The 70,015-nt window shown below is 61.3% G+C and overlaps 1 protein-coding gene across 1 annotated transcript; it reads right to left on the bottom strand.

The window, feature by feature from the left end:
* Positions 1 to 44,022: 44,022 nt before the first annotated feature.
* Positions 44,023 to 65,639, bottom strand: LOC309600189 (dynactin subunit 2-like; the record flags this gene model as incomplete). Its single annotated transcript, XM_082332271.1, has 20 exons — positions 44,023 to 44,136; positions 51,354 to 51,491; positions 53,503 to 53,651; positions 53,755 to 53,819; positions 56,000 to 56,082; positions 56,184 to 56,275; positions 56,389 to 56,491; positions 56,610 to 56,681; positions 56,826 to 56,903; positions 57,028 to 57,066; positions 57,145 to 57,210; positions 57,292 to 57,439; positions 57,551 to 57,711; positions 57,792 to 57,890; positions 58,777 to 58,838; positions 58,957 to 59,053; positions 59,789 to 59,857; positions 61,532 to 61,569; positions 63,855 to 63,915; positions 65,226 to 65,639. The coding sequence occupies 20 exons, from the start codon at positions 65,637 to 65,639 to the stop codon at positions 44,023 to 44,025; spliced, it is 2,148 nt and encodes a 715-aa protein (XP_082188397.1).
* Positions 65,640 to 70,015: the final 4,376 nt, after the last annotated feature.

Raw genomic sequence — 70,015 nt, 5'->3', positions numbered from 1 at the left:
CGGTCAAGAGGCCGTGCCATGCCTGCTCTCAGGGGGCTTCCCCCCACAAAGATGCTGAGCCCCCATCCCTCCCGTCACCAGTACCTTCTTGACCTCAGCCTGCTCCTGAACAGCTTCTGCCAACTCTGACCACTGCTCCTTCTGCAAAGCAAGCGGGACACATTGCAGAGAGCCATGGGAAAGGACATGCCCAGTCAGTCCCCAGGGCCCCGGAGGCAGGCACCCGTGTGTCCTGGGGCTAGCACCATTGCCCAGCAGCTCTGGCCACCCCCTCAAGGGATTTATGGATGTGGGTCACAGACCATCATCAGCTCCCACACTGCTGTGCCTCCCTCTGCCTTGCCCTGGAAGAGGCCTGCCTGGGAGAGAAGAGGGAACAAACCTCTCCAGGAGGGGCAGGGGGTGGAGGCTGACCCCCATGACACCGGCCAGGGCCCAACACCGCACTACCCAGCACCCCACCTCCAGCCCATGCCTGGTCTCCTGTTTCGCATGGCGTCCCCTGGCACACAAGTGAGGGTCACTCATCCCTCCCCCTTCCCCAAAGCCACAGTGCTGTGCCTGCAGGCCCACAGCAGCCTCCCCTCCGCACCACAGCCACAGCCAAGAGCCTGGCGGATCTGCACAGGCCCAGTCCCTCCACCCTGGGCCTACACCCCAGGGCAAACGGTCCGTCAGTGTGTCTCCCTCCTCCCCCTGCCCAGCCCCTCCCACCCCACTAACACCTCTGCTTCACTCCTGCTCACCTGCAGGCGCTCCTGCGCGACAGCACGGGAGGAGGGGCAGCCACCAGGGCACCCTGGCCCCCCCCAGGAGCGCGCTCCCCTCCGCGCTATCCCCTCCCGCCGGCCCCTGCCCACTGCCTTTGCCCTCGCCCCCCCTCTCTTCCCCAGCCCCGCAGCCCCCGCCGCCGCAGGCCCAGGGACCCCCAGGCCCCACTCTGCACACGGCCCGCCTCCGCACGCTGCACCCGACCCTCCAGCAAGCACCGCCCACCCACAGGCAGCGCAGCCACCAATCAGCGAGCTCTGCCCTTCCGCTCGACCAATGAGCACACAGCTCCCGGGCCAAGGGGCAGGGCCGGCCTGCGAGCTCCCGTGCTACCGGACTGCTCGGCCGCCATGTCAGGGCTCCTCGGGGGCGGCCCCGCCCGGCCGGGAGTGCTCGCCGCCCCCACAATGGCGGCGCTCCCCGGGCCGGGCCCCTCCTGTCAGCGTGGGCGCGCACAGGCTCTGCTGCACTCCTTTCTGGCTTTGCCCGCTCCCACGAGAACCAACCTCTGCTACAGCACCACTATGGGGCCGGGAACCGGAAAAATCTCCAGTGGGAAGCAGAGCGGGAAAGAGCGAACCAGAGAGAGCACGGACGTGGGCAGACTCTTGAGGGAAGGGTTTCCTGTGCTGGGTGCCGCTGGCTGGGTTTCGTTTTCCCTGTGACTCGTCCCCGCTTCCCTTTCTGTGTCCTCCTTCTGTGTGACCGCTCCCTTTTGGGGAGGCAGCAACTCCCCCCCTCGGCCTCCCCCTTTTCTGGGGGAAATAGCTCCCCGCCATCGCCCCCACCCAGGCTGTGGCGGGGGGAATAACTCCCTCCCATCGCGCCCCCCCCAAGCACCCCCCAGCCACGTCTTGTTACCACAAACCGGTCCAAAAAACTCCCTAACACCAATTTGGCATTTAGAAAGTAGGCGTTCCTTATTGCAGCGCTGGATGCACGGGGGGTATCTCCCCCTAACGTGCATGCCGTCATACAAAACGGCAGCATATTTATCAGGTTACGTGATTAGTATAAACCCGCCTTAATTTACACTTATGGGTTACTCATTAACATTGCGTACACTATTGCTTTACTGCAGTTAAATTAGCCTCGCTTGCCATGTAAATTAGCACACGTGCTCCTTTCAGGTGGGGAGGGGGCAAATCTTTTTGGTCCCGAATTGAGTCGGTGGTCACGGTCTCCCCTTGCCGCATTTACCGTTCACCCAGTTTCTGCAGTTTTATCAAACTTCACGCTTCTCTGGCCACTGTCCAGTCTTTGGTGCCAAGATGTTCCCTTTTATCGCTCTGTTGTCTCTTCTTCAAGGCTAGAGCCGTTAGTTTTCCACAGCTCGTTACTTATACAAACACTCTCATCTCTTCTAGTTCCCTCCCAAATTCCTTTCCCAAGGCACAAGTGGTTAGTAGTCTTGCTAATTGGAAAATTACTGTTTCTGCTTAGCTTTAGAAACTATTTCCAACAGCACGTCGCTTTGCGTGGGACATTCTGCGTGTGCCTGCACCATGCGTGCGCTACGTGTGGGTGCACACAGTGTCTGTGAGCACTCTACATCTGTGTACGTGATACCTAGCTAGGGTATCAGCCTATGTCGACATGCAGCCAGGCACCAGAGGATGCAGAGGTGTTTGAGCCACAGGAATCTCAGACGGGCGATGAGGACTGGGGACCATGAAGCAAAGAGGTGGTATCGAAAAGCAGCCCTTTGGACACTGCGCAAGCTTGCGTGGCTGTCGCCTGCAGGAGGTGCTGAGAGTGTCAGTGGCTATTGAGGAGCGATTTCTCCCCAGAGGGTGAATTGTTCACCTGATGTAGGACCTTTGCTCACCACCGTCTTGAATTGAAGCTCAATAGCCCTGTGACTATAAACACAGAAGTGAAATTTCATGTGGAAAGGTCTAAGGAAGGGAAGTGGGGGCTCCTAGGTGCTGTGTGTGCTCAGTGCGCTCTGGGATGGGAAGGAGTTGTCTGCTGAGATGCGCCTATCTCTATCCCAACTAGCCATCCTGCTCCCTCTGTACTTGATGGAAAGAGGCAGGAGGAGTAAGGACAGTTCAGCCGAAGGCAGGTATCTAAAAGAGCTCCGATGCAACTCCTGAAACACTCCTGTTTCTCCCCTGCAGGGAGCCAGGTGACCCAATCCACTGTGGCTACCTGCATCGTAAAGTTAGGCAAGAGGAATGTCACTCTTTGTGACCAGCTGCCCTAACATACCATTTTCTGAGTCCGCCTGCAGAAAGGACTCCAAGTTTATCTTCCCTGAGCCGCCTTCTCTGACTTGCGAGATAATTCTCTTCATCTCCTCTTCCCACAGTTCACAGCCCGGAGCCCTTGCGGTTCTCTCCCACCCCTGATGGCTGCATAACGAGTTCAGGCAGCAAAGTCTGTTAGCACAGCAAGGGGTCCAAAAGCGATAGTGGTGTCGCGGAGGAGTGGAAGGCACCTCACTCCAAAGAGAGAAGCAGCGATAGGGTTTTGTGAGGTACAAGGTTCCGTAAGTTTGATGGCAAGGTTCACCGCCTTAATTAGGAGCAGGGAAGGGATCTGCCCGCCTTGGGTAAGGCAGGCTCTCTTAGCCTCAGGTGCACTTGACTCATCCGTGACACAGCCATGGAGGCTGAAGGTGTGAAGCATGATCTGCACGTGCTGCGGGAGAGGGGGGTGCGGGAGTCTGGGGGGAAGCAGTGCGGGAGGTGATCGAGGTCTGTGACCCACATCCAGAAATCCCTTGGGGAGCGGCCAGAGCTGCTGGGCAACAGTGCTGGCCCCAGGACACCCCGCTTTTTGGGGGGGATAATACCACACAACCCGTGGCCCTCCTGCATTTTTGGGTTTGGAAATAATTCCCCCCAAACATCATCCTCTTCTTTTTTCGAAAGGGAACTAAGCCCCATCCCATGGCTCTCCTCTGTTTTGGGGTGAGAAATAACTGGTGTTCATCATATTTTGCAGCCGGACATTTTATGCTCGGCTGCTCCCAGCTGAGCCGGGCCCTTGGCCATCGTGTGGCGTGGGGCTGTTGGGGTTACAGTCCACAGGAATCACAAAGACAGGAGCAAACTCCCACTCCAGGGGTGAATTTTTCTCAGCCCAGCAGCTCTGGCCACCCCCTCAGGGATTTATGGATGCGGGTCACAGACCTTCATCAGCTCCCGCATTGCTGTGCCTCACTAGTTCTGTGCCGAGCTTGGCCTGTGCCAGCTGGGTGCTGAGCACGAGGAAGGATATGGTGCGGGGCACCAGGGACCGCTGAGGAGAGAAGCTGCCCCTGCCCTGCTTTGCCAGGTGCCCGCGGGGCCCCTCTGCACGGCGCACACAGCACAGGTCGTTGGCGAGTGCTCTCCAGACTCCGCGGCTGTGGGGCCAACAGGGATGGGAGCATTTGGAGGAGAGGAGACCAGGGTCGTGCGGACAGTGGGGAGGGAGAAGGGCACAGGCTGGGGGGCTGTGGCATGGGGGGCGTGGGCCCGTAGGGGCCATGGGGCACAAGGGCAGGTGGGCAGCCGCGGGGTTGGGGGGGGCTGTGGGGAGGAAGGGAGGGGGCCTGGGGGGTCTAGGGGGCTGTGGGTGAAAACGTTTGCCGGCCACTGTGTAAATGTGTCCCCGGCTGCTGGAACCCAAGTAGTCTCAGACGCTTACAGTGGTTGGCCTGCACATGGCTAAATGGTTGCAGAAAGGTGGTGTAAAAAGCTAGCGTGGCCTGAGAAGAGGGTGGTTCCACCTGAGCGTGCAGCAGCATAAATACTTTGGGGACGGCGGGAGGGAGGGCAGGTGCGGCTGGCACACAAGGACCTGGCTTGTGGCAGGCAGGGTGGTGGCACCCAGTGCCTAGCAGACGAGGCTGGGTCTGGCCTCGAGGGGCTGCGGGGACCAGCACACGGGCCAAGACCCTCTCCCTGTGCCCCAGCAAACACGCCTGAGCCCATGGAGTTGGAGGTAGAAAAGGCTTTATTGGAGGGCGGGCTGTCAAAAGGGCAGCAGCCCCTCACTGCGCACGGGGAGGATCTTCCCCAGGCTGTATGCCAGGCTGGTGTAGGTGTCCCGAGGCAGCACACGCAACAGCAGGCGGTAGAAGAGCTCGCGGTCGTACCAGGAGGCGTAGAGCACCGCAGCAGCCAGAGTGAAGCCGACGGCCAGCTGCAGGCCGATGAAGAGCAGGCAGAGTGTCCTGTGGGGCAGAAGAGGGATGGGAGGCAGGGCAGGCTGGATGCGTCCCGAGCCCATCTTGCCTATGGGATGGAGGGGGCCATCCTGGGAGCCCCACGGGCTGCCTCCCCAGCCGTTTCTCATTGCTGCCTCGGGCAGGATGGGACATGAGACTCCACAAGCCCGGGAAAACACCCCGGCCCAGGGAAAACCGACGCTGAGCACTTCCCAGCTGCCAAGCCCACAGCCGGCCAGCAGCTCCCCAGCAGCCTGGACTTGTGAGCCCCGCCGGCGGGAGCAGGTGTCTGGCCCATGCCACCCGCTGCCCGGGAGCGGGCCCCAGGGGCCCCAGTGGGGACACTCACTCCAGCCAATAAATGAAGCCGCGTCTTCTCGCCAGCATCTCCCTCTCCTGCAGGTCAACACAGAGCAAGGACGCTTGTCAAGCACTGCCACACAGTCGGGACAGCTGGAGTTGCACGGTGCCCCCGGCCTCCGCCTTGCGCAGGAGTACAGCCCACGCGTGGCTGTGACCTCCGTGGACCCCCCCTCCCCAGGGAGACCCACGCTGGCCGGGGCAGGGGCTGGCACAGGCTCTCCCCCTTACCAGCTGTGCTTCCACCACCTCCGGCAGCGCCGTCCCCGGCGCCTCTGCCTCCTTCTTCCTCTGCAGCTGGCTGCAGGCAACAGGGCTTGGTTGGAGGCGTTAGGGACCTCCATGGCCACGCGGGCGGGCCCCTTCCACACACACAGCACCCCAGGCGGGGGTTGGGCTCCCCTGTCACACCGCGTGCTGCACATTCCCCCCACCCCATTGCCTAGCACCAGCACTGGCAGCCCCAGCGCTCCGGGTGCTGCAGAGACCCCCCCCGGACCCCCGCGTGGGGCGAGGGGCCCAACTCACCAGGCCTCTTCCTCCTCCAGCGCCTCTTCCAGTTTCTTTATTTCCTGACGCAGCACCTGGGAGAAGGAAGGCTGCGAGTCCCCTTCCCCCGCTGCCAGCCTCCTCCAACCCCCCCACCCCAGGGCCCGTGGGCACCCACCCGTTTTCCCCCAGCCCTTTCGGCACTACCTCATTCTCCTCCTGATCCTTCCGCAGCCAGGCCACCATCTGGGCACAGTGCTTTTGCCCCTGCAAAACAACGGGCGTTATCATGCGGGCGGCTGGGCTGGGACCTGGGCACCCTCACCCCTCTCCAGCCCCACGGCCGTGCCCACTCGCTACCCCACTGCCCCAGAGCACTGGGAGACTGGGCGACTGACAAGGCCGGGCAGAGGGAAGTGACGGACGCCCCCAGATCCTGGGGAAAACGTCCTCCCCAGTCCCGCTTCTGCCCGCGGACGCTGGGCAACCGGCGCCAGGTGACCCTCCTTGAGCAGGGGGGTTGGGCGAGCCAAGATGACCTCCAGAGGTCCCTTCAAACCTCTCAGCCCCAGCCGCTGCAGCTCTGGGACGTGGGCAGAGGAGAGGACACCAACCTTAATGTTGAACGCCTCTATGGCATCATGCAGATGCTGTTGGTTCTCCTCCTGCATGCGGAAAGGAGAGCAGGGGCTCAGGGTCTGCAGCCCCAGCCCCCACGGACCAGGAGCCACTCCACACCTACCATACGCTGCAGTAGCTCCATGCTCCTTGCCCTTTGTGCGGAGCTCTGCACAGAATCTCTGCCGGCTCCGCGATCAGTCCCTGGAGCCTCTGCTGCCTGCAGGCATGGGGAACCATCAGATTCCCTGTCACAGACATACCCCCCCTCGCACATGGCTCTGCCCCAGCTTCCTGCGTCCCAGCGCCCATCAGCCATCTGCACACCCAGCACCCTCGCCCTGTGCCCGGCTTGGCCTGCGCCAGCTGGGTGCTGAGCATGTGGCAGGAGGTGGTGGGGGGCACCAGGGACCGCTGGGGAGAGAGGGAGCTTCCCCATCCCTGCTGTGCCGGGCGCCCGCAGGGCCACTCCTGGTCGTGGGGCTGCCCTGTTCTAGGGCCGCTGCGACACCTCCGGGGTCGCCATCCTGCCCCGTGAGGTCGCAGCGCCCTTGCCCCCAGGACCCCCCTTCCTTTTGGTCCCCCACCAGCCCCAGCAGCACACGCGTCCTCCCCACACATTGCAGGGAACCATGGCGGGAAAGGGCATCCCCAGTCAGTCCCCAGGGCCCCGAAGGTCAGGCCAGGCCAGGGCAGCAGGCACCCGGGTGTCCTGGGGCTAGCACCATTGCCCAGCAGCTCTGGCCACCCCCTCGAGGGATTTATGGATGCAGGTCACAGACCTTCATCAGCTCCCCCACTGCTGTGCCTCCCTCTGCCTTGCCCTGGAAGAGGCCTGCCTGGGAGAGAAGAGGGAACAGGAATGTCTCCAGGAGGGTCACTCATCCCACGCCCTTCCCCAAAGCCATATTGCTGTGCCTGCAGACCCACAGCAGGCTCCCCTCTGCAGCACAGCCACAGCCAAGAGCCGGGGGGATCTGCACAGGCCCAGTCCCTCCGTCACGGACACCGTATCCTGGAGGAAATCTCCCCAGCCACACCACTGCCCGTGGCTGCTGGGGTGCATGGACCCACCACTGGCACCCTCTCCCTGACCCTTTCAGGACGGGCCTCCTTTTCCCCTGTACCTTCTGCGTCTCTTCCAGGCTCGCGGCTGCCTCCCTACTTGCCACCTGAACGTGCTCCTGTGGGAGAGGAGGGCAAGAAAAGCAGCCGTCAGGGCAGCGGGACACTGCCACGAGTGCATTCCCCTCGGCGTTATCCCCTCCCAGCTCCCCTTGGGCACTGCCGTTGCCCTCGCGTCCCCTCTCCTTCCCAGCCCTGCAGGCACCAGGGGCAGACAGAGGGACCCCCAGGCCCAACGCTGCACACGGCCCACATCTGGAGCAACTGGCTCTAAGTGACCCTGCTTGAGCAGGGGCATTGCACAAGACAAGACGATCTCCAGAGGTCCCGTCCAACCTCAAGCACTCTGTGATTCTGTGAACTCACCTTCGTCTGGGCCACCAGCCGCTCCAGCTGCTGGAGCTCCTGGCCATTGCTTTCCAAACACCGCGCCACTGCACGCTTCTGGGAAGAAGAGGAGCCGGACACAGGCCCTGAGCCCCTGCCACAGCCCCAGGGCCTGCAGCTGGGGGAGGTGGGCAGAGGAGGGCACGCTGACCTCCATGGGGAGCTGCTGCACGGTTTCCTGCAGCTCCTGCTGCTTCTTCCCCTGTGTGGGGAAAGGAGGGCTCAGGGGCTCAGGTCTCGCAGCCCCAGCCCCCGGGGACAAGGGGAGCGCTCCACACCTACCAGACGCCGCAGCACCTCCTTGTGCCTCTGTGACACAGCAGAACACTGCGTCAGGCGCTCCCGCAGCGTGCGGAGCTCTTGCTTCCCCACTTCTGCCTGCATGGCTGCACCTGCGCGTCGGGAGCCGGCAGGGCGTGAGGGGCACGGCCGCAGGCACTATCCGGCACGGACGCTGGCGGGGACGCTGCCCTACCCTGACACACAAGCGCACAGGGACACGCGGGTGGGCTCAGGGGAACGCACCCCCGCACGACTGTGCACAAGCACACAACCCCGCTCACCTGCAGCTGTGCCCAGCACCGCGGGTGCTGGCACAGGTACAGCCGTACGCCCGCGGGCACAGCTGCGCACCGCCTTGTGCTCCGCAAAGACAGGCGCACCCGCGCTCTCTCACGCAAAGGAAGGCCACGCACGTGCACGGTCAGGGCTGGCACGGGAGCCTCCCCCCAGCGTAGGGCACCGTCAGCCGTCTGCACTCACGCGCCTGCGCCCCCTCCCCCTCACCAGCGGTCCTGTGCGCTCACACGCACTAGTTCCGTGCCGAGCCTGGCCCGCGCCAGCTGGGTGCTGAGCACGAGGCAGGATACGGTGGGGGGCACCAGGGACCGCTGAGGAGAGGAGGAGCTGCCCCTGCCCTGCTTTGCCAGGTGCCCGCGGGGCCCCTCTGCACGGCGCACACAGCACAGGTTGTTGGCGAGTGCTCTCCAGACTCCTGCCCAGCACCACTGAGGTTCTCCTCCAGGTGCTGCCCTGCCTCTGGGAGCAGCCCCCTTTGTACCCACGGCGGTGACCGTGTCACAAGGCCAGAGCGACGTCACGGTTACACGGCCACCGCTGCCCACTGTGACGTGGCAATCACCTCCCTGGGGCTGGCGCCAAGCTGGCCGTGGGGCCCAGCCATGGCCAGGGGGAAACAGGGCAGCACTCTCACTCTTAGCGCATGGGCGGGAGCGACCTGGGGCACCGCGTGTCAGCATCTCTCCGCGGGGTATGCCTGTCCCACGGCTGTCCAGCTCCAGCAGCAGCTCCCCATCCCAAGTCCAAGCAGGAGCCAGGCTGCACGTGTGCTCCCAGCAGGCACATGCAGGCACTCACAGACACGCGCGTGCACCACGGCTGCGCACGTGTGCGCAGATGGCCACACCGCGTGGAGTCCAGCGCAGGGCTCAAGCATCCAGCCCCCGTTTGGATCCAGCATCCAGCCCCGGGGGGAGAACTACAGCCCCGGAAGGGGAAAAATAAAGCCTAGCCCCCTGCTCCAGCCTGGGCAGACACCGTGCTTGCAGGCTCCCAAGAGGAATGGTCTCTCTCTCTTGCTCAGAGCCGCAGCTGCTGGCCCGCGGGGGGACAGCAGGAGGGAAGGGGTGGGGGCACGCGGCAGGCAGGCAGGCAGGCAGTGACCCACGTGCTCCAGCGCTGGCCCTTCGAGCGGCTGCATGCAGCAGCGCCGCATTCAGGAGCTGGCAGGCCGGGTCGCTCCGGCCTCCATCCGACAAGGCCTTGCCCCTCGTCAGCGAAACCCGCGAGTGGCTGGAGAAGGTGGCAAGGAGCAGCCGGGGCTGTGCCGGCCGGTGGCTGTGGGGTCAGCAGGGACACGGGCCTTGGGGACAGAGCCACCGGCTACGAGACTGCTAGAATGGGTCCCATGGGATGGGGTGCAACGGGTGATGGGGACAGGGGCCCCTGCGGCTGTGGGGCCAACAGGGATGGGAGCATTTGGAGGAGAGGAGACCAGGGTCGTGCGGACAGTGGGGAGGGAGAAGGGCACAGGCTGGGGGGCTGTGGCATGGGGGGCGTGGGCCCGTAGGGGCCATGGGGCACAAGGGCAGGTGGGCAGCCGCGGGGTTGGGGGGGGCTGTGGGGAGGAAGGGAGGGGGCCTGGGGGGTCTAGGGGGCTGTGGGTGAAAACGTTTGCCGGCCACTGTGTAAATGTGTCCCCGGCTGCTGGAACCCAAGTAGTCTCAGACGCTTACAGTGGTTGGCCTGCACATGGCTAAATGGTTGCAGAAAGGTGGTGTAAAAAGCTAGCGTGGCCTGAGAAGAGGGTGGTTCCACCTGAGCGTGCAGCAGCATAAATACTTTGGGGACGGCGGGAGGGAGGGCAGGTGCGGCTGGCACACAAGGACCTGGCTTGTGGCAGGCAGGGTGGTGGCACCCAGTGCCTAGCAGACGAGGCTGGGTCTGGCCTCGAGGGGCTGCGGGGACCAGCACACGGGCCAAGACCCTCTCCCTGTGCCCCAGCAAACACGCCTGAGCCCATGGAGTTGGAGGTAGAAAAGGCTTTATTGGAGGGCGGGCTGTCAAAAGGGCAGCAGCCCCTCACTGCGCACGGGGAGGATCTTCCCCAGGCTGTATGCCAGGCTGGTGTAGGTGTCCCGAGGCAGCACACGCAACAGCAGGCGGTAGAAGAGCTCGCGGTCGTACCAGGAGGCGTAGAGCACCGCAGCAGCCAGAGTGAAGCCGACGGCCAGCTGCAGGCCGATGAAGAGCAGGCAGAGTGTCCTGTGGGGCAGAAGAGGGATGGGAGGCAGGGCAGGCTGGATGCGTCCCGAGCCCATCTTGCCTATGGGATGGAGGGGGCCATCCTGGGAGCCCCACGGGCTGCCTCCCCAGCCGTTTCTCATTGCTGCCTCGGGCAGGATGGGACATGAGACTCCACAAGCCCGGGAAAACACCCCGGCCCAGGGAAAACCGACGCTGAGCACTTCCCAGCTGCCAAGCCCACAGCCGGCCAGCAGCTCCCCAGCAGCCTGGACTTGTGAGCCCCGCCGGCGGGAGCAGGTGTCTGGCCCATGCCACCCGCTGCCCGGGAGCGGGCCCCAGGGGCCCCAGTGGGGACACTCACTGCAGCCAATAAATGAAGCCGCGTCTTCTCGCCAGCATCTCCCTCTCCTGCAGGTCAACACAGAGCAAGGACGCTTGTCAAGCACTGCCACACAGTCGGGACAGCTGGAGTTGCACGGTGCCCCCGGCCTCCGCCTTGCGCAGGAGTACAGCCCACGCGTGGCTGTGACCTCCGTGGACCCCCCCTCCCCAGGGAGACCCACGCTGGCCGGGGCAGGGGCTGGCACAGGCTCTCCCCCTTACCAGCTGTGCTTCCACCACCTCCGGCAGCGCCGTCCCCGGCGCCTCTGCCTCCTTCTTCCTCTGCAGCTGGCTGCAGGCAACAGGGCTTGGTTGGAGGCGTTAGGGACCTCCATGGCCACGCGGGCGGGCCCCTTCCACACACACAGCACCCCAGGCGGGGGTTGGGCTCCCCTGTCACACCGCGTGCTGCACATTCCCCCCACCCCATTGCCTAGCACCAGCACTGGCAGCCCCAGCGCTCCGGGTGCTGCAGAGACCCCCCCCGGACCCCCGCGTGGGGCGAGGGGCCCAACTCACCAGGCCTCTTCCTCCTCCAGCGCCTCTTCCAGTTTCTTTATTTCCTGACGCAGCACCTGGGAGAAGGAAGGCTGCGAGTCCCCTTCCCCCGCTGCCAGCCTCCTCCAACCCCCCCACCCCAGGGCCCGTGGGCACCCACCCGTTTTCCCCCAGCCCTTTCGGCACTACCTCATTCTCCTCCTGATCCTTCCGCAGCCAGGCCACCATCTGGGCACAGTGCTTTTGCCCCTGCAAAACAACGGGCGTTATCATGCGGGCGGCTGGGCTGGGACCTGGGCACCCTCACCCCTCTCCAGCCCCACGGCCGTGCCCACTCGCTACCCCACTGCCCCAGAGCACTGGGAGACTGGGCGACTGACAAGGCCGGGCAGAGGGAAGTGACGGACGCCCCCAGATCCTGGGGAAAACGTCCTCCCCAGTCCCGCTTCTGCCCGCGGACGCTGGGCAACCGGCGCCAGGTGACCCTCCTTGAGCAGGGGGGTTGGGCGAGCCAAGATGACCTCCAGAGGTCCCTTCAAACCTCTCAGCCCCAGCCGCTGCAGCTCTGGGACGTGGGCAGAGGAGAGGACACCAACCTTAATGTTGAACGCCTCTATGGCATCATGCAGGTGTTGTTGGTTCTCCTCCTGCATGCGGAAAGCAGAGCAGGGGCTCAGGGTCTGCAGCCCCAGCCCCCACGGACCAGGAGCCACTCCACACCTACCATACGCTGCAGTAGCTCCATGCTCCTTGCCCTTTGTGCGGAGCTCTGCACAGAATCTCTGCCGGCTCCGCGATCAGTCCCTGGAGCCTCTGCTGCCTGCAGGCATGGGGAACCATCAGATTCCCTGTCACAGACATACCCCCCCTCGCACATGGCTCTGCCCCAGCTTCCTGCGTCCCAGCGCCCATCAGCCATCTGCACACCCAGCACCCTCGCCCTGTGCCCGGCTTGGCCTGCGCCAGCTGGGTGCTGAGCACGTGGCAGGAGGTGGTGGGGGGCACCAGGGACCGCTGGGGAGAGAGGGAGCTTCCCCATCCCTGCTGTGCCGGGCGCCCGCAGGGCCACTCCTGGTCGTGGGGCTGCCCTGTTCTAGGGCCGCTGCGACACCTCCGGGGTCGCCATCCTGCCCCGTGAGGTCGCAGCGCCCTTGCCCCCAGGACCCCCCTTCCTTTTGGTCCCCCACCAGCCCCAGCAGCACACGCGTCCTCCCCACACATTGCAGGGAACCATGGCGGGAAAGGGCATCCCCAGTCAGTCCCCAGGGCCCCGGAGGTCAGGCCAGGCCAGGGCAGCAGGCACCCGGGTGTCCTGGGGCTAGCACCATTGCCCAGCAGCTCTGGCCACCCCCTCGAGGGATTTATGGATGCAGGTCACAGACCTTCATCAGCTCCCCCACTGCTGTGCCTCCCTCTGCCTTGCCCTGGAAGAGGCCTGCCTGGGAGAGAAGAGGGAACAGGAATGTCTCCAGGAGGGTCACTCATCCCACGCCCTTCCCCAAAGCCATATTGCTGTGCCTGCAGACCCACAGCAGGCTCCCCTCTGCAGCACAGCCACAGCCAAGAGCCGGGGGGATCTGCACAGGCCCAGTCCCTCCGTCACGGACACCGTATCCTGGAGGAAATCTCCCCAGCCACACCACTGCCCATGGCTGCTGGGGTGCATGGACCCACCACTGGCACACTCTCCCTGACCCTTTCAGGACGGGCCTCCTTTTCCCCTGTACCTTCTGCGTCTCTTCCAGGCTCGCGGCTGCCTCCCTACTTGCCACCTGAACGTGCTCCTGTGGGAGAGGAGGGCAAGAAAAGCAGCCGTCAGGGCAGCGGGACACTGCCACGAGTGCATTCCCCTCGGCGTTATCCCCTCCCAGCTCCCCTTGGGCACTGCCGTTGCCCTCGCGTCCCCTCTCCTTCCCAGCCCTGCAGGCACCAGGGGCAGACAGAGGGACCCCCAGGCCCAACGCTGCACACGGCCCACATCTGGAGCAACTGGCTCTAAGTGACCCTGCTTGAGCAGGGGCATTGCACAAGACAAGACGATCTCCAGAGGTCCCGTCCAACCTCAAGCACTCTGTGATTCTGTGAACTCACCTTCGTCTGGGCCACCAGCCGCTCCAGCTGCTGGAGCTCCTGGCCATTGCTTTCCAAACACCGCGCCACTGCACGCTTCTGGGAAGAAGAGGAGCCGGACACAGGCCCTGAGCCCCTGCCACAGCCCCAGGGCCTGCAGCTGGGGGAGGTGGGCAGAGGAGGGCACGCTGACCTCCATGGGGAGCTGCTGCACGGTTTCCTGCAGCTCCTGCTGCTTCTTCCCCTGTGTGGGGAAAGGAGGGCTCAGGGGCTCAGGTCTCACAGCCCCAGCCCCCGGGGACAAGGGGAACGCTCCACACCTACCAGACGCCGCAGCACCTCCTTGTGCCTCTGGGACGCAGCAAAACACTGCGTCAGGCGCTCCCGCAGCGTGCGGAGCTCTTGCTTCCCCACTTCTGCCTGCATGGCTGCACCTGCGCGTCGGGAGCCGGCAGGGCGTGAGGGGCACGGCCGCAGGCACTATCTGGCACGGACGCTGGCGGGGACGCTGCCCTACCCTGACACACAAGCGCACAGGGACACGCGGGTGGGCTCAGGGGAACGCACCCCCGCACGACTGTGCACAAGCACACAACCCCGCTCACCTGCAGCTGTGCCCAGCACCGCGGGTGCTGGCACAGGTACAGCCGTACGCCCGCGGGCACAGCTGCGCACCGCCTTGTGCTCCGCAAAGACAGGCGCACCCGCGCTCTCTCACGCAAAGGAAGGCCACGCACGTGCACGGTCAGGGCTGGCACGGGAGCCTCCCCCCAGCGTAGGGCACCGTCAGCCGTCTGCACTCACGCGCCTGCGCCCCCTCCCCCTCACCAGCGGTCCTGTGCGCTCACACGCACTAGTTCCGTGCCGAGCCTGGCCCGCGCCAGCTGGGTGCTGAGCACGAGGCAGGATACGGTTGGGGGCACCAGGGACCGCTGAGGAGAGGAGGAGCTGCCCCTGCCCTGCTTTGCCAGGTGCCCGCGGGGCCCCTCTGCACGGCGCACACAGCACAGGTTGTTGGCGAGTGCTCTCCAGACTCCTGCCCAGCACCACTGAGGTTCTCCTCCAGGTGCTGCCCTGCCTCTGGGAGCAGCCCCCTTTGTACCCACGGCGGTGACCGTGTCACAAGGCCAGAGCGACGTCACGGTTACACGGCCACCGCTGCCCACTGTGACGTGGCAATCACCTCCCTGGGGCTGGCGCCAAGCTGGCCGTGGGGCCCAGCCATGGCCAGGGGGAAACAGGGCAGCACTCTCACTCTTAGCGCATGGGCGGGAGCGACCTGGGGCACCGCGTGTCGGCATCTCTCCGCGGGGTATGCCTGTCCCACGGCTGTCCAGCTCCAGCAGCAGCTCCCCATCCCAAGTCCAAGCAGGAGCCAGGCTGCACGTGTGCTCCCAGCAGGCACATGCAGGCACTCACAGACACGCGCGTGCACCACGGCTGCGCACGTGTGCGCAGATGGCCACACCGCGTGGAGTCCAGCGCAGGGCTCAAGCATCCAGCCCCCGTTTGGATCCAGCATCCAGCCCCGGGGGGAGAACTACAGCCCCGGAAGGGGAAAAATAAAGCCTAGCCCCCTGCTCCAGCCTGGGCAGACACCGTGCTTGCAGGCTCCCAAGAGGAATGGTCTCTCTCTCTTGCTCAGAGCCGCAGCTGCTGGCCCGCGGGGGGACAGCAGGAGGGAAGGGGTGGGGGCACGCGGCAGGCAGGCAGGCAGGCAGTGACCCACGTGCTCCAGCGCTGGCCCTTCGAGCGGCTGCATGCAGCAGCGCCGCATTCAGGAGCTGGCAGGCCGGGTCGCTCCGGCCTCCATCCGACAAGGCCTTGCCCCTCGTCAGCGAAACCCGCGAGTGGCTGGAGAAGGTGGCAAGGAGCAGCCGGGGCTGTGCCGGCCGGTGGCTGTGGGGTCAGCAGGGACACGGGCCTTGGGGACAGAGCCACCGGCTACGAGACTGCTAGAATGGGTCCCATGGGATGGGGTGCAACGGGTGATGGGGACAGGGGCCCCTGCGGCTGTGGGGCCAACAGGGATGGGAGCATTTGGAGGAGAGGAGACCAGGGTCGTGCGGACAGTGGGGAGGGAGAAGGGCACAGGCTGGGGGGCTGTGGCATGGGGGGCGTGGGCCCGTAGGGGCCATGGGGCACAAGGGCAGGTGGGCAGCCGCGGGGTTGGGGGGGGCTGTGGGGAGGAAGGGAGGGGGCCTGGGGGGTCTAGGGGGCTGTGGGTGAAAACGTTTGCCGGCCACTGTGTAAATGTGTCCCCGGCTGCTGGAACCCAAGTAGTCTCAGACGCTTACAGTGGTTGGCCTGCACATGGCTAAATGGTTGCAGAAAGGTGGTGTAAAAAGCTAGCGTGGCCTGAGAAGAGGGTGGTTCCACCTGAGCGTGCAGCAGCATAAATACTTTGGGGACGGCGGGAGGGAGGGCAGGTGCGGCTGGCACACAAGGACCTGGCTTGTGGCAGGCAGGGTGGTGGCACCCAGTGCCTAGCAGACGAGGCTGGGTCTGGCCTCGAGGGGCTGCGGGGACCAGCACACGGGCCAAGACCCTCTCCCTGTGCCCCAGCAAACACGCCTGAGCCCATGGAGTTGGAGGTAGAAAAGGCTTTATTGGAGGGCGGGCTGTCAAAAGGGCAGCAGCCCCTCACTGCGCACGGGGAGGATCTTCCCCAGGCTGTATGCCAGGCTGGTGTAGGTGTCCCGAGGCAGCACACGCAAGAGCAGGCGGTAGAAGAGCTCGCGGTCGTACCAGGAGGCGTAGAGCACCGCAGCAGCCAGAGTGAAGCCGACGGCCAGCTGCAGGCCGATGAAGAGCAGGCAGAGTGTCCTGTGGGGCAGAAGAGGGATGGGAGGCAGGGCAGGCTGGATGCGTCCCGAGCCCATCTTGCCTATGGGATGGAGGGGGCCATCCTGGGAGCCCCACGGGCTGCCTCCCCAGCCGTTTCTCATTGCTGCCTCGGGCAGGATGGGACATGAGACTCCACAAGCCCGGGAAAACACCCCGGCCCAGGGAAAACCGACGCTGAGCACTTCCCAGCTGCCAAGCCCACAGCCGGCCAGCAGCTCCCCAGCAGCCTGGACTTGTGAGCCCCGCCGGCGGGAGCAGGTGTCTGGCCCATGCCACCCACTGCCCGGGAGCGGGCCCCAGTGGGGACACTCACTGCAGCCAATAAATGAAGCCGCGTCTTCTCGCCAGCATCTCCCTCTCCTGCAGGTCAACACAGAGCAAGGACGCTTGTCAAGCACTGCCACACAGTCGGGACAGCTGGAGTTGCACGGTGCCCCCGGCCTCCGCCTTGCGCAGGAGTACAGCCCACGCGTGGCTGTGACCTCCGTGGACCCCCCCTCCCCAGGGAGACCCACGCTGGCCGGGGCAGGGGCTGGCACAGGCTCTCCCCCTTACCAGCTGTGCTTCCACCACCTCCGGCAGCGCCGTCCCCGGCGCCTCTGCCTCCTTCTTCCTCTGCAGCTGGCTGCAGGCAACAGGGCTTGGTTGGAGGCGTTAGGGACCTCCATGGCCACGCGGGCGGGCCCCTTCCACACACACAGCACCCCAGGCGGGGGTTGGGCTCCCCTGTCACACCGCGTGCTGCACATTCCCCCCACCCCATTGCCTAGCACCAGCACTGGCAGCCCCAGCGCTCCGGGTGCTGCAGAGAACCCCCCCCGGACCCCCGCGTGGGGCGAGGGGCCCAACTCACCAGGCCTCTTCCTCCTCCAGCGCCTCTTCCAGTTTCTTTATTTCCTGACGCAGCACCTGGGAGAAGGAAGGCTGCGAGTCCCCTTCCCCCGCTGCCAGCCTCCTCCAACCCCCCCACCCCAGGGCCCGTGGGCACCCACCCGTTTTCCCCCAGCCCTTTCGGCACTACCTCATTCTCCTCCTGATCCTTCCGCAGCCAGGCCACCATCTGGGCACAGTGCTTTTGCCCCTGCAAAACAACGGGCGTTATCATGCGGGCGGCTGGGCTGGGACCTGGGCACCCTCACCCCTCTCCAGCCCCACGGCCGTGCCCACTCGCTACCCCACTGCCCCAGAGCACTGGGAGACTGGGCGACTGACAAGGCCGGGCAGAGGGAAGTGACGGACGCCCCCAGATCCTGGGGAAAATGTCTCCCCAGTCCCGCTTCTGCCCGCGGACGCTGGGCAACCGGCGCCAGGTGACCCTCCTTGAGCAGGGGGGTTGGGCGAGCCAAGATGACCTCCAGAGGTCCCTTCAAACCTCTCAGCCCCAGCCGCTGCAGCTCTGGGACGTGGGCAGAGGAGAGGACACCAACCTTAATGTTGAACGCCTCTATGGCATCATGCAGGTGTTGTTGGTTCTCCTCCTGCATGCGGAAAGCAGAGCAGGGGCTCAGGGTCTGCAGCCCCAGCCCCCACGGACCAGGAGCCACTCCACACCTACCATACGCTGCAGTAGCTCCATGCTCCTTGCCCTTTGTGCGGAGCTCTGCACAGAATCTCTGCCGGCTCCGCGATCAGTCCCTGGAGCCTCTGCTGCCTGCAGGCATGGGGAACCATCAGATTCCCTGTCACAGACATACCCCCCCTCGCACATGGCTCTGCCCCAGCTTCCTGCGTCCCAGCGCCCATCAGCCATCTGCACACCCAGCACCCTCGCCCTGTGCCCGGCTTGGCCTGCGCCAGCTGGGTGCTGAGCACGTGGCAGGAGGTGGTGGGGGGCACCAGGGACCGCTGGGGAGAGAGGGAGCTTCCCCATCCCTGCTGTGCCGGGCGCCCGCAGGGCCACTCCTGGTCGTGGGGCTGCCCTGTTCTAGGGCCGCTGCGACACCTCCGGGGTCGCCATCCTGCCCCGTGAGGTCGCAGCGCCCTTGCCCCCAGGACCCCCCTTCCTTTTGGTCCCCCACCAGCCCCAGCAGCACACGCGTCCTCCCCACACATTGCAGGGAACCATGGCGGGAAAGGGCATCCCCAGTCAGTCCCCAGGGCCCCGGAGGTCAGGCCAGGCCAGGGCAGCAGGCACCCGGGTGTCCTGGGGCTAGCACCATTGCCCAGCAGCTCTGGCCACCCCCTCGAGGGATTTATGGATGCAGGTCACAGACCTTCATCAGCTCCCCCACTGCTGTGCCTCCCTCTGCCTTGCCCTGGAAGAGGCCTGCCTGGGAGAGAAGAGGGAACAGGAATGTCTCCAGGAGGGTCACTCATCCCACGCCCTTCCCCAAAGCCATATTGCTGTGCCTGCAGACCCACAGCAGGCTCCCCTCTGCAGCACAGCCACAGCCAAGAGCCGGGGGGATCTGCACAGGCCCAGTCCCTCCGTCACGGACACCGTATCCTGGAGGAAATCTCCCCAGCCACACCACTGCCCGTGGCTGCTGGGGTGCATGGACCCACCACTGGCACCCTCTCCCTGACCCTTTCAGGACGGGCCTCCTTTTCCCCTGTACCTTCTGCGTCTCTTCCAGGCTCGCGGCTGCCTCCCTACTTGCCACCTGAACGTGCTCCTGTGGGAGAGGAGGGCAAGAAAAGCAGCCGTCAGGGCAGCGGGACACTGCCACGAGTGCATTCCCCTCGGCGTTATCCCCTCCCAGCTCCCCTCGGGCACTGCCGTTGCCCTCGCGTCCCCTCTCCTTCCCAGCCCTGCAGGCACCAGGGGCAGACAGAGGGACCCCCAGGCCCAACGCTGCACACGGCCCACATCTGGAGCAACTGGCTCTAAGTGACCCTGCTTGAGCAGGGGCATTGCACAAGACAAGACGATCTCCAGAGGTCCCGTCCAACCTCAAGCACTCTGTGATTCTGTGAACTCACCTTCGTCTGGGCCACCAGCCGCTCCAGCTGCTGGAGCTCCTGGCCATTGCTTTCCAAACACCGCGCCACTGCACGCTTCTGGGAAGAAGAGGAGCCGGACACAGGCCCTGAGCCCCTGCCACAGCCCCAGGGCCTGCAGCTGGGGGAGGTGGGCAGAGGAGGGCACGCTGACCTCCATGGGGAGCTGCTCCATGGTTTCCTGCAGCTCCTGCTGCTTCTTCCCCTGTGTGGGGAAAGGAGGGCTCAGGGGCTCAGGTCTCGCAGCCCCAGCCCCCGGGGACAAGGGGAGCGCTCCACACCTACCAGACGCCGCAGCACCTCCTTGTGCCTCTGTGACACAGCAGAACACTGCGTCAGGCGCTCCCGCAGCGTGCGGAGCTCTTGCTTCCCCACTTCTGCCTGCATGGCTGCACCTGCGCGTCGGGAGCCGGCAGGGCGTGAGGGGCACGGCCGCAGGCACTATCCGGCACGGACGCTGGCGGGGACGCTGCCCTACCCTGACACACAAGCGCACAGGGACACGCGGGTGGGCTCAGGGGAACGCACCCCCGCACGACTGTGCACAAGCACACAACCCCGCTCACCTGCAGCTGTGCCCAGCACCGCGGGTGCTGGCACAGGTACAGCCGTACGCCCGCGGGCACAGCTGCGCACCGCCTTGTGCTCCGCAAAGACAGGCGCACCCGCGCTCTCTCACGCAAAGGAAGGCCACGCACGTGCACGGTCAGGGCTGGCACGGGAGCCTCCCCCCAGCGTAGGGCACCGTCAGCCGTCTGCACTCACGCGCCTGCGCCCCCTCCCCCTCACCAGCGGTCCTGTGCGCTCACACGCACTAGTTCCGTGCCGAGCCTGGCCCGCGCCAGCTGGGTGCTGAGCACGAGGCAGGATACGGTTGGGGGCACCAGGGACCGCTGAGGAGAGGAGGAGCTGCCCCTGCCCTGCTTTGCCAGGTGCCCGCGGGGCCCCTCTGCACGGCGCACACAGCACAGGTTGTTGGCGAGTGCTCTCCAGACTCCTGCCCAGCACCACTGAGGTTCTCCTCCAGGTGCTGCCCTGCCTCTGGGAGCAGCCCCCTTTGTACCAACGGCGGTGACCGTGTCACAAGGCCAGAGCGACGTCACGGTTACACGGCCACCGCTGCCCACTGTGACGTGGCAATCACCTCCCTGGGGCTGGCGCCAAGCTGGCCGTGGGGCCCAGCCATGGCCAGGGGGAAACAGGGCAGCACTCTCACTCTTAGCGCATGGGCGGGAGCGACCTGGGGCACCGCGTGTCGGCATCTCTCCGCGGGGTATGCCTGTCCCACGGCTGTCCAGCTCCAGCAGCAGCTCCCCATCCCAAGTCCAAGCAGGAGCCAGGCTGCACGTGTGCTCCCAGCAGGCACATGCAGGCACTCACAGACACGCGCGTGCACCACGGCTGCGCACGTGTGCGCAGATGGCCACACCGCGTGGAGTCCAGCGCAGGGCTCAAGCATCCAGCCCCCGTTTGGATCCAGCATCCAGCCCCGGGGGGAGAACTACAGCCCCGGAAGGGGAAAAATAAAGCCTAGCCCCCTGCTCCAGCCTGGGCAGACACCGTGCTTGCAGGCTCCCAAGAGGAATGGTCTCTCTCTCTTGCTCAGAGCCGCAGCTGCTGGCCCGCGGGGGGACAGCAGGAGGGAAGGGGTGGGGGCACGCGGCAGGCAGGCAGGCAGGCAGTGACCCACGTGCTCCAGCGCTGGCCCTTCGAGCGGCTGCATGCAGCAGCGCCGCATTCAGGAGCTGGCAGGCCGGGTCGCTCCGGCCTCCATCCGACAAGGCCTTGCCCCTCGTCAGCGAAACCCGCGAGTGGCTGGAGAAGGTGGCAAGGAGCAGCCGGGGCTGTGCCGGCCGGTGGCTGTGGGGTCAGCAGGGACACGGGCCTTGGGGACAGAGCCACCGGCTACGAGACTGCTAGAATGGGTCCCATGGGATGGGGTGCAACGGGTGATGGGGACAGGGGCCCCTGCGGCTGTGGGGCCAACAGGGATGGGAGCATTTGGAGGAGAGGAGACCAGGGTCGTGCGGACAGTGGGGAGGGAGAAGGGCACAGGCTGGGGGGCTGTGGCATGGGGGGCGTGGGCCCGTAGGGGCCATGGGGCACAAGGGCAGGTGGGCAGCCGCGGGGTTGGGGGGGGCTGTGGGGAGGAAGGGAGGGGGCCTGGGGGGTCTAGGGGGCTGTGGGTGAAAACGTTTGCCGGCCACTGTGTAAATGTGTCCCCGGCTGCTGGAACCCAAGTAGTCTCAGACGCTTACAGTGGTTGGCCTGCACATGGCTAAATGGTTGCAGAAAGGTGGTGTAAAAAGCTAGCGTGGCCTGAGAAGAGGGTGGTTCCACCTGAGCGTGCAGCAGCATAAATACTTTGGGGACGGCGGGAGGGAGGGCAGGTGCGGCTGGCACACAAGGACCTGGCTTGTGGCAGGCAGGGTGGTGGCACCCAGTGCCTAGCAGACGAGGCTGGGTCTGGCCTCGAGGGGCTGCGGGGACCAGCACACGGGCCAAGACCCTCTCCCTGTGCCCCAGAAAACACGCCTGAGCCCATGGAGTTGGAGGTAGAAAAGGCTTTATTGGAGGGCGGGCTGTCAAAAGGGCAGCAGCCCCTCACTGCGCACGGGGAGGATCTTCCCCAGGCTGTATGCCAGGCTGGTGTAGGTGTCCCGAGGCAGCACACGCAAGAGCAGGCGGTAGAAGAGCTCGCGGTCGTACCAGGAGGCGTAGAGCACCGCAGCAGCCAGAGTGAAGCCGACGGCCAGCTGCAGGCCGATGAAGAGCAGGCAGAGTGTCCTGTGGGGCAGAAGAGGGATGGGAGGCAGGGCAGGCTGGATGCGTCCCGAGCCCATCTTGCCTATGGGATGGAGGGGGCCATCCTGGGAGCCCCACGGGCTGCCTCCCCAGCCGTTTCTCATTGCTGCCTCGGGCAGGATGGGACATGAGACTCCACAAGCCCGGGAAAACACCCCGGCCCAGGGAAAACCGACGCTGAGCACTTCCCAGCTGCCAAGCCCACAGCCGGCCAGCAGCTCCCCAGCAGCCTGGACTTGTGAGCCCCGCCGGCGGGAGCAGGTGTCTGGCCCATGCCACCCGCTGCCCGGGAGCGGGCCCCAGGGGCCCCAGTGGGGACACTCACTGCAGCCAATAAATGAAGCCGCGTCTTCTCGCCAGCATCTCCCTCTCCTGCAGGTCAACACAGAGCAAGGACGCTTGTCAAGCACTGCCACACAGTCGGGACAGCTGGAGTTGCACGGTGCCCCCGGCCTCCGCCTTGCGCAGGAGTACAGCCCACGCGTGGCTGTGACCTCCGTGGACCCCCCCTCCCCAGGGAGACCCACGCTGGCCGGGGCAGGGGCTGGCACAGGCTCTCCCCCTTACCAGCTGTGCTTCCACCACCTCCGGCAGCGCCGTCCCCGGCGCCTCTGCCTCCTTCTTCCTCTGCAGCTGGCTGCAGGCAACAGGGCTTGGTTGGAGGCGTTAGGGACCTCCATGGCCACGCGGGCGGGCCCCTTCCACACACACAGCACCCCAGGCGGGGGTTGGGCTCCCCTGTCACACCGCGTGCTGCACATTCCCCCCACCCCATTGCCTAGCACCAGCACTGGCAGCCCCAGCGCTCCGGGTGCTGCAGAGACCCCCCCCGGACCCCCGCGTGGGGCGAGGGGCCCAACTCACCAGGCCTCTTCCTCCTCCAGCGCCTCTTCCAGTTTCTTTATTTCCTGACGCAGCACCTGGGAGAAGGAAGGCTGCGAGTCCCCTTCCCCCGCTGCCAGCCTCCTCCAACCCCCCCACCCCAGGGCCCGTGGGCACCCACCCGTTTTCCCCCAGCCCTTTCGGCACTACCTCATTCTCCTCCTGATCCTTCTGCAGCCAGGCCACCATCTGGGCACGGTGCTCCTGCCCCTGCAAAACAACGGGCGTTATCATGCGGGCGGCTGGGCTGGACCTGGGCACCCTCACCCCTCTCCAGCCCCACGGCCGTGCCCACTCGCTACCCCACTGCCCCAGAGCACTGGGAGACTGGGCGACTGACAAGGCCGGGCAGAGGGAAGTGACGGACGCCCCCAGATCCTGGGGAAAACGTCCTCCCCAGTCCCGCTTCTGCCCGCGGACGCTGGGCAACCGGCGCCAGGTGACCCTCCTTGAGCAGGGGGGTTGGGCGAGCCAAGATGACCTCCAGAGGTCCCTTCAAACCTCTCAGCCCCAGCCGCTGCAGCTCTGGGACGTGGGCAGAGGAGAGGACACCAACCTTAATGTTGAACGCCTCTATGGCATCATGCAGGTGTTGTTGGTTCTCCTCCTGCATGCGGAAAGCAGAGCAGGGGCTCAGGGTCTGCAGCCCCAGCCCCCACGGACCAGGAGCCACTCCACACCTACCATACGCTGCAGTAGCTCCATGCTCCTTGCCCTTTGTGCGGAGCTCTGCACAGAATCTCTGCCGGCTCCGCGATCAGTCCCTGGAGCCTCTGCTGCCTGCAGGCATGGGGAACCATCAGATTCCCTGTCACAGACATACCCCCCCTCGCACATGGCTCTGCCCCAGCTTCCTGCGTCCCAGCGCCCATCAGCCATCTGCACACCCAGCACCCTCGCCCTGTGCCCGGCTTGGCCTGCGCCAGCTGGGTGCTGAGCACGTGGCAGGAGGTGGTGGGGGGCACCAGGGACCGCTGGGGAGAGAGGGAGCTTCCCCATCCCTGCTGTGCCGGGCGCCCGCAGGGCCACTCCTGGTCGTGGGGCTGCCCTGTTCTAGGGCCGCTGCGACACCTCCGGGGTCGCCATCCTGCCCCGTGAGGTCGCAGCGCCCTTGCCCCCAGGACCCCCCTTCCTTTTGGTCCCCCACCAGCCCCAGCAGCACACGCGTCCTCCCCACACATTGCAGGGAACCATGGCGGGAAAGGGCATCCCCAGTCAGTCCCCAGGGCCCCGGAGGTCAGGCCAGGCCAGGGCAGCAGGCACCCGGGTGTCCTGGGGCTAGCACCATTGCCCAGCAGCTCTGGCCACCCCCTCGAGGGATTTATGGATGCAGGTCACAGACCTTCATCAGCTCCCCCACTGCTGTGCCTCCCTCTGCCTTGCCCTGGAAGAGGCCTGCCTGGGAGAGAAGAGGGAACAGGAATGTCTCCAGGAGGGTCACTCATCCCACGCCCTTCCCCAAAGCCATATTGCTGTGCCTGCAGACCCACAGCAGGCTCCCCTCTGCAGCACAGCCACAGCCAAGAGCCGGGGGGATCTGCACAGGCCCAGTCCCTCCGTCACGGACACCGTATCCTGGAGGAAATCTCCCCAGCCACACCACTGCCCGTGGCTGCTGGGGTGCATGGACCCACCACTGGCACCCTCTCCCTGACCCTTTCAGGACGGGCCTCCTTTTCCCCTGTACCTTCTGCGTCTCTTCCAGGCTCGCGGCTGCCTCCCTACTTGCCACCTGAACGTGCTCCTGTGGGAGAGGAGGGCAAGAAAAGCAGCCGTCAGGGCAGCGGGACACTGCCACGAGTGCATTCCCCTCGGCGTTATCCCCTCCCAGCTCCCCTCGGGCACTGCCGTTGCCCTCGCGTCCCCTCTCCTTCCCAGCCCTGCAGGCACCAGGGGCAGACAGAGGGACCCTCAGGCCCAACGCTGCACACGGCCCACATCTGGAGCAACTGGCTCTAAGTGACCCTGCTTGAGCAGGGGCATTGCACAAGACAAGACGATCTCCAGAGGTCCCGTCCAACCTCAAGCACTCTGTGATTCTGTGAACTCACCTTCGTCTGGGCCACCAGCCGCTCCAGCTGCTGGAGCTCCTGGCCATTGCTTTCCAAACACCGCGCCACTGCACGCTTCTGGGAAGAAGAGGAGCCGGACACAGGCCCTGAGCCCCTGCCACAGCCCCAGGGCCTGCAGCTGGGGGAGGTGGGCAGAGGAGGGCACGCTGACCTCCATGGGGAGCTGCTCCATGGTTTCCTGCAGCTCCTGCTGCTTCTTCCCCTGTGTGGGGAAAGGAGGGCTCAGGGGCTCAGGTCTCGCAGCCCCAGCCCCCGGGGACAAGGGGAGCGCTCCACACCTACCAGACGCCGCAGCACCTCCTTGTGCCTCTGTGACACAGCAGAACACTGCGTCAGGCGCTCCCGCAGCGTGCGGAGCTCTTGCTTCCCCACTTCTGCCTGCATGGCTGCACCTGCGCGTCGGGAGCCGGCAGGGCGTGAGGGGCACGGCCGCAGGCACTATCCGGCACGGACGCTGGCGGGGACGCTGCCCTACCCTGACACACAAGCGCACAGGGACACGCGGGTGGGCTCAGGGGAACGCACCCCCGCACGACTGTGCACAAGCACACAACCCCGCTCACCTGCAGCTGTGCCCAGCACCGCGGGTGCTGGCACAGGTACAGCCGTACGCCCGCGGGCACAGCTGCGCACCGCCTTGTGCTCCGCAAAGACAGGCGCACCCGCGCTCTCTCACGCAAAGGAAGGCCACGCACGTGCACGGTCAGGGCTGGCACGGGAGCCTCCCCCCAGCGTAGGGCACCGTCAGCCGTCTGCACTCACGCGCCTGCGCCCCCTCCCCCTCACCAGCGGTCCTGTGCGCTCACACGCACTAGTTCCGTGCCGAGCCTGGCCCGCGCCAGCTGGGTGCTGAGCACGAGGCAGGATACGGTTGGGGGCACCAGGGACCGCTGAGGAGAGGAGGAGCTGCCCCTGCCCTGCTTTGCCAGGTGCCCGCGGGGCCCCTCTGCACGGCGCACACAGCACAGGTTGTTGGCGAGTGCTCTCCAGACTCCTGCCCAGCACCACTGAGGTTCTCCTCCAGGTGCTGCCCTGCCTCTGGGAGCAGCCCCCTTTGTACCCACGGCGGTGACCGTGTCACAAGGCCAGAGCGACGTCACGGTTACACGGCCACCGCTGCCCACTGTGACGTGGCAATCACCTCCCTGGGGCTGGCGCCAAGCTGGCCGTGGGGCCCAGCCATGGCCAGGGGGAAACAGGGCAGCACTCTCACTCTTAGCGCATGGGCGGGAGCGACCTGGGGCACCGCGTGTCGGCATCTCTCCGCGGGGTATGCCTGTCCCACGGCTGTCCAGCTCCAGCAGCAGCTCCCCATCCCAAGTCCAAGCAGGAGCCAGGCTGCACGTGTGCTCCCAGCAGGCACATGCAGGCACTCACAGACACGCGCGTGCACCACGGCTGCGCACGTGTGCGCAGATGGCCACACCGCGTGGAGTCCAGCGCAGGGCTCAAGCATCCAGCCCCCGTTTGGATCCAGCATCCAGCCCCGGGGGGAGAACTACAGCCCCGGAAGGGGAAAAATAAAGCCTAGCCCCCTGCTCCAGCCTGGGCAGACACCGTGCTTGCAGGCTCCCAAGAGGAATGGTCTCTCTCTCTTGCTCAGAGCCGCAGCTGCTGGCCCGCGGGGGGACAGCAGGAGGGAAGGGGTGGGGGCACGCGGCAGGCAGGCAGGCAGGCAGTGACCCACGTGCTCCAGCGCTGGCCCTTCGAGCGGCTGCATGCAGCAGCGCCGCATTCAGGAGCTGGCAGGCCGGGTCGCTCCGGCCTCCATCCGACAAGGCCTTGCCCCTCGTCAGCGAAACCCGCGAGTGGCTGGAGAAGGTGGCAAGGAGCAGCCGGGGCTGTGCCGGCCGGTGGCTGTGGGGTCAGCAGGGACACGGGCCTTGGGGACAGAGCCACCGGCTACGAGACTGCTAGAATGGGTCCCATGGGATGGGGTGCAACGGGTGATGGGGACAGGGGCCCCTGCGGCTGTGGGGCCAACAGGGATGGGAGCATTTGGAGGAGAGGAGACCAGGGTCGTGCGGACAGTGGGGAGGGAGAAGGGCACAGGCTGGGGGGCTGTGGCATGGGGGGCGTGGGCCCGTAGGGGCCATGGGGCACAAGGGCAGGTGGGCAGCCGCGGGGTTGGGGGGGGCTGTGGGGAGGAAGGGAGGGGGCCTGGGGGGTCTAGGGGGCTGTGGGTGAAAACGTTTGCCGGCCACTGTGTAAATGTGTCCCCGGCTGCTGGAACCCAAGTAGTCTCAGACGCTTACAGTGGTTGGCCTGCACATGGCTAAATGGTTGCAGAAAGGTGGTGTAAAAAGCTAGCGTGGCCTGAGAAGAGGGTGGTTCCACCTGAGCGTGCAGCAGCATAAATACTTTGGGGACGGCGGGAGGGAGGGCAGGTGCGGCTGGCACACAAGGACCTGGCTTGTGGCAGGCAGGGTGGTGGCACCCAGTGCCTAGCAGACGAGGCTGGGTCTGGCCTCGAGGGGCTGCGGGGACCAGCACACGGGCCAAGACCCTCTCCCTGTGCCCCAGCAAACACGCCTGAGCCCATGGAGTTGGAGGTAGAAAAGGCTTTATTGGAGGGCGGGCTGTCAAAAGGGCAGCAGCCCCTCACTGCGCACGGGGAGGATCTTCCCCAGGCTGTATGCCAGGCTGGTGTAGGTGTCCCGAGGCAGCACACGCAAGAGCAGGCGGTAGAAGAGCTCGCGGTCGTACCAGGAGGCGTAGAGCACCGCAGCAGCCAGAGTGAAGCCGACGGCCAGCTGCAGGCCGATGAAGAGCAGGCAGAGTGTCCTGTGGGGCAGAAGAGGGATGGGAGGCAGGGCAGGCTGGATGCGTCCCGAGCCCATCTTGCCTATGGGATGGAGGGGGCCATCCTGGGAGCCCCACGGGCTGCCTCCCCAGCCGTTTCTCATTGCTGCCTCGGGCAGGATGGGACATGAGACTCCACAAGCCCGGGAAAACACCCCGGCCCAGGGAAAACCGACGCTGAGCACTTCCCAGCTGCCAAGCCCACAGCCGGCCAGCAGCTCCCCAGCAGCCTGGACTTGTGAGCCCCGCCGGCGGGAGCAGGTGTCTGGCCCATGCCACCCGCTGCCCGGGAGCGGGCCCCAGGGGCCCCAGTGGGGACACTCACTGCAGCCAATAAATGAAGCCGCGTCTTCTCGCCAGCATCTCCCTCTCCTGCAGGTCAACACAGAGCAAGGACGCTTGTCAAGCACTGCCACACAGTCGGGACAGCTGGAGTTGCACGGTGCCCCCGGCCTCCGCCTTGCGCAGGAGTACAGCCCACGCGTGGCTGTGACCTCCGTGGACCCCCCCTCCCCAGGGAGACCCACGCTGGCCGGGGCAGGGGCTGGCACAGGCTCTCCCCCTTACCAGCTGTGCTTCCACCACCTCCGGCAGCGCCGTCCCCGGCGCCTCTGCCTCCTTCTTCCTCTGCAGCTGGCTGCAGGCAACAGGGCTTGGTTGGAGGCGTTAGGGACCTCCATGGCCACGCGGGCGGGCCCCTTCCACACACACAGCACCCCAGGCGGGGGTTGGGCTCCCCTGTCACACCGCGTGCTGCACATTCCCCCCACCCCATTGCCTAGCACCAGCACTGGCAGCCCCAGCGCTCCGGGTGCTGCAGAGACCCCCCCCGGACCCCCGCGTGGGGCGAGGGGCCCAACTCACCAGGCCTCTTCCTCCTCCAGCGCCTCTTCCAGTTTCTTTATTTCCTGACGCAGCACCTGGGAGAAGGAAGGCTGCGAGTCCCCTTCCCCCGCTGCCAGCCTCCTCCAACCCCCCCACCCCAGGGCCCGTGGGCACCCACCCGTTTTCCCCCAGCCCTTTCGGCACTACCTCATTCTCCTCCTGATCCTTCCGCAGCCAGGCCACCATCTGGGCACAGTGCTTTTGCCCCTGCAAAACAACGGGCGTTATCATGCGGGCGGCTGGGCTGGGACCTGGGCACCCTCACCCCTCTCCAGCCCCACGGCCGTGCCCACTCGCTACCCCACTGCCCCAGAGCACTGGGAGACTGGGCGACTGACAAGGCCGGGCAGAGGGAAGTGACGGACGCCCCCAGATCCTGGGGAAAACGTCCTCCCCAGTCCCGCTTCTGCCCGCGGACGCTGGGCAACCGGCGCCAGGTGACCCTCCTTGAGCAGGGGGGTTGGGCGAGCCAAGATGACCTCCAGAGGTCCCTTCAAACCTCTCAGCCCCAGCCGCTGCAGCTCTGGGACGTGGGCAGAGGAGAGGACACCAACCTTAATGTTGAACGCCTCTATGGCATCATGCAGGTGTTGTTGGTTCTCCTCCTGCATGCGGAAAGCAGAGCAGGGGCTCAGGGTCTGCAGCCCCAGCCCCCACGGACCAGGAGCCACTCCACACCTACCATACGCTGCAGTAGCTCCATGCTCCTTGCCCTTTGTGCGGAGCTCTGCACAGAATCTCTGCCGGCTCCGCGATCAGTCCCTGGAGCCTCTGCTGCCTGCAGGCATGGGGAACCATCAGATTCCCTGTCACAGACATACCCCCCCTCGCACATGGCTCTGCCCCAGCTTCCTGCGTCCCAGCGCCCATCAGCCATCTGCACACCCAGCACCCTCGCCCTGTGCCCGGCTTGGCCTGCGCCAGCTGGGTGCTGAGCACGTGGCAGGAGGTGGTGGGGGGCACCAGGGACCGCTGGGGAGAGAGGGAGCTTCCCCATCCCTGCTGTGCCGGGCGCCCGCAGGGCCACTCCTGGTCGTGGGGCTGCCCTGTTCTAGGGCCGCTGCGACACCTCCGGGGTCGCCATCCTGCCCCGTGAGGTCGCAGCGCCCTTGCCCCCAGGACCCCCCTTCCTTTTGGTCCCCCACCAGCCCCAGCAGCACACGCGTCCTCCCCACACATTGCAGGGAACCATGGCGGGAAAGGGCATCCCCAGTCAGTCCCCAGGGCCCCGGAGGTCAGGCCAGGCCAGGGCAGCAGGCACCCGGGTGTCCTGGGGCTAGCACCATTGCCCAGCAGCTCTGGCCACCCCCTCGAGGGATTTATGGATGCAGGTCACAGACCTTCATCAGCTCCCCCACTGCTGTGCCTCCCTCTGCCTTGCCCTGGAAGAGGCCTGCCTGGGAGAGAAGAGGGAACAGGAATGTCTCCAGGAGGGTCACTCATCCCACGCCCTTCCCCAAAGCCATATTGCTGTGCCTGCAGACCCACAGCAGGCTCCCCTCTGCAGCACAGCCACAGCCAAGAGCCGGGGGGATCTGCACAGGCCCAGTCCCTCCGTCACGGACACCGTATCCTGGAGGAAATCTCCCCAGCCACACCACTGCCCGTGGCTGCTGGGGTGCATGGACCCACCACTGGCACCCTCTCCCTGACCCTTTCAGGACGGGCCTCCTTTTCCCCTGTACCTTCTGCGTCTCTTCCAGGCTCGCGGCTGCCTCCCTACTTGCCACCTGAACGTGCTCCTGTGGGAGAGGAGGGCAAGAAAAGCAGCCGTCAGGGCAGCGGGACACTGCCACGAGTGCATTCCCCTCGGCGTTATCCCCTCCCAGCTCCCCTCGGGCACTGCCGTTGCCCTCGCGTCCCCTCTCCTTCCCAGCCCTGCAGGCACCAGGGGCAGACAGAGGGACCCCCAGGCCCAACGCTGCACACGGCCCACATCTGGAGCAACTGGCTCTAAGTGACCCTGCTTGAGCAGGGGCATTGCACAAGACAAGACGATCTCCAGAGGTCCCGTCCAACCTCAAGCACTCTGTGATTCTGTGAACTCACCTTCGTCTGGGCCACCAGCCGCTCCAGCTGCTGGAGCTCCTGGCCATTGCTTTCCAAACACCGCGCCACTGCACGCTTCTGGGAAGAAGAGGAGCCGGACACAGGCCCTGAGCCCCTGCCACAGCCCCAGGGCCTGCAGCTGGGGGAGGTGGGCAGAGGAGGGCACGCTGACCTCCATGGGGAGCTGCTCCATGGTTTCCTGCAGCTCCTGCTGCTTCTTCCCCTGTGTGGGGAAAGGAGGGCTCAGGGGCTCAGGTCTCGCAGCCCCAGCCCCCGGGGACAAGGGGAGCGCTCCACACCTACCAGACGCCGCAGCACCTCCTTGTGCCTCTGTGACACAGCAGAACACTGCGTCAGGCGCTCCCGCAGCGTGCGGAGCTCTTGCTTCCCCACTTCTGCCTGCATGGCTGCACCTGCGCGTCGGGAGCCGGCAGGGCGTGAGGGGCACGGCCGCAGGCACTATCCGGCACGGACGCTGGCGGGGACGCTGCCCTACCCTGACACACAAGCGCACAGGGACACGCGGGTGGGCTCAGGGGAACGCACCCCCGCACGACTGTGCACAAGCACACAACCCCGCTCACCTGCAGCTGTGCCCAGCACCGCGGGTGCTGGCACAGGTACAGCCGTACGCCCGCGGGCACAGCTGCGCACCGCCTTGTGCTCCGCAAAGACAGGCGCACCCGCGCTCTCTCACGCAAAGGAAGGCCACGCACGTGCACGGTCAGGGCTGGCACGGGAGCCTCCCCCCAGCGTAGGGCACCGTCAGCCGTCTGCACTCACGCGCCTGCGCCCCCTCCCCCTCACCAGCGGTCCTGTGCGCTCACACGCACTAGTTCCGTGCCGAGCCTGGCCCGCGCCAGCTGGGTGCTGAGCACGAGGCAGGATACGGTTGGGGGCACCAGGGACCGCTGAGGAGAGGAGGAGCTGCCCCTGCCCTGCTTTGCCAGGTGCCCGCGGGGCCCCTCTGCACGGCGCACACAGCACAGGTTGTTGGCGAGTGCTCTCCAGACTCCTGCCCAGCACCACTGAGGTTCTCCTCCAGGTGCTGCCCTGCCTCTGGGAGCAGCCCCCTTTGTACCCACGGCGGTGACCGTGTCACAAGGCCAGAGCGACGTCACGGTTACACGGCCACCGCTGCCCACTGTGACGTGGCAATCACCTCCCTGGGGCTGGCGCCAAGCTGGCCGTGGGGCCCAGCCATGGCCAGGGGGAAACAGGGCAGCACTCTCACTCTTAGCGCATGGGCGGGAGCGACCTGGGGCACCGCGTGTCGGCATCTCTCCGCGGGGTATGCCTGTCCCACGGCTGTCCAGCTCCAGCAGCAGCTCCCCATCCCAAGTCCAAGCAGGAGCCAGGCTGCACGTGTGCTCCCAGCAGGCACATGCAGGCACTCACAGACACGCGCGTGCACCACGGCTGCGCACGTGTGCGCAGATGGCCACACCGCGTGGAGTCCAGCGCAGGGCTCAAGCATCCAGCCCCCGTTTGGATCCAGCATCCAGCCCCGGGGGGAGAACTACAGCCCCGGAAGGGGAAAAATAAAGCCTAGCCCCCTGCTCCAGCCTGGGCAGACACCGTGCTTGCAGGCTCCCAAGAGGAATGGTCTCTCTCTCTTGCTCAGAGCCGCAGCTGCTGGCCCGCGGGGGGACAGCAGGAGGGAAGGGGTGGGGGCACGCGGCAGGCAGGCAGGCAGGCAGTGACCCACGTGCTCCAGCGCTGGCCCTTCGAGCGGCTGCATGCAGCAGCGCCGCATTCAGGAGCTGGCAGGCCGGGTCGCTCCGGCCTCCATCCGACAAGGCCTTGCCCCTCGTCAGCGAAACCCGCGAGTGGCTGGAGAAGGTGGCAAGGAGCAGCCGGGGCTGTGCCGGCCGGTGGCTGTGGGGTCAGCAGGGACACGGGCCTTGGGGACAGAGCCACCGGCTACGAGACTGCTAGAATGGGTCCCATGGGATGGGGTGCAACGGGTGATGGGGACAGGGGCCCCTGCGGCTGTGGGGCCAACAGGGATGGGAGCATTTGGAGGAGAGGAGACCAGGGTCGTGCGGACAGTGGGGAGGGAGAAGGGCACAGGCTGGGGGGCTGTGGCATGGGGGGCGTGGGCCCGTAGGGGCCATGGGGCACAAGGGCAGGTGGGCAGCCGCGGGGTTGGGGGGGGCTGTGGGGAGGAAGGGAGGGGGCCTGGGGGGTCTAGGGGGCTGTGGGTGAAAACGTTTGCCGGCCACTGTGTAAATGTGTCCCCGGCTGCTGGAACCCAAGTAGTCTCAGACGCTTACAGTGGTTGGCCTGCACATGGCTAAATGGTTGCAGAAAGGTGGTGTAAAAAGCTAGCGTGGCCTGAGAAGAGGGTGGTTCCACCTGAGCGTGCAGCAGCATAAATACTTTGGGGACGGCGGGAGGGAGGGCAGGTGCGGCTGGCACACAAGGACCTGGCTTGTGGCAGGCAGGGTGGTGGCACCCAGTGCCTAGCAGACGAGGCTGGGTCTGGCCTCGAGGGGCTGCGGGGACCAGCACACGGGCCAAGACCCTCTCCCTGTGCCCCAGCAAACACGCCTGAGCCCATGGAGTTGGAGGTAGAAAAGGCTTTATTGGAGGGCGGGCTGTCAAAAGGGCAGCAGCCCCTCACTGCGCACGGGGAGGATCTTCCCCAGGCTGTATGCCAGGCTGGTGTAGGTGTCCCGAGGCAGCACACGCAAGAGCAGGCGGTAGAAGAGCTCGCGGTCGTACCAGGAGGCGTAGAGCACCGCAGCAGCCAGAGTGAAGCCGACGGCCAGCTGCAGGCCGATGAAGAGCAGGCAGAGTGTCCTGTGGGGCAGAAGAGGGATGGGAGGCAGGGCAGGCTGGATGCGTCCCGAGCCCATCTTGCCTATGGGATGGAGGGGGCCATCCTGGGAGCCCCACGGGCTGCCTCCCCAGCCGTTTCTCATTGCTGCCTCGGGCAGGATGGGACATGAGACTCCACAAGCCCGGGAAAACACCCCGGCCCAGGGAAAACCGACGCTGAGCACTTCCCAGCTGCCAAGCCCACAGCCGGCCAGCAGCTCCCCAGCAGCCTGGACTTGTGAGCCCCGCCGGCGGGAGCAGGTGTCTGGCCCATGCCACCCGCTGCCCGGGAGCGGGCCCCAGGGGCCCCAGTGGGGACACTCACTGCAGCCAATAAATGAAGCCGCGTCTTCTCGCCAGCATCTCCCTCTCCTGCAGGTCAACACAGAGCAAGGACGCTTGTCAAGCACTGCCACACAGTCGGGACAGCTGGAGTTGCACGGTGCCCCCGGCCTCCGCCTTGCGCAGGAGTACAGCCCACGCGTGGCTGTGACCTCCGTGGACCCCCCCTCCCCAGGGAGACCCACGCTGGCCGGGGCAGGGGCTGGCACAGGCTCTCCCCCTTACCAGCTGTGCTTCCACCACCTCCGGCAGCGCCGTCCCCGGCGCCTCTGCCTCCTTCTTCCTCTGCAGCTGGCTGCAGGCAACAGGGCTTGGTTGGAGGCGTTAGGGACCTCCATGGCCACGCGGGCGGGCCCCTTCCACACACACAGCACCCCAGGCGGGGGTTGGGCTCCCCTGTCACACCGCGTGCTGCACATTCCCCCCACCCCATTGCCTAGCACCAGCACTGGCAGCCCCAGCGCTCCGGGTGCTGCAGAGACCCCCCCCGGACCCCCGCGTGGGGCGAGGGGCCCAACTCACCAGGCCTCTTCCTCCTCCAGCGCCTCTTCCAGTTTCTTTATTTCCTGACGCAGCACCTGGGAGAAGGAAGGCTGCGAGTCCCCTTCCCCCGCTGCCAGCCTCCTCCAACCCCCCCACCCCAGGGCCCGTGGGCACCCACCCGTTTTCCCCCAGCCCTTTCGGCACTACCTCATTCTCCTCCTGATCCTTCCGCAGCCAGGCCACCATCTGGGCACAGTGCTTTTGCCCCTGCAAAACAACGGGCGTTATCATGCGGGCGGCTGGGCTGGGACCTGGGCACCCTCACCCCTCTCCAGCCCCACGGCCGTGCCCACTCGCTACCCCACTGCCCCAGAGCACTGGGAGACTGGGCGACTGACAAGGCCGGGCAGAGGGAAGTGACGGACGCCCCCAGATCCTGGGGAAAACGTCCTCCCCAGTCCCGCTTCTGCCCGCGGACGCTGGGCAACCGGCGCCAGGTGACCCTCCTTGAGCAGGGGGGTTGGGCGAGCCAAGATGACCTCCAGAGGTCCCTTCAAACCTCTCAGCCCCAGCCGCTGCAGCTCTGGGACGTGGGCAGAGGAGAGGACACCAACCTTAATGTTGAACGCCTCTATGGCATCATGCAGGTGTTGTTGGTTCTCCTCCTGCATGCGGAAAGCAGAGCAGGGGCTCAGGGTCTGCAGCCCCAGCCCCCACGGACCAGGAGCCACTCCACACCTACCATACGCTGCAGTAGCTCCATGCTCCTTGCCCTTTGTGCGGAGCTCTGCACAGAATCTCTGCCGGCTCCGCGATCAGTCCCTGGAGCCTCTGCTGCCTGCAGGCATGGGGAACCATCAGATTCCCTGTCACAGACATACCCCCCCTCGCACATGGCTCTGCCCCAGCTTCCTGCGTCCCAGCGCCCATCAGCCATCTGCACACCCAGCACCCTCGCCCTGTGCCCGGCTTGGCCTGCGCCAGCTGGGTGCTGAGCACGTGGCAGGAGGTGGTGGGGGGCACCAGGGACCGCTGGGGAGAGAGGGAGCTTCCCCATCCCTGCTGTGCCGGGCGCCCGCAGGGCCACTCCTGGTCGTGGGGCTGCCCTGTTCTAGGGCCGCTGCGACACCTCCGGGGTCGCCATCCTGCCCCGTGAGGTCGCAGCGCCCTTGCCCCCAGGACCCCCCTTCCTTTTGGTCCCCCACCAGCCCCAGCAGCACACGCGTCCTCCCCACACATTGCAGGGAACCATGGCGGGAAAGGGCATCCCCAGTCAGTCCCCAGGGCCCCGGAGGTCAGGCCAGGCCAGGGCAGCAGGCACCCGGGTGTCCTGGGGCTAGCACCATTGCCCAGCAGCTCTGGCCACCCCCTCGAGGGATTTATGGATGCAGGTCACAGACCTTCATCAGCTCCCCCACTGCTGTGCCTCCCTCTGCCTTGCCCTGGAAGAGGCCTGCCTGGGAGAGAAGAGGGAACAGGAATGTCTCCAGGAGGGTCACTCATCCCACGCCCTTCCCCAAAGCCATATTGCTGTGCCTGCAGACCCACAGCAGGCTCCCCTCTGCAGCACAGCCACAGCCAAGAGCCGGGGGGATCTGCACAGGCCCAGTCCCTCCGTCACGGACACCGTATCCTGGAGGAAATCTCCCCAGCCACACCACTGCCCGTGGCTGCTGGGGTGCATGGACCCACCACTGGCACCCTCTCCCTGACCCTTTCAGGACGGGCCTCCTTTTCCCCTGTACCTTCTGCGTCTCTTCCAGGCTCGCGGCTGCCTCCCTACTTGCCACCTGAACGTGCTCCTGTGGGAGAGGAGGGCAAGAAAAGCAGCCGTCAGGGCAGCGGGACACTGCCACGAGTGCATTCCCCTCGGCGTTATCCCCTCCCAGCTCCCCTCGGGCACTGCCGTTGCCCTCGCGTCCCCTCTCCTTCCCAGCCCTGCAGGCACCAGGGGCAGACAGAGGGACCCCCAGGCCCAACGCTGCACACGGCCCACATCTGGAGCAACTGGCTCTAAGTGACCCTGCTTGAGCAGGGGCATTGCACAAGACAAGACGATCTCCAGAGGTCCCGTCCAACCTCAAGCACTCTGTGATTCTGTGAACTCACCTTCGTCTGGGCCACCAGCCGCTCCAGCTGCTGGAGCTCCTGGCCATTGCTTTCCAAACACCGCGCCACTGCACGCTTCTGGGAAGAAGAGGAGCCGGACACAGGCCCTGAGCCCCTGCCACAGCCCCAGGGCCTGCAGCTGGGGGAGGTGGGCAGAGGAGGGCACGCTGACCTCCATGGGGAGCTGCTCCATGGTTTCCTGCAGCTCCTGCTGCTTCTTCCCCTGTGTGGGGAAAGGAGGGCTCAGGGGCTCAGGTCTCGCAGCCCCAGCCCCCGGGGACAAGGGGAGCGCTCCACACCTACCAGACGCCGCAGCACCTCCTTGTGCCTCTGTGACACAGCAGAACACTGCGTCAGGCGCTCCCGCAGCGTGCGGAGCTCTTGCTTCCCCACTTCTGCCTGCATGGCTGCACCTGCGCGTCGGGAGCCGGCAGGGCGTGAGGGGCACGGCCGCAGGCACTATCCGGCACGGACGCTGGCGGGGACGCTGCCCTACCCTGACACACAAGCGCACAGGGACACGCGGGTGGGCTCAGGGGAACGCACCCCCGCACGACTGTGCACAAGCACACAACCCCGCTCACCTGCAGCTGTGCCCAGCACCGCGGGTGCTGGCACAGGTACAGCCGTACGCCCGCGGGCACAGCTGCGCACCGCCTTGTGCTCCGCAAAGACAGGCGCACCCGCGCTCTCTCACGCAAAGGAAGGCCACGCACGTGCACGGTCAGGGCTGGCACGGGAGCCTCCCCCCAGCGTAGGGCACCGTCAGCCGTCTGCACTCACGCGCCTGCGCCCCCTCCCCCTCACCAGCGGTCCTGTGCGCTCACACGCACTAGTTCCGTGCCGAGCCTGGCCCGCGCCAGCTGGGTGCTGAGCACGAGGCAGGATACGGTGGGGGGCACCAGGGACCGCTGAGGAGAGGAGGAGCTGCCCCTGCCCTGCTTTGCCAGGTGCCCGCGGGGCCCCTCTGCACGGCGCACACAGCACAGGTTGTTGGCGAGTGCTCTCCAGACTCCTGCCCAGCACCACTGAGGTTCTCCTCCAGGTGCTGCCCTGCCTCTGGGAGCAGCCCCCTTTGTACCCACGGCGGTGACCGTGTCACAAGGCCAGAGCGACGTCACGGTTACACGGCCACCGCTGCCCACTGTGACGTGGCAATCACCTCCCTGGGGCTGGCGCCAAGCTGGCCGTGGGGCCCAGCCATGGCCAGGGGGAAACACGGCAGCACTCTCAGCGTCCACTCTTAGTGCATGGGCGGGAGTACCATTTCCTGAGTCATCACCTGCAGAAAGGACTCAATGTTTATCTTCCCTGAGCCTTCTTCACTGACTTAGGAGATAATTCTCTTCATCTCCTCTTCCCACAGTTCACAGCCCGGAGCCCTTGCGGTTCTCTCCCACCACCGATGGCTGCATAACGAGCCAGAACTCAGGCAGCAATGTCTGTTAGCACAGCAAGTGGTCCAAGAGCAAGAGTGGTGTCGCGGAGGAGTGGAAGGCACCTCACTCCAGAGAGAGAAGCAGCGATGGGTTTTAGTGAGGTACAAGGTTCCGTAAGTTTGATGGCAAGCTTCACCTTATTAATTAGGAGCAGGGAAGGGATCTCTCTGCCTTAGGGGGCTGTGGGTGATTACGTTTGTCGGCTGCTGTGTATTTGTGCCCCTGGCTACTGGAACCTGAATAGTCTCGGACACTCTTACAGTGGTTGGCCTGCACATTGCTAAATGCTTGCCAAAAAGGTGGACTAAAAAAAATAGCGTGGCCTGAGAAGACATTGCTTCTACCTGAGTGTACAGAGACAGAAATACTCTGGGGATGGAGGGAGGGAGGGCAGGTTAGGCCAGCACGTGCAGGGACCTGGCTTGCGACAGTGTGGTGGTGCATCTCCCCTGCCCCCCTTCCTGGACTGCTTTACCATCTCAGAAACTCCCATCAAGACTTGGCATTTGTGCAAGGAGTTTGGCCGCTAAGCGTCCCTTGGCCTCCTTAGAAACTCTTGCATGGCTAAGGTGGGAGTAGCACTGTCTGTACCAGGGATAATCAGTCCCCTCCTGACACCCTGGGAACATACCTGGGTCGTAACTCGGGTGGATTAGTACGGGTGGATCTGTGCCAGCGCCACTGGAATCTTGGAGAACTCCAGTAATTAATGACCCGGATTGTGACAACAGGATGCAAATTTACTGATGCCTAAAGTCAATCATTTCTCCACCCTCTAAACAAACAGCAGGCCCAAGCGAGACCCTTTGAGCTCTCCTGGACCGCAGCGGGCTGCGCCAGCATCTCCCTCCGAGTGGGACGCCCCTCAGAGCTGCAAACTGTTCAGTCTGCATACAGAGGCCCGACAACAGGACCTGGGCTGATCTCCGGCGCCTTTCACTCCTCCAGACTCAACCTTTGCCCGCCAAGTTAATCATTTGATGCGAGTATTTCACTGAACTCCAGGTGGATTTTTATGAGGTACCTTTATATACGCCTATTGCGTGTATTTCACTAAATTCGTGACAAATTACTAGGCCTGTCCTGCCTGCATGTATCGATACAAATACTGTAGTAAACCCTCTTTAATCGCCTTGTCAATGCTAAATTAACCAATGATTAGGTATTGCTAAATTCCTCTGATTCTCTCTTAACTGTGAGGAAACCTTAAACTGCTGCAAGAAACATAGAAGCCTTAGACACGAACTTTTGACCAAGTCTGACACTAGGAGTGGATGCAGCCGCACCTGGGCTCCTCTCTGAGCAGGCGTTTAGAAAGCAAGGGGGGCCATTCTGAACCTCCTGCCTCAATGGGAGGGCCTCCTTTTTCCCCCTTGTGTTTCCTTCTAACTCAATTTTCTCCTTCTTTCTCTTTATCTAGATATATATGCCATCCATTTCATAAGTAATAGCGTGAACCTTGCCATCGCACTCTGTTAAATCACACTGCTATAGATTTCTATTAAAATCACTATTTGCAAATACCTTTGATGGTGATTCTGTAAGCGACCTAACCACTCCTCCGTCACACACCAGCGTAGGCGGCAGGATGGCAAGTAGCATCACTGGTTACTTACAAAAAAACGGAGTAAGTCCGCTTCCTAAATTCGCCGATGAACGGCTCGTGATAACTGGCAGGAGTGGGAAACTGTGGAAAAACAACTCCGGTTGGCCAGGGCTCATGTAAAAGAGGGTAAAGGAAAGGGAATTGTTTGCAAAAGGCTGGCTACCTGCTTAGAGGCTGCCTGCCAAGATAGGGAAAAATTGCCTAAAGGGAGGCGAGATCTGAGAGAAGAAGTAGAAGGCAGAAAGCAAGCTGAGTTATTACTATCCCTGCAAATTGAACAGCTGCAAAACCAGGTACAGCATGAAAGGGAGGAGAAACAAAGGACGGCAGACAGGGCTGAAATGATGCTAATGCGGGCTCCCAACCCACTCCGACACCGTACAGGTTAGGAACCTAATTTTATCCCCTGAAGAATGGGACCCCGACGACAGCGAACCAAGGGAAAATGATTTGCCTCCTCCAAGTCCTCCTGAAGATAAAGCCAGGCCCACTATAAAACCAGAGCTAACTGCTGGACCTCGAGGTGGAGCAGGGGTTCGTACCCGAAAAACAACCCCCTGCCATCCACTTCAGGTGGCCAATTTACAGGAACGCTATGGCCGTAAGCCAGGTGAAACTGAAACAGAATATTTGTGGCGAGCCAGTTTAACTGGGGGAGACTTTTCGGCACTCGGTGGATCGCAGGCAGCGCAGCAATTGCACCGGACACCCCAAAAAAACCCAGAACAATTACAAGTGCCCCAATCCAGGAAAGAATTACAACAGCTTATGGGCACTTTAGGATATTGGAGAAAACACGGACCTGCATTTTCTGTCACTGCTCGTCCCCTGTACTCACTTTTACAGAAGGGAAAACCATGGGAATGGCATTCGGAGCATGCAGAGGCGGTCAAGACCCTGACACGAGAATGAAAAACATAGCTGTCATTGGGACCAGTACACCCCCGTGACCCTATTACAGCGGAACGGGGTTTTGCGGAGCACGGTACTTGTAATTTATTTCAAACTGGCCCTGATGGACCAAAGAGACCGCTATTATTCAGGCCACCTGCATGTAAAGAGACAGAACAGAGAGACTCTGAATGGGAAAAGGGACTTTTGTCTTTAGTCCGAGCAGTTAAACAAGCTGATCAAACACCCCAAGGACAGCCTGTGCAAACCAGAGGTCCGTTTAACTTGGTGGAAACCGTCTTCAAGGGAACCGCTCCTCCCGAAGGAATTGCACGGAAGCCCTCCATCAGAAAATGCCAGGCCTCCCCGGTGGGAGTAACAGAAGAAACGCAACTGACTGAAGGTCCCACAACATTTTCCACATTTCAAATGCCTAGAAATGCAGGCCCCCTAGCCCTAAAACAACCCGTTAAACCTTCACCAATTCTAGATGCACCTCCCTTCACCGAAGAAACACCGACTGAGGGCATTTGGTTTACCAACGCTTCAGCAAAAAGGGTAAATGGCAGGCAGCAATACAAAGCCGATGCCTTAGAAGTTAAGACCGACCAACAAGGGTTAGAAGAGGGGGAAGGCAGCGCAGAAGTAGGAGAATTAAGGGCAGTTGTTCTAGCAGCACAAAATGGAGCAAAAATTATCTATGATGTCCATTCCTGTGCCATATGGGCAGGTGCCACCCAATGGCTCTGTCAATGGGAAGCCCTCAATTGGGACAGAAACGGACCCCCAGTTTGGAGAACTGAAGATTGGCCACCATGGCTAAACACAGCGAGGAAAACTCCGTTTACGATAGCATGGGTGAAAGCACATGCCAAAGACAATAAGCCAGCCACAAACTGGAACCAAAAGGTAGAGGAACTAGCCACAATTAGGGGAATAAAAACAGAGACTGTTATAAGTTACTCTCGCTTAAATTGAAATAGAGAGTTGGTTAAACAAAAGAAGCAGTTTATTGAATTAAGTAAGCAGCCACAAGCAAAACAGCGCTGGGCGGCCGCGGAGTCACAACTCCACCTAGGCGCGCGCACTTCTCACAGTGAGTCCTGTTTTTATAAACCGCAGGTTCCGAGACACATTGGCACATCCTGGTCCATCTTGCGCATGCGTGGGCTGTTGCTAGGGGGTCGTCTCGAGTCTCCTGGTGGTTGCGAAGAGGAGGGCTGTAATTTTCCTTGATCTTTTGACTTCTGCATACCTTCTTATCTGGCTTAAGACACAGCATGAGCTGTGAAGCAGGATGTTTTACGGTGGGTCGAGTCCCTCAAAGGATTATATGACCTTATACTTATCAGGAAGTTGGCATGGTTTGTTTGTCTATCCCCCGTGTCTCCACTCTGGTTATCGTGAAACCTTGCCCCCCCCCCTCGGCAATCTTCCCCAATTTAGGCAATGAACAAACATTTACAAATTTATCACAATCCCTCCTTTTTCTCTTTGGTTACTTATTTTGTTCATTGAATTCTTGGAGGGCCTGTCGGCTTAGCACCAGTGCATCCACGTCTTCATCCTGCTCTAATGATTCGTATTTAGCATGTAAAAACATCAGATGTGCAGCTTCTAGACGACCTTTTACAATCGCAATTATTCTATTAAAAATACATGGTCCGAAAGTCAATGCTATTATTAACAACAATAGAGGTCCTGCTATAGTTGACAGTAGAGTAGTTAGCCAAGGTGAATAATTAAACCAGGATTCGTACCAATTCTGCTGGGCTTTATTTTCTCTTTTTCGTTTTTCAAGACCTTCCCGGAGCTTGGTCATGGTGTCTCTTATTACCCCAGTGTGGTCAGCATATACACAACACTCTTCTCGAAGGGCTGCACAAAGCCCCCCTTGCTGCAAGAAGACTAAATCCAATCCCCTACGATTTTGCAGTACTACCTCCGAAAGAGATCTAATTGATTTTTCCAAAGCTGAAATAGACTGTTCAATTCTGGCCAGGTCTTCATCCACTGCGATACGTAGAGAGGTGAACTCCTGACTCTGTTTCACCAAGGCAGCCACTCCCGTTCCTGCCCCTGCTACCCGTAGGAGCATTAATGTGGCTAGGGTTACTGCAGTGATCGGCTCCCTCTTTTCTAGGTGATAATCGGCTACAGTGTGTTGTGTATATACATATTCCTCAGAGTGATACAGAATCCTTGGCATAATTATTACCTGTACACAGAAATCATGCATGGCATTAAAAAGCCTTAATGACAAACATGGTGTAACCCCTAGCAATGAACAAACCCATCTAGTATTATTAGCGGGTATCAACCATTGGGCCGACTGGCTTTTATTCTCTGTAATGCTACATAAATTGCTCTTTCTTTTTGGAACTGTGCCCACACATCTGCCACTCCCGGACACTTGGGTCAGTGTTATCCCAATTGGCTGTCCCCAATTACACTGTTGGGGGTTACTCTCGTTGGAGTAGACAGGGTCTCCCAGGTCCCCGATAGCCTCGTAATACGGGGGTCTTATGCTAACGACAGCCAGCAGCGTTCAGTAATGTTAGGATTTGTTTGATTTAATACCTGATCACTGGCACTTATGACCTTCCATATGCCATTTTCAGGAATGGTCATTTCTTCCTTTGCCGTGGTAGGCAGTGCTTCGGTAGGAATTGCTTCTGTTGAATTGTTAGGAGATGTTGCCCCAGGATTCTTTGTAAGCTGTGTCACCTTGGGGACTTCCCGAACCCCCTCTGACAGTGCTCCATTTGGTCCCACTGATTGAGGAGTTTTCAGTTCCTCCTTCCTTATTAGTATAAGCCCTCCCTTATCAGTTCCCTCTGAGTAGAATCTCACGCCCCACATTTTTTCCTATTAACCAGCTGATATCTTCTGACTTAGTTACATTTAGATATAATACCTTACAGGTCCCTGCATAATTCGGTGATGACCTATAACTTAGTTGTATAGTGCTACCTAACCGTTGGCACCCCTTTGGCCCGTACCCTACTTGCAGGTACTTATCGCGACCCGCCCCAAGCTCCCAGTCTGTAGCAATAGTCTCACAACCCCAATATGCACAGTAGTACTTGTTCGGGTAATTGCAATACCCCTTCCCAGGGTTAGAACTCGGGCAAAAATATAATCCTGTTTGGTTATTTGGACACCATGTCGTGGACCAAGTTGTAAGGTTACATGGGGTAGTGCGGAAACTGGGGGCCCCTGTAGTTATTATTTGCTGTACAGTTTGTTGGTCCTCCCATCTAATTAAGCTCTATCTAAAGGGTTGATGGGGGTGATGTTCGTGAATGGCACCATAGCTGACCATGATAATGATACTAATTCCCACATATCGTAGGAGAGGGCCGGAGCTCATTTTACTTGGCCTCCTTATCTTCTCCCCACTGTTAGTGCTCCTCTGCCTCACTCGTCATTCCGGTTGCAGCGGACTACGAGGTATCGATTCTTCTCGGCAGCAGCAGCGTTCTTCAGGGGAGGCTTATTCGGGGCCTTTATGGTCTCTGTCCCTTTCTTTGACTACAATACACGGGTCGGGGAGGGTGATACTTATCAAGTCCTTTTAAGCATCAGCTTCAGGTCGTCAGGGCCCGAGACTGCTTTCCACTCCTTCCCCAGAATCGGTCCTTTCACACGACTGGCGTGAGTCCACCCCCTCTCTGCAGTTCGAACAGCGGTTTCTGTGGTAAGCAAAACAACATAGGGACCTTCCCACCGAGGTGTTAGTGAGGTTTCCTTCCATGTTTTAATTAGCACTTTATCCCCAGGCCGTACCTGGTGTATAGCTATATCTAATGGGGGACGCTGAACAACTAAACCCCTTTTTTGTAGCTCTCTACGACGGTTCATTAGTTGTGTCAGGTAGGGCTGTAATTGTGTATCTTGTAGCTGAGGGTGCTCAAGAGGCATCTCTAAGTCGTATGGCATTCCATAAAGCATCTCAAAAGGGGAGAGCCCCACATCGGTGCGTGGCTGCGTTCGTATATTTAGTAACGCAAGCGGCAAGCATTTCACCCAGGAAGCTTTAGTCTCCAGCATGAGTTTTGTTAATTGTTTTTTGATTTCACCATTCATTCGTTCTACTTTCCCTGAGCTTTGGGGATGCCACGGAGTATGGTATTCCCAACTCACTCCCAGAGCCTTCATGGTTTCCTGAGATACTTTGGACACGAAATGGGGGCCTCGATCTGAATCAATTGCTTCTATGATTCCATACCTAGGGATTATATTTTCAAGTAATATCTTTACCACGGTTTGAGCTGTGGCCCTTGCCGTAGGAAATGCTTCAACAAAATGTGTAAGGTGGTCTACAATTACAAGAATGTATTTGTACCGACCTGTTTTTGGGAGTTCTGTGAAATCCAATTGGATCTTAGCAAAAGGTCGATGGGCCAATTCTCGACCTCCCAATACCCTTTTCCTAATATGCTGAGCATTTACCTTTCGGCAAGTTATACAGTCATTCACAATTCTCTTGGCTATATTATAAATTCCAACACACATGTATTTTGTGGCAAATTGATCTACCAATGCCTGAGTTCCCCAGTGCGTGTTCTCATGAAACCTCCGTAGCACCCCCAGAGCTACAGCCTTCGGGAGTATTTCCCGCCCATCAGGTAGTATCCATTTCCCTTTATCAGTTTCTTTTATACCCATTTGTACCATTTTATCTTTTTCTTGTACTGTGAAGCTGTACAAAGCATATATTTGCCCATGAAGGTAGCAGTGTGTATACTTCTTTTCTTCCTCCTCGTAGGTTGGGCATCGACACTGGATTGCATCCCAACCAAAGTCCTTGTAGCAGTCATAGCATGGAAATTCCCTTAAGTCCTTCCCACAGTCTGGGCAGTCTTCTCGTTTTTCTATGATCCTTATACACATTAGTGCCGCCCTTTTTGCTTCTTGATCTGCCAAATTGTTTCCCCTAATCTGAGGAGTTAGGCCTCGCTGGTGTCCTTTTACATGTACTACAGCAATTTCTTTTGGCCCCCTTATGGCCTGTAATACTTGAGTAATTAGCTCTTGGTGTATTAGTCCCTTTCCTTGCGAATTAATAAGTCCTCGTTCTTCCCATATTTTACCAAATGTATGTACTACCCCAAAAGCATATTTTGAATCTGTATATATTGTGCCACTCTTATTTTTCAATAATTTTAAGGCCTGCAGTATTGCGTATAACTCACAAGCCTGAGCAGACCAATTAGGACTCAAAGGTCCGGACTCGATTACTTCCAGGGTCTTTCCATTTACTAAGGCATAACCTGACTTTCGCTTCCCTTCCACTACTCGTGAGGAACCGTCCACATATATCTGTTCCCCTGTTGGTAACTCCGTTTCCTCTAAGTCAGGTCTTAACTTTGTTTGCTCCTCTATATTCCGGAGGCAATCATGTGTTAAAGGCTCATCTGGTTCCCCGTAGAGAAACTGAGCAGGATTCTGCAGAGAAGTTGTTTCTAATGACAATTTTGGGGAGGAGATTAAAATTCCTTCATATTTCAATAATCTAGCATCAGTAATCCATTTTTCTGCTTTCTATTGTAGGACTCCCCGTATATTATGTGGGGATATCACTTTAATCTCTTCCCCAAAGGTAATTTTCTGTGCTTCTTCTACTAGCAAAGCGGCTGCCACTACTACTTGCAAACAATTCGGCCAGCCCCTGCTAACTGGATCAAGTAGCTTAGATAAATAAGCAACTGGCTTCTTGCTTCCTGCCCATTCTTGAGCAAGCACTCCATAAGCAGCACACTCTGTACTATTTACAAACAAAAAGAATGGCTTTTTCAAATCCGGGAAGCTTAATACTGGAGGATGCATTAACTCCTCTTTTAGTTTCTCTAATTGCTCCTCGTCTTCCTTTGTCCACTTAAGTAATCCTTCTCTGTTTAATTTATTATAGAGGAATTTAACCTTTCCACTGTAATCTTCTATCCACTGTCTACAATACCCGGTTAGTCCTAATAATTGCCGTACCTGCCTTTTTGTTGTTGGGGCTTTTAGGGCTAGTATACCACTAATCCTTTCCGGATCCAATCTCTTAGTTCCCCTACTTAATCGGTGGCCCAAATATTTTACCTCATTTTCTACAAATTGCAATTTTGATTTTGATACTTTTAATCCTTGTAAACTAAGAAAGTTTAACAGCTGGATGCTAGCCTGCCTTACAGTGTTTTCATCTTTTCCAGCTATTAACAGGTCATCCACATACTGTACCAGCGTCACTCCCGGTATTTTATCATAATTTTGCAGGATCTGTTCCAGGGCCTGTCCAAATAAATTTGGGGATTCTGTAAATCCTTGAGGTAGGACAGACCATCGTAATTGCTGTTTTCGATGGGTATCAGGGTCCTCCCATTCAAAGGCAAAATAATCTCTACTGTTTTCATCTAAAGGACATGCCCAAAATGCGTCCTTTAAATCTATCACACTATACCACTGGTCATCCGGGTGCAACTGATTTAGTAGAGTATGTGGATTTGCCACTACTGGGAATCGGGTCACAGTTCTTTTATTGATCTCCCTTAGATCATGCACTAATCAATATTTACCATCCTTTTTCTTTACTGGTAATATCGGGGTGTTAAAAGGGGACATGCAAGGTTCTAACAGCCCCTGTTGTAGTAACCTCTGAATTTCAGGTTTCAATCCCCTTCTGCCCTCTTCGGACAGGGGATACTGTTTAATTCTTGTAGGTACATCCGGGTTGTTTATAGTTACCTTAAAGGGTTTGATATCCAATTTTCCCACACTTTCTGGGGTGTACCACACTTCTGGATTTATACTTTGTTCGTCCTCCATTCTGAGAGGACATAATTTGATTTGTAACCTTTTGTCTATCACTTCTAAACTTATGCCTAATTCTATTATCAAATCTCTACCTAACAAATTATACTCGGCCTCAGGCACCAAAAGTAAAGACCCGACGCCCACTTTAGAGTCTGATTCTATAAACACTTCTTTTATAACGGAGACCCCAAATGGTTCTCCTTTTGCCCCAACCACTTGTACTTTTTCTGTCGAGGCTTTGCACCCTAAAGGCAAGGTTTGGACTGTAGATCTTTCAGCCCCTGTATCTATGAGGAACTCCAATTCCTCACGCTGAGGACCCACTTTTAATTTTATCAAGGGCTCATTTTTCCCTCAGGTCCCCAGCAAATAGAGCCCCTGACACCCCTATTCATATTTAAACATCTTTTCATCCTCCTTTCTCTGTCGGCACTCTCTCTTCATGTGACCTTTTTTGTTACAATAAAAACAGGTCACATCCCTTCTTCCCTGTCCATCTCTTCCTTCTCCTCTCTCAAACCTCCCAGGCTTCCTCCTTTGTTCATTGCTTCTCTGTCCTTCCTGTACAGCTGCCACCATCATCCGTACTTGTTTCCTTTCTTTTTCGTCTTCTCTCCTAACATACACCTTCTGCGCCTCCCTCAGGAGTTCATCTAAACCTTTATCTTGCCAATCTTCTATTTTTTCCAATTTCTTTCTAATATCGGTCCAGGATTTTGCCACAAACTGGGTCTTAAGTAGGGCTTCCCCCACCGGGGTCCCTGGATCTAAACCGCTATACAGCTGCAGGCTCTTTTGCAGCCTCTCTAACCACTCCAGTCGGAGTCTCCTCCCGTCTTTGTTGCTCATTAAAGACCTTATTGATATTCTGCCCTCTGGGAACCGACTCCCTAATTCCCTGAATGATAATAGTTCTTAGGTCTTGCATGTGGCCGCGATGAATAGGATCTTGGTTATTCCAATTGGGCGGCTGCATTGGCCACTTAACATCTGCTACTGGACCCTGTTGGTGCTGTTGGTCCCAGATACGCATGCCAGCCCGTCTAATCATCCCTCTCTCCTCTGATGTAAACAGGATCCCTAAGATGGACTGCAACTCCTCCCAAGTATAAATATTAGGACCTAGAAACTGGTCCACCCGCTCTGCTACTCCCAATGGATCTTCTAATAAACTCCCCATTTCCTTCTTAAAATCTCTTACGTCCCCAGAATTAATAGGGACGGCTACATATCCCATCCCTGGTTGGGGTCCCCCCATAGCTATTTCCCGCAGAGGGTATAATCCTCCCTCAGGATTTAATCCCTGCGCTCTGGTCTGACTCCTAGTCACCGGCCTCCTCATGCTTGTTTCATCATCCGAATCCTCCGAAGACGGAGGTTCGGCGGGGGCGGTAGGTATGGGGGGAGGCATATAGGGAGGTGGTGATGTTGGGACCTCTAGATCTCATTTCTTCCTCCCTCGCCCTCCTTTTTCTTTTAGCGGGTACAAGCGAGTCCTTGTTTCCGATTTTATCCAAAGATGTGCGTACTCGCTTTCTTCTAAACTGAAAGGCTCCTTCGAGTTTACATAGATGTTTAGAGCCTGACAGATCCAATCTTCAAATGAACCAAATGGGGGCCATAAAACACTATCTCCCTTTATAGGTTTATTACCCCAAACCTCAATGCAGTAGTGAATCATTTTAACTTTACTCTTTCCCCGCCTAGAAGGGGAATCGTCCCAATATTTAATCATCAATCCTAATGGACTATCCGGGGGAATGGGAGGCAGGCCCCCACCACTAACTCCCCCACCCATGGAACTAGAAGGCTTACTTTTCTTCTGTCCCATCTTCTGGAGCACCTTCACACACTCACACACACGCTTCCCCCTTTTCGTGGCCCAGTCCCTCGCGGGATGTGGGAACCGCACTACCGAGGGGTCCGCACTCGCTTCGTCCTAGCAGACGTCTCACACATTATGCTCCGGGATACCCAACCCCAACCGAATGGAACACCAGCCTATACTTACTCAATCCTGAGTCTTCATTTGGTCTTCGTGCACAAAAATTACGGGGTTGCCGGCTTTATTTGCTTGTGACTAATTTAGGGTTCGTCGGTGAAGGGCTTGAGAGAAAATAACTCCCAACAAGGGCCGCCGAACTCGGCGGGGCGCCTCCCCCGGAGAGCTTTTCAATTCAATTGCCTTCATCCGAGTCACGGCACCAAATTTGTTATATGTTACTCTCGCTTAAATTGAAATAGAGAGTTGGTTAAACAAAAGAAGCAGTTTATTGAATTAAGTAAGCAGCCACAAGCAAAACAACGCTGGGCGGCCGCGGAGTCACAACTCCACCTAGGCGCGCGCACTTCTCACAGTGAGTCCTGTTTTTATAAACCGCAGGTTCCGAGACACATTGGCACATCCTGGTCCATCTTGCGCATGCGTGGGCTGTTGCTAGGGGGTCGTCTCGAGTCTCCTGGTGGTTGCGAAGAGGAGGGCTGTAATTTTCCTTGATCTTTTGACTTCTGCATACCTTCTTATCTGGCTTAAGACACAGCATGAGCTGTGAAGCGGGATGTTTTACGGTGGGTCGAGTCCCTCAAAGGATTATATGACCTTATACTTATCAGGAAGTTGGCATGGTTTGTTTGTCTATCCCCCGTGTCTCCACTCTGGTTATCGTGAAACCTTGCCCCCCCCCCCCGGCAATCTTCCCCAATTTAGGCAATGAACAAACATTTACAAATTTATCACAGAGACTACACTAGACTCCGAATGCTATCGCTTAGGGGAATGGTTTTCGATGAAAACTTGAATCTAACAAATATTTTGAGAAGATGTTAGATACACCCAGGGCAGCCGCCTGCCCCCCCACCTCCCCAAAGCCTCCACATCCCCTCTGGGCACCCCCATCTCCCCACACCCCCCACTTACGCCCCCCTCCCCCCGACACCTCCAGGTGCCCCGGGCCCCGACAGGCACCCTCATTCCCACAGTCGCCCTGTCCTGCTTTCGGCTGGGATAGAGTTAATTTTCTTCTGGGTAGCCGCTCTGGGGCTGCGCTTTGCGTTTAGGATGAGAACAATGTCGACGACACACTGATGTTTTGTTCTTGCTAAGTAGTTGCTAAGTGGCGCTCACACTGGTACAGGGCTTTCCAGCTTCCCCTGCTCTGCCGGGGACACAAGAAGCTGGGAGGGGGCACAGCCAGGCCAGCTGACCCCGACTGGCCAAGGGGCTATTCCGTACCACGTGACGTCACGCTCAGTATGTGAGCGGGGGCCTTGGCCGGGGGGGGGGGGCGGGCAACGATCGCTGCTTGGGGGACGTGCTGGGCACTGGTCGGCGGGTGGTGTGCGATTGCACACTGCGTCGCTGCCTTTGCATTACTATTGCACTTTTATTACTTGCGTTTATTATTACTGTTGTTCTTACTATTACTCCTGTTCTATTTTTCCTTCACTTTAGTTATTGAACCGTTCTTATCTCAAGCCACGAGCTTTCCCCGTTTGCCCTTCCGATTCTCTCCCCCGTCCCACCGCGGGGGAGGGAGCGAGCGGCTGCCTGGTGCTCAGTTGCCGGCTGGGGTTTCACCACGACACGGCCCAAGTCCCCCGGCGGCTCCCGACCCCCCCCACCGACGCCTCTTCCCCCCTCAGACACTCCCCAGGACCCCCAGCTCCCCAACACCCCACTGACAGCCCCAGCCTCCTCACATCCCCCCTCCCACCCCCCAGGAGCCCCCTCCAACACCTCCCATTCCCCGCACACTCCCAGCCCCCCAAATGCCCCATTTACTCACCCAGAGCCCCCCGGCCCCCTCAGACCCCCCTGACCCCATCAGACCCCCCCCGGCCCCCTGCTCCCCTCACTCCCCCTCAATCTCCCCAAGACCCCCCCCGACCCCCTCACTTCCCCACGACCCCCTCACGCCTCCCCGGCCCCCCCGGCCCGCTCCAGCACTCACGATGCCCGGCAGGTCGCCGTACTTGGGGTTGGCCATGGCCGGGGGGCGGGAACGGGGGGTTGGGAACGGGGAGTGGTGGTTGCCACCATCGGGTAGGCGCCGAACAGGGCCCTTGCGGTTCTCTCCCACCCCTGATGGCTGCAGCAGGAGTCGGAGCTCAGGCAGCAAAGTCTGTTAGCACAGCAAGCGGTCCAAGAGCAAGAGTGGTGTCGCGGAGGAGTGGAAGGCACCTCGCTCCAAAGAGAGAAGCAGCGATGGGTTTGGGGGGGAAATACCCCCCCCCCCCGTGGCCCTCTGGCATTTTTGGGGGGCGGAAATAAATCCCCCCAACATCCTCCTCTATATTTTCGAAGGGGAACTAAGTGCCATCCCATGGCCCTCCTCTCTTTTGGGATGAGAAATAACTGGTGTTCCTCTTACTTTGCAGCCAAATATTTGTAGCCGACTGCTCCCAGCCGAGCCGGGCCCTTGGCCATCGTGTTGCGTGGGGCTGTTGGGGTTGTAATCGGCAGGAATCACAAAGACAGGAGCAAAATCCCACTCCAGGCGTGGATTTTTCTCTTTGTTGCAATTTTTTTTTTTAAAATTAGAATTGCAGAACTTGAGAAAAGAATATTAAACCTCAAACATGTTTGTGCCAGACGGGTTTCGGGGATGTGCTGACCTCTTCTGCATGCACACCCCTCCCCACCACCTAATGAAGCCCAGAGGACTCAGACAGGGCAACGCTGCCACCTTCCTGACAACATCAAACCGAAAGGATTCCAGTCGGTTTCTCCTGGCAATTCTTCCAGTGCCAGAATTCCTGCAGGGACACCCCCTGCCCGTGGCCGTCCCATGGGCTTTCTGGGAAGGGGGTGATCGCTGGGGAGGAGCAGGGCGGCAGCAGGGCCTTGGCTTGCGCTTCTCCCATCAGCCAGATCCCACAGCCCTCGCACGTGCATCCCCTCTGTGCCCAGGCACTTCTGTAGGTCTGGTTTCCTTAAGCATTCCCTGCCCCGATCCTCTTCCGCCAAGGCTACGTCTGCCTTGCTCCAGCCTTTCCCCGGCCTCTGTGACCTGGGATTCCTGAAGGCTGCTGGGGCCCGTAGAGATGGAGGCAAAGGCGGCCTTCAGTGCCGCAGCCTTTCCCACGTGCTGTGCACCCAGGTCCCACGCCTCGTTCAGCAGCGGGCCCCCCTTTGCCCCTCGCAGTCCTTGTGTCACCTGGGTGCTGACAGAAGCCTTCTTGTTGCCTTGGAGATCCCTGGCCAGGTTGAGTTCCAGCTGGCCTTTGGCTTTCCTAACCACATCCCTGGCTGCTCGGGCAACGCCTCCCTCCTCCTCCCAGGTTCCTGTCCCTGCTCCAGGCTCTGCCTCCTTCCTTGCCGTGTCTGGCTTTGGCCAGGAGCTCCTCTTCACCACAGTGCCCTCTGCATCAGCACGGCCAGCCCTCAGCCAAAGGGGCCCCTTCCCGCAGGGACTGGAGGACGCTCAGCTCCTTCCTGCTACAGGAGCCGACCCTTGCAGCACCCGCGCCCAGCACAACCCACGCGGGCTGCTCTGGGGAAGAAGAAACCTGCGGTGCTTTACGGGAGTGTGTTAGTGCACCCAGAGCCGTCGTCCCAGGGGCACTGCCTGGGCAGGAGGCTGGCAGCCATCGAGGTCTGCCGGGCGCCCGCACTCCCCTCCCAGGGCACGAGCTGCCCCAGCACGGGGTAAACACTCAGCAAAACTGCTCGTAAGCAGTTGGTCAAGAAGGATCAGAGTCCAGGTCAAGGCGAAACCTCACATGACCCTAAAAAAAGGGATGAAAGAATGTTTTTCCGAGAAATGAGAAGTGAGCTGGCCTCCCCCCGAGCCCCATCTCGCCCCCAGGCGCACTCCGCCCTTGGGGTGCGCGTCCTGGGCTTGCAGCTGCGGTGGGTTTGCAGGGACCTGAGGAAGGGGGTTGAGCCCACAGGTAGGGGAAGGGGCTGATCCTGATCTCCACTCACGGGATCCAGACCCAGACCTGGTGCAGGGTGCCAGGGTGACAAGAACCATAAAACGCACCCGGACCCTGGAGGCACAGCCCGCCTCCTCGTTGGCGCCCAGGTCCCACCGCAGGGTTCCCCTTTCCCCACTGGCTGCGGTGCCACCGGCGCCCCCCCCCAGGGTTCGTAGCCACCAGCTGGCAGATGCGGTTGAGGACCAGGTCGGTGATCTCCTTCCTAATGGCGTAGTGCCCACGGGCATAGTTGTTGGCCACGTCCTCCTTGCCCATGATCAGCTGCTCGGGGTGGAAAAGCCACCGGTACGTCCCTGCGTGTGCCTCGTCTGCGAGGAGAGCCCGCCTGCCCTTTAGCACCCAGCACCCGTTAACACCGGGCACACCGTTATCACCGGGTGCCTCGCGGCCCCCACGGCCCCCCACGCTCACCGATCACTGTGGGCTCCAGGTCCACGAAGACGGCCCGGGGCACGTGCTTGCCAGCCCCCGTCTCGCTGAAGAAGGTGTTGAAGGAGTGACCCCCCCGCCGATGCTCTTGGTGCTGGGCATCTGCCTGTCGGGCTGGATGCCGTGCTCCAGGCAGTACGGCTCCCAGCAGGCCTGGCCGATCTGCACGCCCGCTTGGCCCACGTGGATGGAGATGCACTCGCGCCGTGGGGGCACGGGGGGGATCGGGATCGGCTGGGGGCAGCCCCCACCCCCCCCCCGCTGCCCCAGAGCCAGGAGCTGGGGCTCCCCAGGGTTCTTCCCAGTCCCCACCATTCCCAGTCCCCACCATTCCCAGTCCCCTCCACCCAAGGCCTGCACTGGGACAGGGACAACTTCAGCCCCCTCCCCACAGGGCTGCCAATCACCCCCCCCACTTCGGGAGCACCCCCAGCCCCCACAGAAAGGGGAACCCCCCCCTTTTCTCCACCAGCCCTTGCACGACCGTGGGCTCTCCTCGCCCCGCCGCCAGCCCCTGCCCAGGAAGCGTTTCCCCCTTGGCAGCCACTGCCAGTCGCACCCGGGCCACGGCGAGAGCGGGGGCTGCCCCGCCATCGCCACACGCCGCCATGACATGTTCCCAGCCATGCTCCCGGCGAGGGGCGCTCCCTGTCCCCAGGGCAGCAGTAGGGACACCCCGACACCCCCCTCGGGGCAGGGTCCCCTCCCGGCTTGGGGAGCCCCAGGGGCAGCCGAGGGTGCTGTGGGGACGGAGCCAGGACCCGCGGGGGAGCCCAGGCCGGGCGGTGCAGCCCGGCGCGTCCCCGCCCGGAGGGGCAAGGAGCCTGGGGGGTATCGGCACAGCCCGGGGGTGGGAGCACCCAGGGCAGCGAGCCCCGGCTGGGGGGACCACGGCTCCAGCCTCCCCCTCCCCACACTGGGGGCACACAGGACCCCCGTATCCCCCCACCTCAGGGCCTATCCTGGGGCATGCAAGTGTGCAGGACACACAAGGAGCCTTCACCCACGCGACCACAGCCCCACATGCTGTCCCAGAAGGGTCCCACCCCCTCGGGCTGCCCTGGCCCATGCCATGGCCCCACCAATGTCCCCACGCCCCCCTGGCCCGGCCCTCACCATGGCCGCTCTCTGCCCAAGCTGTCATGCAGCTGATGATGAGGGGGACGAGGGGCGCCCAGTGGGGCCCCCCCCAATACACCGTGGGGGTGGGGGGGCTCTGTCCCTGCCCCCCCCGTCACCGCTGCCAGCTGGCAGCAGTCATGGAGCCCCCCACCCACTAACCCCCCCCGTCAGTGCCCCCCCCCACCAGCACCCCCAAGGGCATCGAGGCAGGTGGGAGGGGTGGGATCCCTCCTCCCCGCAGTAACCCCCACCTCCCAGGGTGCCCCCACCTCCCCGGGGTCATCCCCCCCAGTCTCAACCCCCACATGGGGTCCCCTACCTCCTGAGAAACACCCCCACCCCCAAATGTCCCCCCCCAAGCCCCTCCCAGGGTCCCTCCCTGACCCCAGGATTCCCCCCCCCCATCGTGAGCCCCCCCTCAGCCCCAGGGTCACCCCCCCACATCCCCTCAGCATGGCGGGTGCTGGGGAGACACTGGGAACAGCTGGCACAGCCACCTCAGGGTCCCGACGGCCCTCACCCCCCCTAAAGTCTTCCACCACGCTCTCCTCCTGGGGGGGTCCCCACAGCCAGGGCAGCTGGGGGCCCTCTTCCTTCCCAGGGACCCCCCCCCCAACCTGCCCAGGGCCCCCCAATCTCCCTGACCTGCAGTGCCACGTACCCCCTTCCACTTTCAACTCCCAGCGTGTCCCCCATCTCCCTGGGAACCTCCCTGCCCCCACATGTCCCCCCAGCCCCCTCCCAGGGTCCCTCCCTGTCCCCACCCGCTCGCAGTCATCCCCATAACCCCCCTTCCGCACAGCCCTGCCCCACGGGGGGGGCAATGGGCGACCTTCTACCTGCGGGTCCCAGCTTTCCCACCGAGCGACTGGAGTCAGCGCATCGAGGGGGCTGGGGGAGATTGTCGGGGTTATCCACCATTCAAAGACGCATTTAAAACCCCACAACCGGGCCCCACTCCTGCCCCGCAGCCTGAAGGAGATGCCGAATTATGGAATCATTTAGGGTATATATAAACTGGGGCTGGGACCTGGGGTGGGGGGGAGATTCCCAGGGGGTCGCAGGACCTGGGGGTGGCACGGAGGGGTCTCCAGGGTGCTCTCACTGCTGCAGCTGCTTCATGCGAGCATTTGTTTCCACAAATTTTTTCTTGATGATGGCCAAATTTTCCTTCATTATCATCTGGACCTGGGGGGGTGAGCAGGGATGGGGGTGAGCACGGAAGGGGGTGAACAGGGGGGCTAGGATGGGGACCCTGCTCCACCCCAGCAGCTCTTGCGGGGACCCACCTCCGCCAGCAGCACGGCGTTGGCCTCAAGAGCACCAACGATCTCCTGCTGCGTGGTCTCCAAGCGCTCGAGGACCGGCCCGAACCGTGTGGCTGGCAGGGAGGAGAAAGCTCAGTGCTGGGGGGGAGCAGTGCCCCCCCCCCGGCCCCGAGATGCTCCTGGTCCAACCGTGCCACTGTCCCCAACATCCCCTCCAGCCCCTCACCTTGCTCGTGCAGGTCCCTGAGGGTCACCAGCCTCTGCACCACATCAGGCAGGGCGCTGGCCACGGGGTCCCAGCGCTGCATCATCTCATAGATCTGGTGGATCTGGGAGGTGGAGAGGGGCAAAAAATGGGGGGAGGGCAGCACAGCCTGGAGGGGGGGCTCCGTAGATCCCCCGCCATGCTGGGAGTGCTTCTGGGGGACCCTCCCCACCACCTCTTACCTTGCTCTGGCTGTCGGTGTCTTGCAGAGTGTCCTCGTGCTTGGCGATTTCATCCAACCTCCTAAGGACGCTCTGGGGAAGGGGGAGCAGATGCGAGACCCCAAATCTGGCAGTGCCCACCCCCGATTTTACGGCCTCAGCCAGCGCCGTCCTGTGGCTCTCCCATGGCCCCGTGACACCCACCGTGCCGTCCCCTCCTTCCGCCTCCCCCCTCACCTGCAGCCGGGCCTCCACTTGGTCCAGCACGGCCACGTCCAGGCTATTGACCTTGGCCTGCAGCACCAGCACGGTCTCCTGGGGACGGAGAGCAGGGTGAGGGGGGACATGGCAGCACCCTGGCGCTGCCCCCCACAAGTGCTGTGGGCACGGGGTGGGGGGAAAGGGAGCCTGCACGCCCCCACCCCCCCGCCTGACTCACCATGAGGCTGGTGCCCTTCAGCCCCACCAACAGCGGGTTCTGTGGGGAAGGAAATTGTGTCAGTGGGGCAGGATGGGGGGCAGGAGGGGGGCAGGGCAGGAGCTCCTGGCCCCTCACCTGGCTGTCGGGCTCGCAGCGCACCGTCGCCTCCAGCTGCGCCACCCGCTTCTCCAGTTCCGCCATCTGGGGGGAGAGAAGGGGCGTGAGACGACAGGACACCCCATTTTGGGGTCAGGCACGCTGTCCCCCCCTCCCCACGCTCACCTTCACACTCTGGGCAAACTGCTCCTGCTCTGGCCTCCAGTATAGCTCAAAGGTGACGGTGCCTGCGGTGGGCGCCAAGGCTTTGGCGGGGCTCTTCCCTGGTGCCACCTTGCTGCACTTCGCCACCTCCAGCTGCTGCAGCAGGCGCCTGGGCGGAGGGAAAAGGTGGGCACGGGGCCACAGCACCACCCCACGGGGACGCTGCCATCCTCCCACCACTCCCGGAGCTGCGGCCCCAGGATCCCGGGACCCCACTCACTTGGCCAGGGCGCCCTCGGGGTCGGCAAAGTCAATGGCTGCGGCAGGGCCCAGCAGCTTCTCCAGGTGGCTGCAGACCACCTGCTGCTTCAGGCCCTCGACCTGCCTGGCCAAGGCCATGGGCGTCAGCTCCTCCTCCGCCGCCGCCTCCTTCACCGTGCTCTGCGGAGAGAGGAAAGGTGGCCGTGTCACCCCCCTGGGACAGCCTCCCCAACGCTCCCTAGGGCAGCGGTGATGCTCACCTGGATCTGCTCCACCTCCCGAACCAGCTCCTGCACCTCATGCTGCAGCCGCTGGTACCGCTGCTGGGGCGTCTCTTTGGCACCAAGACCCTCACCAAGCTGCAGAGAGAGGAACGGGGGGAGTCATGCGGGGGCCCGCGACACCACCCACCCAGGGTGGGAGGGTTGGCTGGGACACTGCAGCTTCCTCACAAGGGAAGAGGAGGGGCAGGCGCTGATCTCTTCTCCCTGGCGACCCAGGATAGGGCCCGAGGGAAGGGCAGGAAGATCTGCCAGGGGAGGCTGAGGTTGGACAGGAGGAAAAGGTTCACTGGAACAAGCTCCCCCGGGAGGGAGTCACGGCACCGAGCCTGACGATATTGAAGAAGCATTTGGACAACGCCCTCAGACACATGGGGTGAATTTTGGGGGTGTCCTACGCAGGGACAGGAGTTGGACTCAATGAGCCTTGTGGGTCCCTTCCAGCTCAGGACATTCTCTGACTCTATGGTTCCATGACCTCTCCTGTGAGGAGCGGCTGAGCGAGCTGGGACTGCTCAGCCCGGAGAAGAGAAGGCTCGGGGGGATCTTAGCAACACCTGAAGGGAGGGCGCCGAGAGGACGGAGCCCGGCTCTTCTCAGCGGTGCCCAGTGCCAGCACCAGAGGCCACGGGCACAAACTGAAGCGCAGGAGGTTCCCCCGCAACATCAGGAAACACGTTTTTACTGCGAAGGACAGCCAGCGCTGGCACAGGTTGCCCAGAGAGATGGTGGAGTCTCCAGCCTTGGAGATACTCAGAAGCCATCTGGACATGGTCTTGGGCAACCAGCTCTAGCTGCTCCTGCTTGAGCTTGGAGCAGATGACCTCCAGAGGTCCCTTCCCACCTCCACCCTTCTCCAATTCTGTGGGATTTGTGGCCCCGGGCAGGGACGTCTCTGTGGGGGGAGTGGGGACGAGGGACCGTGCACTGGGGTGGCTCACATCCCCACGCGCTCTGGACTCACAATTTCATACTCCCCGGACTCGTAATCCGTCGTCCTGGTCTTGCTGATGCTGTCAGAGAAATCTGCAAGAGGAGGAGCAGGGTGTCACTCCAAAACACCCAGGGCGGCTGTGCCCTCCCTGGGCTCCGCTCGCTCACCCAGGGTCCCCACAGCCCACCCTTCCCCGACCCCCTGCCTCACCCACTCCCTTGGTGTCCAGGCGCTTGTCCCTGAACTTCTCGTAAGCGGCGTTGGGGTTGATGATGATGTGCTCCACGCTGGTGCTGGTGAGCTCCTCCTGCACACAACGCTCGGCGTTAGGGACGAGGCAGCCGCCAGGGTTTGCCGGCAGAGCTGCTGCCTCCCTGCACCGCCGGCGGACATCTGGGGCCGGTGCTGGGGAAAGGATGGACGGTACCGGGGGGGGGAAGGCAGCCCCCTCCTCCCCAGGGTAGGGGCACAGCCCCAGGCACTGGCACGCAGGGATGGAACCCAGCAAAGGCTCTGGCCAGGGCAGCAGGGCCTGGCCAGGACGCGGCACGTCCCCAGGGCCCAGTGCGGGGACATTGGACCACAGCCTGGGCGCAACGGCCTCTCGCTGCCATTCAGAGCTCTTTTACGGGGGCAAACCCCCCCTCAACGGGCCCCTCATCCCTCGTCTGCTGCCCGCCAGGTGCTGCCTGGGCAAAGCCGACGGGGACGGGGAGCTGGCCAGCCCTGCTCCCTTCTGCCACCCTCGGACGCGTTATGTGGGATGCGGATGCCGGGGATGGGGACGCCCACCCTGCGTGGGGTGGAGGCTGCGCCCTGCCCTCGCTTCTTGGCCCCCCAAAGCACTGGCAGGCTGAGAGATGGGGGTGGCGCCTCGCTGGCACACGGCACTGGGGGGGATGTGGCACTGCAGGGGCGCGTGCGGGGACGGGAGCTGCTTCCCTGCCGCAGTGCCGGTCCCGCTGCGCCGGACGGCTGCGGGATGGGGGCACGGGCACACTCGCTCGCCCCCACCCTGCGGCACGGCCCGGCAAGGACTTACCACCTCAAATTCCACCTGGTCATCCTTGGGCACGTCGCTGGTCTCATAGACCTCAGGTTCATCCCAGGCCTGCGGCATAAATGGGCTCTGGTGAAACCTCAGCTCTCTTTGGCTATTTATTATCCATGCCTGACAGCCCTTTGGGGGAGGAGGTTTTTCCCCATATCCAACCCAAACCTGCCCTGGCGCAGCTCCAGGCCGTTCCCCCTCGTCCCAGAGCTTGTTCCTGGGCAGAAGAGCCCGACCCCGCCTGGCTCCAGCCTCCTTTCGGGGGCTGGGGGAGCGATGAGGGCTCCCCTCAGCCTCCTCCTCTCCAGGCTGAGCCCCCCCAGCTCCCCCAGCTGCCCCTCACCACCCTCGGGCTCCAGCCCCTGCCCCAGCCTCGCTGCCCTGCCCTGGCCATGCTCCGGCCCCTCCGTGTCCTTCTTGTGGCCAGGGGCCCAGCACCAAGCATGGGATTCGAGGGGCGGCCTCCCCAGTGCCCAGTACAGGGGGACGATCCCTGCCCCAGGCCTGCTGGCCACACTGGTCTTGATACAAGCCAGGATGCCGCTGGTCCTCTTGGCCACCTGGGCACCCTGCCGGCTCCCACCCACCCGCTCTCCACCACCCCCGGGGCCTCTTCTGTTTCCCAGCCGCTCTTCCCTGCACCCGAGCGCAGGACCCAGCCCTGAGCCTTGTTAAACCCGGGCCCAGCAACCCGCCCCATCCCCTCATCCACCCCCAGACCCCTCCAGTCACCTCACACCTCCCGGAGCCCCCCCAAACACCTCCCCCCCCCCCACCCCTCGATCCCCTCATTCTCCCCCAGATCCCTCTAAATCTCCTCAGGCCCCCTCATCCCCTCAGACCTCTCCAGTCCCCTCCCCCCCCCCGACTCCCTTGCATCCCCCCAATCCCCTCATTCACCCCCAGACCCCTTCAGTCACCTCACACACCCCCAGAGCACCCCCCACACCCCCCAATCCCCTCATTCTCCCCCAGATCCCCCCAAATCTCCTCAGGACCCCTGATATCCCCAGACCCCTTCACTCGCCTCACACCCCCCCCAGAGCCCCTTCGACCCCCTCGCACCCCCCCACAGCCCCCAATCCCCTCCTTCACCCCCACACCCCTTCAGTCACCTCACACACCCCCAGAGCCCTCCCCCCACCCCTCGATCCCCTCATTCTCCCCCAGATCCCCCCAAATGTCCTCAGGCCCCCTCATCCCCACAGACCCCTCCAGTCCCCTCACACCCCCCAAGAGACCCCCCGACCCCCTTGCACGCCCCCGATCCCCTCCTTCACCCCCAGACCCTTCAGTCCCCTCACACCCCCCCAGAGCCCCCCCCCACACCCCCCGATCCCCTCATTCTCCCCCAGATCCCCCCAAATCTCCTCAGGCCCCCTCATCCCCCAGACCCCTGCAGTCGCCTCACACCCCCCAGAGCCCCCCCGACGCTCTCACACCCACACACACCCGCCCCATCCCCTCATTCACCCCCAGATCCCCCAAATCTCCTCAGGCCCCCCAGTCCCCCCAAACCCCTGCAGACCCCTCACACCCCCCCAGAGCCCCCACGACTCCCTCGCACCCCCCCACACCCCCCGATCCCCTCCTTCACCCCCAGACCCCTGTAGTCCCCTCACACACCCCCAGAGCCCCCACACACCCCCACAGCCCCTCATTCTCCCCCACATCCCCCCCAAATCTCCTCACCCCCCCCCCCCAGGCCCCCCCCCGGCCCGCTCCAGCACTCACGATGCCTGGCAGGCCGGCATACTTGGGGTTGGCCGTAGCTCGGGGGCGGCAGCGGACGGGGCGGGGCGGCGGCAGCGGACGGCGGGGGGGGGGGGGGCGGCAGCGGACGGGGGGGGCGGCAGCGGCAGCGGACGGGGGTCGCTGTCGCGATCCAACGTCGGGGGAGGTTTCCACACGATCTCAAGGAGGAGGTGAAGACACGGGTTAGGGTCAAATGCCGTACAACCCTTTGACTCTATTCCCGTCAACAACGGGGTGAGGACCGGGGAGGGAGGCGGCGGGAAAAAGGGGGGGGAGGGGGAGAAAAGGGCGAGAGGGAAAAAGAGCAAGAGAGCGGGCGAGCGCCCTCAGGCAGGTGAGAAGAGGGCCGCGCGGGGGAACCAGCTACCGGCACTCCGAGGCCGGCGACGCCCGTCGGTCAAACGCCCAGCCGCTCCAGCCGCTCTGCCCGCAGCACCACGGCCCGACGCAGGAGGAGAAGCCCCCCAACCGCCGCGCGCCGGCCTTTTCTAGGGCCGCGCCCATGCGCAGAAGGTGTCCGCGGACGGGCGGGTCGTGCTTCTGCTTTTCGCGCCCTGGGCTCTGCGCAGGCGCCCTGTGCCGCGGTCGTCGGGGGCTGGGTGGCGAAGCCAGAAGATGGCGGTAGAACGGCAACGTCGAGGCGATTCTGGTTCCGTAGCAGCCCTCGACAGCAGCCCGTGGCTCGACCTTGCCGTTTTCCCAGGGGCAGGGGAGGTGGGAAGGGGGAGAGAGGGAGAGAGAGAACGGAGCAGAGATGGAGACAGAAGCAGAGACGGAGGGGAGGGGTGGAGGAGAAAGGTGACACGGGACACGGTAAGGGAGTGCTCAGTGGCAGACACAGCCACGGGAACGCTGTCCGATGTAAGCACTCGTTTTCCTTAACCTTTCTAAGCTTAACAGTAGTTCACTTCATAGAACAACCCTGAGAAGCCCCTTGAGCGAGGCTGTTCACCGTGCTAACAAGTCTAGAACGACCGGTGGGTACGACCTGGGGAGGAACACGTCATTTCCTTTTTTAAGGAGGTCTAAACAATGGTGATTGTGGTGGGTTCCACCTGGCGAGCGGCACGGATTCGCTTTACGCCGTCGGGTGAGGTGGTAGGTACGAACCGCCTACCAGATACCATGTGTCGTGTTAGCTGAACAAAGCAGGGGATTACACAGGCTAAAAACATGAAAGTGGTAAACGCACATAACAAATACAACGGCAATGGTTTCACCCAGGGCGCCCGCGGCCGCCAGGACCACAGATCGCCATTCCAACCCTTCAGGCCTGGACGGGGACGGGGGCTATTTTCCTAATGTCTTTGGTTAATTGGAGGACTACCTCGCCTCCATCGTCTTACTTCTAAACAACAATTAGAGACCTTTAATTTCCCACATACCCCTCCCTCTGCGGCCAGTACATAATCTGAAACCGTGCGGTGCTGAAGGATTGCCATGCGCGTTTGTTGAGACTGTTGAGTTAAAAGATCTGCAGCGTTGGCGGTTTTATTGCTAATAATTTCTAAAATGGTTGTGATGGGATTATACGCTTCAAATTCTAGATTGGTTCCCTCGCCCCTGACGGCGGTTCATTGGGGTTCCAGGTGGCAGGCCTGCAATGTTGGATTATTCTTTCAGGAGGCCACTCATTTTCCCCCCATTTTTGCGTTCCGCCTACGTTCACCTCAACAGCTCGCTTGCTGCAGGGAGTCTTTCCGTCTTCCAGATGATCGTACAATCTTCTCCCCAGTTGAGAGCCCCCCGTTTCTGGAAGAAGGAAGAATAAAGGCCGGGTAATTCCTACCTAACAGACCCCTGACCAATGCGCTGGCAGTTGTTTGTAGGCGCTATGTCCACAAATCCAATAATGGCCCCTTTTAGCTCTGGCCCCGTTGGCGAATGGCCCCGCTGCATCCTCGGGGAACTGGGAATACGTTGTGTTATCGTTGCCCACGGGGCTAAAAAAGACGGTTGGGTTCTTGTTTGTCCGGCCGGTGCAATACCAGGCCCCGGAGTTGTTTTTCCATTCGCAGGTTTGCTTGTAACTGTGGTCCCTAGATGGCTGGAGAATGGACGTTTTGTTTTTATTTACCCAGTACCCTCTGAACCCTCGCCTGCCTCCGGCGTTATCAAGCCATGCCCATATGGAGATACCCCTATTTGCATTGGCCAACTTGTTCCTAAGTGTCTCTCCCACATAGACCCCTCCCTTCTGAGCACGATTCAAGCAATATTGCCCCACGGCGGGAAATTGAACCGGCCACGTTCCGCTATCATTCGTGGTCTCGCTATTTGTCGTCTCGCTATAACGACTCACAATTTGGGCTGGGGTGAGGGGTGTGGACGTCCACGGCCGACTTGACGGCCCCGGAGGTCCCCTGCAAACCCAGCAATGACTTAAATTCAAAGCTCGGCTTACAGCTTTGGCTAATAATACCAATTCATTGTCCTTAAAGGGATCAAACGGGTCGGGGGAGGGTGAAGGAATTAGCCCTCCGCCGCTTTTATAGGTGCATCCCCAAACTAGTATAACCACAAATAACATGCGCGTCCTGATCAAGCGGCAATCGGCGTTTGTCTAGCTTTCTTCGGGTGGTGTGTGTCCGGATGGGCTGCTCCCTCCTGAAAAACAAAAGTAGAAGCAAACTCGCTTCTCGGGGCAGAAGGAAGGAACAATCCATTATAGCGTGAATGTTGTGGATCTTTCGGCAAGCGTCTCTTGCCCTCCACGTGTATTTATTCACCGGGGCATCTAATGTTAATGGCACTGCTCCCACAGTGGGGAGTTCAACTACGATGGGTTGTCCGGGGAAACGGGATGGGTTGTTGGAGCGGTCAGGGCCAGGTGAGGTGGGCACGATCGTCGGGGCTTGTGGGCCGTCATCTTTGGGCATCCGTTTGTTCCCCGACGGCTATTGACGCTAGTCATTGCATCTCCCACCCGCTCAGCCCACCCCGGTTTGTGTGCTTTCAGGAAGCGCTTCAGCAAGCCGTCTGTTCTCTCCACGATCCCATTTGCTTGCGGGTAGTATGGGGTGTGGAACACCCCTGAAACCCCCTCCCGAGCTGCCCGTTCCTGGACCGTCTTGGCTGTGAAGTGCGTCCCACTGTCGGACTGAATCGACTGCGGTTTAGGGAAGGTCCCAGTCCATTCTTGCAGGGCCTTCACCGTATTCTCCCCTGCTGCCTTAGCGCAGGCTGTAGCCTGTGCTAGGCCAGATACCAGTTCGCCCCCTGCTAATGCATAGCACTTCCCTTCTGATTTGCGGGCCGGGCCGATGCCATCCACCTGCCAGGCCTCCCACAAACCCTTTCCCTCTCTCCAGTGTAGGGGGTCGTCTTCCAGCGGGTGCCTGTCTAAGCGGCCGCGGCATTGTTCACCAGAAGATAGACATGTTTTACGCTCTTCTCTAGTGACTGGCCACCCTCGAGCTCGCGCTTCTCGAAATAGTTCCCTGATCCCTGAACGTTTCCGCTTTCCATGTAACCATTCTAATAAATGTTCCCAGTCTTCCCTTATGTGGGTGTTCTGTAGGGGAGCTAAACGAGCTAATTTGCCTACCTCAGTGTTCCGTCGGCTCGTCGGAGCGTCGCTTCTATGGTGGGAGGCTACCCACCCTACCGCAAATTCCCTATGTCTAGCAATTGCAAGAATGTCTTGCCGTTTTTCCTTTTGCCGTATCGGTACCCCATTGGCCTCCCATTCCTTCTGTTCCCAGAAAGGTAACCGCTCCGTGCAACCTTTGAATACTGCGTAGGAGTCAGTATAGATGTGCCCGGGGGAAGGAGCTTGGGCCTCGTGTTGAAATGCGCTCCCCACCGCAGTTAGTTCCCCCACTTGCGCGCTACCCTCCCCTTCGGTGATAATCTGTTCCCTGGTCCCTCCTTGGAGGGCCACCGCTCGATATTTCCAGACTTTCCCCTCCCGTTTTGACGAGGCGTCTGTGAACCAGACATTGTGCATCTGTTTGGAAAACGGGGGAGCTCTCTGTGTTACCGGGGAAAGTTGAGGGGCCTCCTTGTTCAAGTCTACCTCATCTTGTGCGGTTAGCACCTCGATAGCTCCTTCGGACACGGGAAAGATTTCGCCATGGTTTTCCATCTGCGCGTACCGCTTTCGCACAGAGGCTCTCTGAGCCACCCCGTCGGGGGCGGGGTTCCCGCTGGGACTGTTTTAATTACTTGAAATGGGCCCCGAAGAATCATAGGTGGTTGGTCGAGAGTTCGTTCAGCTTCTCTCAAAGCTAGGCTGACTACGAAGCAGCCCTTCTCCCAGGTTGCCTGTCTTTTCTCAGCAGCTGTAAAACGGCGCGAGTGGCACCCGATGGCCGAATGGGCCCCTCTGGTCCCTTTTGCCACAAATGAATCGAGAGCCCGGTCCGGGCAAACCCCCATTCGATTTGGACTGGGTCCCAGGGCTTGGTATGCATTTGCCTCGAACACCAACAGTCGTAGCGCCTCATCGTGGACCGGGGTCCGCTCCCGTTGGGCCCTTTTCCGTAGTAAATCATGTAGGGGTCTCGCGATAACTGAGAAATCAGGGATATGTTTCCTGCAAAACACGAGGAGTCCTAATGCATGTTGTGGGTCCTTCTTTGATTCCGGCACTTTGATTCAATCGAGAGAAGATAAAGTATCGGGGGGAATACAAGTCATTCCCCCCCCTCCACCGGATCCCTAAAAATTTGACTTCACTGGAAGGGGCCTGTATCTTTTCGGGCGGAATCGTCAATCCTAGGCTTTCTAAATGGGCAAGAATATCCCGCTGCGTCTCCCTGACTTCCTCTGCCTGAGTCCCCCCCACAAGCACCTCGCCTGTGCAGGGGTAAATCTTCGCCCCGGTCCTATAGGGACTGTTTCCAGTTCCTGCGCTGGAGCGTGGGGGGCTAAAGGGGGTGTGTGTGTGTGTGTGCTCGTATCCCCGAGGGAGCCGTGTAAAGGTGTGCTGTTGCCCCCCCCCCCCAGTGAAGGCGAAGCGGTCCTGGTCCTGCGGCTGCAGGGGGACCATAAAGAACGCGTCTTTAACGCCAATAGTTGCCATAATAGGGTGTGCTTGCTCTTGAATGGCGGCTGTTAGGGGGCCGGTGTTGGCATTCAGCCTCCGGTAATCTTCGGCCCGGCCGTACCGGGGGGTTAAAGGGGGAGCGAGTGGGAACTGTAACCCCCTGCCCCTGTAAGTGCTCCGGCACCGGCGCGATTGCCGGGGGCTCCGCGCCAGGACCCGCGGGGGAGCCCAGGCCGGGCGGTGCAGCCCGGCGCGTCCCCGCGCGGAGGGGCAGGGAGCCGGGAGGGGCTCGGCACAGCCCGGGGGTGGGAGCACTCGTCCTGGGGGGGTCCCCACGGTCAGGGCAGGTGGGGGCCCCCTTCCTCCCCAGGGACCCCCCAACCTGCCCAGGGCCCCTCTGCCCCCTCCCCAGGGCCCCCCAATCTCCCTGACCTGCAGTGCCACGTACCCCCTCCCACTTTCAACTCCCAGCCTGTCCCCCATCTCCCCGGGAACCTCCCTGCCCCCACATGTCCCCCCAGCCCCCTCCCAGGGTCCCTCCCTGTCCCCACCCACTCGGGGTCATCCCCGTCCCCCCACACACGCACAGCCCTGCCCCACGGGGGGGCAACGGGGCGACCTTCCCCCTGCGGGTCCCAGCTTTCCCACCCAGTGACTGGAGTCAGCGCATCAGCTCAACGAGGGGGCTGGGGGGGATTGGGGAGGGTTATCCACCGTTCAAAGACGCATTTAAAACCTGGTGGCCGGGACCCACTCCTGCCCCACAGCCCGAAGGAGATGCAGACACATGGAATCATGGAATGGTTATGGTTGGAAAAGACCTTTAAGATCATCAGGTCCAACCGCTAACCCAGCGCTGCCAAGGCCACCACTAACCCATGTCCCCAAGCACCACATCTCCCCGGCTTTGAAATCCCCCCAGGGATGGGGACGCAGCACAGGAGAGACTGACGTGCGGAAACAGACTCCGCAGCCCGTAAGGCTGTAAAGTAGGTATGTTTATTCAGCGCTGGGCAGCACGGGGGGTCATCCTGCCAAAGTTGTGCGCGCCCACGCGGTGGCTTGTCCTGGGTTTGTACGACAAAGTGTTACATATACATAAGCTTTCCCAATACGCCTAGACATGTGCACTACCTGTCCCCGCTTCGTATTAAAATTCGCCCCCAGAGGTCGTTTCCATAAACCCCTCCCAACTGCGCTTGCGCAGTACCTCCTGGTGGTGGTCGCAGGGGGGGGTCGTGGGGATGAAGGCTGATGACTCTTCGTCGTCACCGCTAGTAACCCCTTGTTCTTGCGCAGACTCGGTTGCTCCTTGACTCTTGTCCAAACTGCAGGGTCGGTTTCAGCTGGTTTTTAAGACAAGTTTCTGTTCTTATCAGGAACTGTCCTTCGCTGAGAGACTGCAAGACTCCTTACTTCAATCATTTTGTGTGGGATATCTGAAAAACCAAGGACATGTAGTGAGCAACCCAGACTCAGACTATGTGGACTTAATCTGCATTTAACGCAAAAAGAATTCAAGGATGCTGCGAAGGTCGACTGCGGTTTGGAAGACATGAAACAAGCAGATTAAGAGGAAGAAACTATTGGCTTGCAATGTTGAAAACAAGATATGGGAGAAGCGGGCGGTGCGTGTGAACTATTGTTATGAACGAATCAGAATATTGCTAGTAGCGCATGAACAGCATATTGCCAACCATAGTTAACCAATTAGCGATAAGTTTATGCATGTTTAGGAAGGCAAGAAACTATATTAACTAAGCTGTGTATGTAATAAACCGACATTTTGCTTGATCATATTGATCGTGTGCTGTGTCCGTGACTTCGGTGTCAGCAAGTGGCGCCCGAACAGGGACCCTCAGATCGGAGTTGGATTTTCTGACGAAACCGAGAACGGAGGGGGCGGAAGCCGGCCGAAGGTGAGTGCTGCCCCGGCACTCGGGAGACGGTAGCGGAAAGGTGGAATCTCAGCCTGATCAGGTGAGCGGCCGGGGAGGAGATGGGGGCTACCATGACAAAAGAAGAGTCAGCGGTGGTTAAGCTCCTCCAACATATCCTCTCAACGAGAGGTATAAGTTATGACTCGTCTACTCTGAAAGCATTTTTGCTCTGGGCAAAAGGAAAGGATTTGATCCCCACGGTTGGAGCTGCCTTTGATGCTATGACATGGGAGAAAATAGGGGCAGAACTGTGGGAAGAAATAAGTAAAGGATCCAAAGAGACGAGCAAATTCCCCCCTGTGTGGAGACTGATTAATGAAACTTTAAAAAGCATGGGGGAGGAGCGGCAAGTCGCTGCATCGGCATTCGCGGCTTTGACTCCAGGGGGCGGGCCCACCTCTGCAACCAGTATGTTGTTTTCGGGTCCGACAATCCCTGCAGCGACCCTGGCCCGCGTTGCAGGAGGGGTCCGGATCCTAGCAGGGACTGCAACTGCAGCTCCCACCGCCACCGAAGTGCAGTCACCAGAAAAAAACGCTGCGGAGGCTACTCCGCCATCGCCCGATGTACCACAGTCGGACCGCCCCCCGAGTTACGATGAGGCCGATCCACCAAATCGCCCTCCCTCACCGGTGGCGACCACCTCACTTTACCCTCCTTTGCCACCAGGTGGCGAAGAGGAGGAGGAAAACAACGGTGTTCTAGAGGAGAAAGCTGAATTACAGGAACTGATAAAAAGACTGGAGACTTTAGAAGTGCGATTGGCGGCCCCGCCAGAAAACCCACCAACGTCACTGTCTGCGTTATACCCAGGACGGTCAGCACCCAACGTTTTTGCTCCAACTAGGACACCGGTGGAAACTGGTGCTTTTCCGTCTTTGCCACCACAACAACCATGGGGGGGGGGTGTATTCGGGCAAGGGATGTTGGTGGGAGGAGTTGGGGATCCGTCAATGCGATGGAAAGGCGTTATCCGAGATGCCATGATAGAGGGACAGGTTTTACCCATGGCTTTTCCTGTTGTAGTTGATAATAACAGGAGAGGTGTATGGGAAGCACTGGACTGGAAAATATTGAAAGAAGCGAAAAGCGCTCTTACTCAATATGGTTTAAAACCACCATATACTCAATCTATATTACAGCACATTTTTTCAGCACAGTTATTAACTCCTTATGATTCTAGAATGATTGTCCAGATGCTATTGCCACCATCGCAACAACTACAATTTTTCCAACATTGGCAAACTGCCTGTGATAGGGCAGCTTCAATACCTCGACAACAAGGCGATCCATTATTCGGAATCCAGGCTCAAATGTTAATGGGCGCAGGGCCTTTTACGCGACCTGATTGGCAAGCGCAGTTTGCTACCGAGGTATTGCAATTGAGTCAGGAGTTAGCTTATAAAGCTCTTATTAACGTGCATGATGAGAAAATTAGACCTGCTTTTACCGCTGTAAGGCAGGGACCCACTGAATCGTACGGCAAGTTTATTGATCGTTTGCACGCTGCAATTATGGCTCATCCAGATATGG

The sequence above is a fragment of the Platalea leucorodia genome (assembly GCF_965183815.1).
Source record: "Platalea leucorodia genome assembly, chromosome: 23".
NCBI lineage: Eukaryota > Metazoa > Chordata > Aves > Pelecaniformes > Threskiornithidae > Platalea > Platalea leucorodia.
This window is presented reverse-complemented; position numbering and strand designations above follow the sequence as displayed.